This window comes from Cervus canadensis, chromosome 1 (assembly GCF_019320065.1).
Source record: "Cervus canadensis isolate Bull #8, Minnesota chromosome 1, ASM1932006v1, whole genome shotgun sequence".
Taxonomy (NCBI): domain Eukaryota; kingdom Metazoa; phylum Chordata; class Mammalia; order Artiodactyla; family Cervidae; genus Cervus; species Cervus canadensis.
Genome location: NC_057386.1, coordinates 117,247,670 through 117,301,979, shown reverse-complemented (window position 1 = coordinate 117,301,979; position 54,310 = coordinate 117,247,670). Strand labels below are relative to the sequence as shown.

General features: G+C 45.5%; 4 protein-coding genes across 4 annotated transcripts; 2 read left to right on the top strand and 2 right to left on the bottom strand.

The window, feature by feature from the left end:
• The first annotated feature begins 19,475 nt into the window (after window positions 1-19,475).
• On the top strand, window positions 19,476-21,405 carry LOC122422557 (cytochrome c oxidase subunit 6A1, mitochondrial). The gene is made up of 3 exons (XM_043438987.1): window positions 19,476-19,636; window positions 19,783-19,925; window positions 21,112-21,405. The coding sequence occupies exons 1-3, from the start codon at window positions 19,534-19,536 to the stop codon at window positions 21,193-21,195; spliced, it is 330 nt and encodes a 109-aa protein (XP_043294922.1). The 5' UTR covers window positions 19,476-19,533; the 3' UTR covers window positions 21,196-21,405.
• Window positions 21,406-22,567: 1,162 nt separating this feature from the next.
• Window positions 22,568-24,755, bottom strand: TRIAP1 (TP53 regulated inhibitor of apoptosis 1). The gene is made up of 2 exons (XM_043438999.1): window positions 24,567-24,755; window positions 22,568-23,573 (listed from the first exon to the last, which is right to left on the bottom strand). The coding sequence occupies exons 1-2, from the start codon at window positions 24,753-24,755 to the stop codon at window positions 23,490-23,492; spliced, it is 273 nt and encodes a 90-aa protein (XP_043294934.1). The 3' UTR covers window positions 22,568-23,489.
• Window positions 24,756-24,757: 2 nt separating this feature from the next.
• GATC (glutamyl-tRNA amidotransferase subunit C) lies at window positions 24,758-31,290 on the top strand. The gene is made up of 4 exons (XM_043438976.1): window positions 24,758-24,899; window positions 24,995-25,167; window positions 29,256-29,359; window positions 30,569-31,290. Exons 1-4 carry the CDS (start codon window positions 24,819-24,821, stop codon window positions 30,601-30,603), a joined length of 393 nt encoding a protein of 130 aa, XP_043294911.1. The 5' UTR covers window positions 24,758-24,818; the 3' UTR covers window positions 30,604-31,290.
• A 565-nt stretch (window positions 31,291-31,855) lies between these two features.
• SRSF9 (serine and arginine rich splicing factor 9) lies at window positions 31,856-38,327 on the bottom strand. Its single transcript, XM_043438968.1, has 4 exons — window positions 37,997-38,327; window positions 35,451-35,611; window positions 33,786-33,958; window positions 31,856-32,349 (listed from the first exon to the last, which is right to left on the bottom strand). The coding sequence occupies exons 1-4, from the start codon at window positions 38,182-38,184 to the stop codon at window positions 32,206-32,208; spliced, it is 666 nt and encodes a 221-aa protein (XP_043294903.1). The 5' UTR covers window positions 38,185-38,327; the 3' UTR covers window positions 31,856-32,205.
• Window positions 38,328-54,310: the final 15,983 nt, after the last annotated feature.

Genomic DNA, 54,310 nt, shown 5'->3' with positions numbered 1-54,310 from the left:
ATTTAATCAATCCCATCAAGGTTGCTGATGAACATCAAGAGTGTTGCTAGATTTTGCTTTTATATTATAAACACTGCTGCAATGAACATATTTATTTATACTATTTATCTTTTTAAAATTCATGTGACTACCTCTGTAGAATAGAATTTTATTTTTATCTTATTAATTTATTTATTTGGCCATGCTGCTTGGCCTGCAGGATCTTAGTTCCCTGAACAGGGACTGAACCCTTGGTCTTCAAAGTGAAAGCACAGATCCCAACCACTGGTCTGCCAGGGAATTCCCTGCGGAATAGAATTTTAGATATGGAATTGCTGGGACCGAAGGGTTTGTATATTTTAAATTTCAAGATATTGCCATCCAGTAACATAAATATAGACATTGATATTTATAATATTTAAATATATAACTTTATTACACAATATATTTATATGATAAATGATGTACAGATGCATACTATATTTATATAATGTATTTAAATATATTTAAAATGAAATATATAAATACATGTATGTTTATATACATACATTTATACAAATTTAAATATATACTATATAAACACATAAAACACATGAAGAGACAAGACAAATGGAAGAAACCTCAATATGTTAAGTAGTGTGCAAAGTATGCAATATAAGTATGCAAAAAAAAAATAGAATGGAAAAAATTTGAAGTAAATCATCAAAGTCCATATCCTAAATATTAAAAGTGACTTTCTTTGGGTGGGAACATGGGTGGTTATGATTATTTCAGTGTTTTACGTTGAATATTAATTTCTTTTCTAATTAGAAAACAGAATCACAAATATGAAAAGCACCTCTTTTTTAATTACAAAAGGCAAAATGTAGCCATTGCACTAAGTCAAAAATTAAGAAAAGTGAAAAAAAGAAAAAGAAAGAAAAGTGTTAGAAGAGAATGTTAATAACGTTCCTCTCCTCACCTCCAAGTTCATTCCCAGAGGTTAACAATCTGCAGGGCCTGGTGAGACTAGTCCATACTTCTTTTCTGGAGCAGGTTATTTTTACACCGGAAAAGAAAGAATGAATAAAAGACCTTCAAAAAAAAAATTTTTTTTTTAAATTAAGACCCCCATGGCCCTTTCGCAGACCATCCCTCCTTTAACACCACTGTGCCAAACTGTGTACCCTCTTTCCACGTTCAAACATCTTGCCCCCAAAGAAACCCACTTGGGGCCCAGCTCCCCGGAGGCACCTGCGCCTCGGCCTGGTGCGGCCCCAGCCCCGCCGGCCCCAGCCCCGCCGGCCCCAAGCCGGGCCGAGTCAGGCTCCCCGCGCTGGGCCCGGCCGGCCGGCCGGGGGCTCCGGGGGAGGCCTCCCGCCCACGTGGGTGGAGCCTGCGCCCGGCCGCCCTCCTGCCCGCTTTCTCCAGGAGTAATTAAGAGTGAAATCCCCCTCCCGGTGACCCCCGTGCTCTGGGCCCTGGCTGATTTACACATGAAAGGTCCACGGAGGGCCTGGGCTTTCTCCTTTTCACATTCACAATGAGGCGCGGCCTATAAATAAAACCTCTCTGAGAAACGGGAGGCTTCAAAAATGTCTTTGTGTGTGTGTGTGTGTGTGTGTGTGTGTGTGTGTGAGAGAGAGAGAGAGAGAGAGAGAGCAGAGAAAACGGAAAACGAAAAAGGGAGCTCTAACTAAGAGTTGGGATTTCTTACTGCGTGCTTATTCTGCTCAGCATCCTCACTTCTCTCAGGTGAGAGAGACACCACGGTGCCTGTTTTAGAGATGAAGATACTGAGGTCCAGGCAGGGGAAGACCTGCCCCAGATCCCACAGAATTAGGCGGAAATCTTGGGCTCAGGAACTGGGCTGAGCGTGAGATATAAATGGTGTTCTCCATTATGATGGTTACAGGACTGTATAGGTTGGTCAAAACTTGCGGGACTATATACACTTAAAAGGGAGGATTTTACTCTATGTAAAGCGTACTGTAATGCAGTGTTAGTCGCTTAGTCGTGTCTGACTCTGCGACCCCATGGACTGTAGCCCGCCAGACTCCTCTGTTCACGGAATTCTCCAGGCAAGAATACTGGAGTGAGTAGCTATTCCCTTCTCCAGGGAATTTTCCTGACCCAGGGATTGAACCTGGGTCTCCTGTGTTGCAGGTGGATTCTTTACTGTCTCAGCCACCAAGGAAGCCCATACTGTAATAATCCCGACTTTACAAAAGTAAAGGAGGGGAACTTCCCTGACTGTTCAGTGGTTAAGACTTAGCCTTCCAATGTAGGGGGTGCAGGTTCGATTTCTGGGTGGGGAGCTAAGATCTCACATACCTTGTGGCCAAGAAAACCAAACCATAAAACAGAAACAAATATTGTAACAAATTCAATAAAGACTCAAAAAAATGGTCCACATTAAAAAAAAATTCTATTAAAAAAGAAACAGTAAAAGAAAATGAAATACACATACCATAAAAAGAAACAAAGGTACTCATGGGCCAAGAACTGGTGAGGTCCCCTGGGTGCTTAGGGCTTTTCTGCACCTTCCACCTAGCAGGGCTGTTTCCTTATTCACCTCTGTATCCTCAGGCTCAGGGATGTAGATACTGGGGAAATGTTTGCTTGCTTCGATGAATGAATGAGCTAAATAATTCTTTCTGGACCCATTTCTCCACCCGCAAAATGAGAAATTGATGAAACACTAAGGTGAAGTCCTACCCAACAGCTCAGAGGTCCCCTCCTCTGGGAAGCCTTCCTGTATCCCCTCCCACTCTTAAGCTGGATCTGGTACCTCTTCTGGGCTCTCACAGAGCAAGGTTATATATACTCTCACCTCTGCCCTGATCACACTGGATGGTATTTGTTGCTTCTGTGTGAATATTCACTGCTTTCACGTGAATATTCAGGTTCTTTGCAGCAGGGCCTGCGTCTGTTTTATACCCCCAGTGCATGGCACAGAGCAGGTGCAATGTCTAATGAATTAATGCCTTTATTAATTCTGATCCGAGGTCCAAAACTGAATCATGCTGGTGTTGGCTGGAGCTGGGCGAACGTCTGAAGCAGCAGAAATGGTCCAGGGCACAGAACCAGGAAATCCCCGTGCAGCAGAAATGAGTTGAAAGGCTTGACTTGTAGAGCACCAAGAAAACAATCCTGCTGTGACCCTTGCAGGAAATCCAAGCCTCCTCCTGCACCAGGCAGGGGGGCCCGGGCGGAGAACAGTCAGCCTCCTCCGGAGGGCAGATGGTTTGGAGGAGGAGGGCTCCCCTGGCACCAGAAGCTGGCAATCTGCCTGCATCTGTTTGGGGCAGGGGTTGGGATGGGACATGTGAGGTACTTGAATATTGTCAGGCCCCAGCCCTCCTATTTCTTAGCTGTCCTTCAGCCTCACCAAGCCTCAGTCTCCACGTCTGTGAAGTGGGCAGAGAGTAGACTCCTACCTACTCATTTATCAGGAGCACCAAGGGACTTGATGAGGTCAAAATGCCTGCTATCTTGTGGTGCTCAAAAAGCTTTTCAACCTCCTAAAATCTTTTCCCTTTTCTCCCAGAAGTATTTCACCCTAATTAGAGCGGCCACTCATGAGTTGCTAATAATAGCATTAATTCTTTCTAAGGTTTATTGAGTAGCTGCTGTGTGTTGGTCACCGTTGTTGTTGCTTAGTCGCTAAGTCCTGTCTGACTCTTTGCGACCCCATGGACTGCAGCCTGCCAAGCTTCCCTGTTAGGCACTGTACTATGTGTATTTTCTCATTTCCTCTTCTCAACTATCTTGTAGGTTAGGTTTGTTTTTATTCCCATTTCCCAGAGAGAAAATTAATTTAGAGAGGTACTTATCCAAGATCACACAGCCTCTAAGTGGTAAACCTGGGATGTGAAACATCTGTTAATTTCGGGGAACGTTGTAATTCCCTGGAAGGTTTGTTCAAACATGGATGACTGGGCCCCACCTCTAAATTTCTGAGGCAGCAAGTCTGGGGTGGAGCCTGAGAGCTTGCATTTCTTACAAGTTCCCAGGTGATATTGCTGCTGCAGGTCCTGGGAGCACACTTTGAGAACCGCACTTTGAGCTTCATACCAAGGTTGCTCCTCTGTCATTATCTCCATTAGGCAGGTTATGTCATGTCCAGCCTATTACATTAGGCTCAATTCAAAGAGTTTTGGTGGTTTTTTTTTATTTATTTTTGGCTGTGTTGGGTCTTAATTGTGCTCGGGCTTCTCCTTGCAGTGGCTTCTCTTGCGGGGCAAGAGCTCAGTAGTTGCAGCTCACGGGTTTAGTTGCTCTGCAGTATGTGGGATCTTCTCAGATCAGGGATCAAACCCACGTCCTTTATGTTGGCAGGTAGACTCCCAACCATTGGACTACTGGGGCAAGTCCTCAAAGACTTTGAAGTCTAGTATAATTTACACCTATGACCCTATGCTGCTGCTGCTGCTGCTAAGTCACTTCAGTCGTGTCTGACTCTGTGCGACCCCATAGACAGCAGCCCACCTGGCTCCCCCGTCCCTGGGATTCTCCAGGTAAGAACACCGGAGTGGGTTGTCATTTCCTTCGCCAATGCATGAAAGTGAAAGGTGAAAGTGAAGTCGCTCCATCGTGTCCGACTCTTAGCGACCCCATGGACTGCAGCCCACCAGGCTCCTCCGTCCGTGGGATTTTCCAGGCAAGAGTACTGGAGCGGGGTGCCATTGCCTTCTCCGTATGACCCTATATTCCTCATTAACTCAAAAAAATAAAAATAAAAACAACTATCGTCTGTTTTAAAGGTGCAAAAAATAACTAGAAAATATACATGGACAGAATTAGTTCTGGTTTCACCAATTACTCAGAGAGATAGCTTTTTGTTAGGCATGATTGTGTGGTGGGGGCTCTCTGGATTAACTAACTTGCTGAGGAACTTCCTGGTGACCAGTGTTCAGGACTCTGCTGTCACTACCGGGGCCTGAGTTCAATCCCTGGTCAGAGAACTAAGACCCCAAAGGCCATGATGAAGCCAAAACAAAAAGCAAAAAAATAGCCAACTCACTGGAGCTGGCTCCTGGATTAGCTGTCACTCACCTTGTCTACTGTAATCCCCAGAACAATGCGATGCCCACAGCAGCTGGAGGACTGGTCTCTAGGACAACCAACCTCTAACTCCTCCCACTGACTTAACAAGGATGCAACTGGGCTTACCAAAAGTCAGCTGGGTGGGTTCTCCAGTCATTTACTCTTGTTATTAAATCATATAATTGTATACGACTGATAAAGTAGGAGTGGGAAAAGAAAACTGATGTTGGGACTTCCCTGGTAGTCCAGTGGTTAAGAATATGCCTGCCAATGCAGGAGACACAGGTTTGATCCCTGACCCAGGAAGATTCCACATGGTGCAGAGCAACTAAGCCTGTGAACCACAGCTACCGAAGCCCCATGCTCAGCAATAAGAGAAGCCGCCACAAAGAGAAACCTGTGCAACACAGCTAGAGAGTAGCCCCCGCAGCAACAAAGACCCAGCACCGCCAAAAATAAATAAATAAATACATTTAAAAAAGAAGAAGAAGACGACTGATGTTTCTCCAAGTGCAGTTGAATGCTTCAGAAAGATTCATTTAAAAAGTTAGTTGGAAAAAAAAAAAAAGTTAGTTGGCATGCGTCATTACAGACGTGTCCACACTCATAGACAGTACAACACCGTCACATCAGAGTGAGTCCTAATGTAAACTGTGGACTCTGGGTGATAATGATGTTTTAATACAGGTCCATTCATTGTAACAAACATACCACCCTGGTGGGGGATGTTGAGAATGGAGGAGGCTGGGTATATGTGTATCGTTGATGGGGGGAGGGTCATGAGAAATCTCTGTACCTCTTGATAGTATTGCTGTGAATCTAAAACTGCTCTGAAAATAAAGTCAGTTTAAAAAGAAAGAAAGAAAGATGGAGCAAAGCCCCAGCTTGACACACAATGACCACATAATATAAGCACATAAGCCACTGGGGTTGGGACTGGGGATGGGGGGACGCCGGGGTCGGGGGGCCTGGAGGGAGTTAGTTGAGTTAGGTGTGGCCTGGACAGCTAGAGACTATTGGGTGGCAATGGAATTCTAAAAATCTAGACAACAGGGGCCTTAGGATCTACATCGACTTAAAGAAGCTCAAGCTAGGACTCAGAGGAGTGGTTTCTGCAAGAAGGATGTGGGGGCACGCCAAACAGGTAACTCAGATCAAGCTCAAAGAAAAGGCTCTGGCTCTACATCAAAAGATGGGTGAATGAATATACAGCCATAGGTGTTTAAGTTAGAATATTTCAGGGCTATATCCTTTTTTTTTTTTTTTTATCATTTCCTGCTTCGATGGACTTTTTCAATAGACTTACCAACTACTCATCTGATCAGATGGGAAGAGAGATGCTCCTTACAGATTACTTTTTAAAATTGGAGGCAAGAGGGAGGGGATTGTATAGTTCTTGATTTTTATTCTTTTTTGTGTGTGGGGATGGGGGGCATCTTCCTTGTGGGATCTTAGTTCCCCCAACAGGGATCAAACCCATTGCTCAGCAGTGAAAACATGGCGTCCTAACCACTGGACCGCCAGGGAAGTCTCACTTTCCCACCTTTAAATGGTTAAAAGTTAACGTTGTCCTCTTTAGGAAGCAGGCAGGCATAGAAAATTTTGTACTCCATTTCCTGATGTTCACAGAACACCCTCCTGACCTACACCCCCCCATTATATGTATATCCACTTTCCCCCACCCCCAAGCAGGACCAGGGATTGAACTGGTGCACTCTTCAGTGAGAGTGCAGAGTCCTGATCACTGGACCGCTAGGGAATTCCCAACCCCCAGTATGGAGAGGGTGATCATGGAACCCTGAGTAGGGAGCCCCCAGATTTGAGGATCTAAAGTCCCTCAAGTCCCTCATTGGAAAAGACTCTGATGGTGGGAAAGACTGAGGACAGGAGAAGGGGATGACAGAGGTTGGATGGCATCACCTACTCAATAGACATGAGTTTGAGCAAACTCTGGGAGATAGTGAGGGACATGGAAGCCTGGTGTGCTGCAGCCCATGGGGTCGCAAAGAGTTGGACAAGACTGACCGGCTGAACAGTAACAACTAGCCCCTCTAGCTCCGATGTTAATAGCTGTAGTAAAAACAGCAGTAATAATAACAGGATCCAGAAGTCTTCAAACACTGACTCTGGGCCAGCACCATTACTTCATTTAATCTCTTCACAGCCCTGTGAATAATAATGATGCAAGCACTCTTATTATTATCGTTTCTATTTTGCAGATGAAGAAACTGAGGCTTAGAGGGACTCATGAACTTGCTCAGGGAGTACAGCCGAGAAGTAGGGGTGCTGGTTTCCAATCCGGCACTGCGGACACCAGAATTTCAACGCTCTCACACGCCCATTCCAGGAGAGGATGGAAGCCCCATGGGGCTTTTTCAAGGCCAAAATCAAGTCATGTTTGGAGAACACAGGAATGCTAGCCACCATTCATTCCTTCAAGCATTCATTCAACCATCATGCATGTGTCAGACACAGGCTGACTAATGTGTGGCTCATGACAGATGACGATGGTCCCTGCCCTCAATCAGCCCTGTTTACTTCATCCTTCCTCTGACACCCCCAGAACCAGACTCAGGGTGTGAACAACCCCATGGCAGATCCTCAGGCCCTGCTCCAGTCCCTGGAATCAGACTCTCTGAGGTTGGAGTTGAGAATCTACATCTGACGAAGTTTCCCCAGGGTGACTTATAGATACCAAGGTGCGGGAAGGAACTCCTAGAGGGAGGGTTAGGGGACTGGACAAGCTAACAATGCTTACACAGAGAAAATTGTCTCTCTGGATTGTGGGGGTCACCAGGGAAGGCTTCTTGGAAGAGGTGACCTTTTGAGATGAGACCTGAAGCGTGAGTAGGAGTGAACAGACCAAGAGGAAGGGAAAAGAGACACAGCAAGGAAGAAGACAGTCTCTGACTTTAGGGAATTCACAGTGGGGGAGGGGGTAGTGAGAGGAGAGAGGAGGGAAGGGGACAGCAGCTTAGCAGAAGAATGTGACCAGGAGGCTCTGGGAAGGTGGAAGAGGCATCTGACTCAGCCTGAGGAATCAGGGGTGACTCTGCAGAGGAGGTGACTGTCTTCCAACACCCAGGTGTAAGTATCTGCTTCGTCACATTTTTTTTTTTTTTTGGTCACATTGCACTGCATGCGTGCTCCTCGACCAGGGTTGAATTCGAACCCCTTGGACTGGAAGCACCAACGGAGTCTTAGCCACTGGACCACCAGCAAAGCCCCTTCATCGAATGCACCTCAAGTGAAGAGAATGGGCGTGGAAAAGAACCAGGACTGGCCAGTCTCCCAGGACATTAGAGGCTTCTTTTTTTTTTTTTTCATTAGAGGCTTCTTATCAGCCTACTAATAGTGGGCGGAAGCCACATCATCCTGTAATCGGGATGCTATTTTCACCTCCATTGTCAATACTAAGCCTTTGTTTGTTTGAACTAAGTCCTTCCATCTAGAGTCCTTAGTGCCCAGTAGTAAATGGTGGAGCAGAATTCCTTTGTAATGGGACCTGGAGCACACCTGCTTAGAACCACCCTATCACAGAAGAAGCACCGGATCTCTTCCTGCTCGGAATAACCCTCCTAAACACTGCTGATGACTCAGATTAGGTGAATGGTAGGTAGGACTCTGGCCCTGGTCAGCCTGGACTCAAATTCCCTGCCATCCATCTTAAAAAATTATTATTTATTTATTTATTTGGCTACTCTGGGTCTTAGTTGTGGCATGCGAGATCACTAGTTTTATCATTCAGACTCTTAGTTGTGGCCTGTGGGATCTCATTCCCTGACCAGGGATGGAACCCGGGCCCCCTGCATTGGGACCACAGAGTCTTAGCCACTGGACCACCGGGGAAGTCCCCCAGCCATTTTCTAATGACCTGTCCTTGTGCTACGTGACTTGACTTTCTGATGCCTCCATCTCCTCCTCCGGCAAAGCAGTCTACCAATGGTACTTCCTGTCTCCAAAGAGTTATGTTGAGAATGGAATGAATTTTCCTATGAAATGCTTAGAAAAATGCCTGATACACAGCAGGACCTCAGAAAATGCTGGGTAATTAATAAGAAGCAAAAGCACAGATTATAATTTGTGCTATTAAAAAAAAAAATGAGACTTGCTATAAAGAAAGAGGTGCTCTTTTAGAGAGAGGAACCAGGGAAGCCCTCTCCAAGAAGGTTCCCCTTAAATAAGGGGAGACATAACCACAGGACAAGTTGCGGGAAGAAGGTTCCAGGCAGGGGGCACAGCATTTGCAAAGGCCTAGAGGTGGGGATGAATTTGGCTTGTGCAAGGAACAAGAAAGCCAATACAGGGACTTGCCTGGTGATCTGGTAGCTAAGATTCCGAGCTCCTAATGCAGGGGGCCCCGGTTCAAGCCCTGATCAGGGAATTAGATCCTACATGCTGCAACTAAAGTTCTTGCATGCCTCAACAGAGATCAAAGATCCTGTGCGCCACAACTAAGACCTGATGAAGTCAAATCAATACATAAATATTAAAGAAAAAAAAGGAAAGAAAGTCAATACAGCTGAAATGTGATCCTATCATTACTGTTGTCATCTTCCAGCTGAAGAAAAGAGGCTCAGAGAAAGGGAAATACTTGTACAAGGGCACATAGGAAGTATTGGAGGCAAGATTTGAATCTGGGTTCAACTTGACCCAGGAATTTTATTTTTTTCCAGCAGGATTCAAGTTCTTGCAATGTTTACAAATTTGAATGGAGACCTGGAGCCTGACTGAAGCCTGAGAATAGGCCTCCATTCCAGGTGAGATTTAAACAGACTTCCTCTTCACCAGAGTCACTGATGCCGATGTCTGCCAACTTTAACACAGAAGATGTATAATGTTAAGATCAATGCTATGTGCATGAGCAACTACAGGGTGGGGTGGGGGCTAGAAATTAAAAAGAGAAATGGATCCTCCCAGATCAGGCTCACAGGTAGGCGGGCGAATCTTCTCTTCCTCCCTTGAAAAGTCTACAAATGGAAACAAGGATATAGGTGCCATTTAAATCAGCAGTGGTGGGGCTTCCCCAGGCAGTCCAGTGGCTAAGACTCCACGATTACAATGGAGGACATGGGTTAGATCCCTAGCTGAGCAGACTAAGATCTCACATGCCACTCAGCATGGCCAAAAGATAAAAAAATAAATCAGCAGTGGCTCTAAAAGAGAGGTTCCAAGGGGAACTCGTACCTTCTAATTTATTTCTACCTGAAGTTTTTACAATGGACATATTTTCTTTTGTCACCAGAATAAGAACAACAGCAAAATAATAATAAAACTCTTAAATGTAAAAAAAAAAAAATTAGAACAGTATTTATTACTGGGCAGCCTAGCATGGGAAATGCAAAGAGAGGCTGACTGGGTGCAGTTTAGGATATAACTATGGGGTGCACCAAATCATTAGATAAAAACAAAAGACAAGGTGTTATATTGCATGAAAGTAAAAGTGTTAGTTGCTCAGTCCTGTCTGACTCTTTACCATCCTATGGTCTGCTCATGAAATTCTCCAGACAAGAATACTGGAGTGGGTTGCCATTCCTTTTTCCAGGAGATCTTCCTGACCCATTTTGCATGGTAGAGTCCAAACATTGTATGAAAATGTAACAAGCAGAATCATTCCATTAAAAAAATATATTGATTAAGCACCTGGTTTATGTCAGGCACTGGGTTCGGTGCTGGGATACAGGAGTAAGCAAAATGGACAAGGTCCCTCCTCTTATGAAGCTCCCCGGCTGCTTAAAAGTTATCAAGACAAGGAGTGGGAAGAGAATTCCTGGCAGAGGGAATAACATGAGTCAAGGCCCTGAGGTTGGGAGGGACTTGCCATATTTCAAAAACAGAAAGAAGTTTAGCTCAGATGATGACTGAGGTGCCCTTAGCGAATATGGTGGCCAGAGGCAGTGATGGCCCTTTAGAAGAAAGATGGACTCCTAGTTTGCTAGCTTGGGGAGTAGATGGATAGTGGTGCCATTAGAAGGCCAGCTACCCAATGATAAGGGACCCCTAAAATGAGTAATCCAGTAAGAAAGGCAGGGACTGAGACAAACACCCGTTACTGGATTATTCATTTTAGGGGTCCTTTGTACCATCTCTCTCATGGTCTCCTCTTCCATTCTCACAACCAATCAACCAGCGAGTGGAAATGTCTGTCGAATGTTCTCCATCCCTGTTTCGTCGCAGCCACTGCTGTCTCTCCACTGGACTACTGCATTAGCATGAGGGCTGCTCTGTCCCCTTACAGGCTCACCGCCTCCAATCTGCTCCCCACAGAGCAGCTGGGGTGACCCTTCTAAAGGGCCAGTCTGACTAGACCTCCCCTCTCTGCACGCCTTCAGCGGCTTCCTGTTCCATCAGGATAAACCCAGCGCCTCACTCTGACCTCCGGGGTCCCGTGGGATATACCATCACTGTACAATGAAATATGCTGAGAGAGGCTGGCAGGGCCTCTGCGGGCCGGGAGGTGGGTTGATTCTGTCTGGGGAAACTCAAAGGGAAAAAGATCCCAATAAATGTAGCTGTTGGAGGGAGGCTAGAGACTAGGAGGCTGGGGAGATGGCAACGTGATGCGGAGCTTGGAGACCTGTGTGGGTGACGCATAGAGTGGGTGGAGGTGCCCCTGGGAGGCCCTGCATGCCAATCCAAGGAGTCAGTGAAGAGAAATTATATCCTGTTCTAGAAGAAGAGGACATGGTCCTTCTTAAATTTTAGGAAGTCACTGACGACTATGTGAGAGGCAGTAATATAGGTGTTTGTCTACATATCAAATATCTCTAGAAGGATCATCAGAAATCTCTAGTATGATGACTTTCTTTGGAGTGAAACTGGGTGGCTGGAGAACAGGAATGGGGGAGGCTTTTAAATCTTTATTATATATTATAATTAGTTTGTAATTTGTACTGTATAGATGTATGTATTCAATACTTGAGTACTTAATATAGTTTTCAAAAAACAATTTAATTTATTTATTTATATAGGGTGTGCTGGGTCTTCTTTGCTGCTCCGACTTTTTTCTAGTTGGGGTGAGTAGGGGCTACTCTCCAGTCGTGGTGTATGGGTTTCTCATTGCAGTGGCTTCTCTTTTGTGGAGCACAGGCTCTAGGGCGTTTCGGCTTCAAAAGTTGCAGCTCCCGGGCTCCAGAGCACAGGCTCAGCAGAGGTGGTGCACTGGGCTTAATCGCCCCGAGGCATGTGGGACCTTCCCAGACCAGGGATCAAATTCGTGTCTCCTGCATTGGCATGTGGACTCTTTACCACTGGGCCACCAGGGAAGCCCCTTATACTTAATTGCGAAGGAAAAACATGTACTGCTAAAACTCAAAGACTTTGGGGTCAGACAGCCATACATTTGAATCATGGCTCTGTCCCACTTGCGCTCTAAATTTGTCAGTATTTGCTTCTCTGAGGTTCAATTTCCTCATAGGTAAAATGGGGATAATAATAGTTCTTACTTCAAATGGTTGTTGGAAGGGTTAAATGAGATAATATATGTTGAGTGCCAGTACCATATAAAGGGTAGGTTAAACAAATGCTGTTAGTATATAGTTTTTTAAAAATGTAATTTAGATTTGAAGACATCCCCTCCAAGGATGTCTCAGTTTGACACAGGATGGGGGTGGGGGGGTGGGGGGAGGTGAGGAGGCAGAGATAAGAAACGGGATTGGAATCAGACTCAGCTGCTGTCCTCTTCTCTAAGCAAGCACTACCTCTCTAAGGCGCAATGACCCCTGTCTGCAAAATGGGATGCTAGCACACCTCTCTTCTAAGATCAAAGAGCTACTGGGTGGGGGCAATTAGCCCACTGCCAAGCGCAGCCGGCTGTGAGTTATGAGTTGTGAGGGTGACGATCTTCGGGGAGGACCTCTTTCTCTCTCTTCCAGGTCCGGGGACCTTTCAGTCTCTCCTCTCTGCCCCTCCTTGTGAGGTGGGGTGGCAAGAGGGGACATTCTCTACAAAGTAAGGTTTTAGTTTTCTTGTTTCAATCAGGGGAAGATGCTGGAGACGTCTCAGAGGCGAGGCCTTAAGAAGTAGTCCCCGAACCTGGGCTCTGTCTGTTCCTCTCGCAGATTCCACCTCTCTCCCTCCTACAAGGATTCTGAGATCAGACAGCCACGTTGAAGGTCTCTGGCGCGACTCATCCCTGGCCAGACTCGTGGGCGGCGCCCGCACATGCGGAGCCTGCCACCCACAGGGAGAGTGCGGTACTGCAGGTGAGGGTACCAGACCCGCCCCCATCTATCCGGTCACCTTTCTGTTCATTACTCCGCGCCTTGCCGGCGCCAGGCAGAAGGGATCCCTGCCCTCATGGGGCTTACAGTCTAATGGGACGAATACCAACAACAGAAGTGCTGACAGCAACTTCATGGCCTGCTTGTTGGTGAAATTCTTTGTTTTCATAGCACAAGTAATAAATATTCATTGCAGAATTTTTTTAAAAGAAAATTAAAACCCAGACATACCTCTCTTACCACATAAGTATAATCCTTATCAACTGCTGAATATCCATTGGAAGAACTGCTGCTGAAGCTGAAGCTCTGATACTTTGGTCACCTGATGCAAAGAACTGACTCATTAGAAAAGACCCTGATGCTGGGAAAGATTGAAGGCAGGAGGAGAAGGGGATGGCAGAGGATGAGATGGTTGGATGGCATAACTGACTCAATGGACTTGAGTTTGAACAAGCTCCAGGAGATGGTGAAGGACAGGGAAGCCTGGCGTGCTGCAGTCCATGGGGTAACAAAGTCAGACACAACTGAGCGACCAAACAACATAACTCTTACAGCATTTTCCCCATGCATTTTACAAAAATGGAAACACACATTTCACCATATTCTGTAGCCTGCTTTGTTGTGTTTAACAGCTTTATTAACATATATTTCACAGACCAGACACCGGTTCTGTTTTTAACTTAATGTAACAGTGGTGGTGGTTTAGTTGCTAAGTTGTGTCCAACTCTTGTGACCCCATAGACTGTAGCCTGCCAGGCTCCTCTGGCCATGGGATTCTCCAGGCATGAATACTGGAGTGGGTTGTCATTCCCTTCTCCAGGGGATCTTCCCAACGCAGGAATTGAACCTGGTCTCCTGCATGGCAGGCAGTTTCTTTACCGGGGCTATGAGGCAATCCCAATGTAACAGTAGATTATTAATAATAATATAATACAAGTTGCGGCTATTTGTTAAACAATATGCTAAGTGCTTTTACACACATCATCACTTTCAGTCCTCCCAACCATCCTACTAGGTGAACATATACTATGATTCTCCCTGTTCTGCAGATGAGGGAACTGAGTCCCAGAAAGATGAAGGGGTTTGTCCAACAAAAGTAGCAAAGCCAGGATTTTAATCCAGCTTTGAGAAACTGAGTTCTTACCCATTTTGTTATGACTGCTCTGTGCAGCAGTTCAGAGGGATCTTAGGAAAGGGTGAGGGGGGGGGGCAGATCTGGAGCTCAGAGTGCAAATGAGATGGAAAAGTTCTCAAATACAGTGCAGTGAGCTTAAACCTTGCTAGGGGACCAGAGGCCCAGGGCTCGGTGTAACCAGGAAAGGCTTCCCGTAGGAGGTGAAGGCTGAAGGGAGCATGCAGACAAAGAGGGACAAGTCAGGAAGGGCATTTCTAGCCAGGAGCGGCCAGCCTGTGCAAAGCCTCCGGTACAAAGTTGAGTATCTCTCCCCTTGCTTAAAAGCAAGTCTTCTCAGGAAATTTCCTAGTGGTCCAGTGGTTAGGATTCTGCGCTGGAGGTGAGAGTTCAATCCCTGGTCAGGGAACTAAAATCCCACAGGCTGTGTGGCCCAAAAAATCCAGAAAGTCTCTTCAGCACCTTTTGGATAAAATCCTAAGTCAGCATAGCCTGCAGGACCCCTATGGGGTTGCTATTATTATTATCCCCATTTTACAGATGAGGAAACTGAGGCACAAAGAGAGGTGAGGCCAGACTTCTTGGATGTGAATCCTGGGTCAGTCACTTCAAGGGTTGTGAAACTTAGGCAGATGAATTCACCTCCCATGATTTCATAGCTAAGTAGCTAACCTGAGACTTGAACTTGTACCAAGGTTCATGCTGGACAGCCTCCCACTGAAGAAACCTATCACACTGACAGTAGTAACTGCTTATTTGTCAGTCTCTCCCTCTAGACTGGGTGTTCCATAAGGTCACTGCTGTCGCCCCAGTCCAAGGACGTAGTTGAGACTCCAAATTAAATGAATTAATGATGCTGAGCAGCTCAGACAAGTTATTCAGACGATGGAAGTGGTGGTCACTGCACCCCAACCTTCCCTGCAGCATACTTGGAAAAATACCTCATGCCTTCTGAATAGTCCAGGCCCCTCTGCTCTGATTCCATAGAACCTGTACCCTTAACCATGATCATAACAAAAATAATAGTGAACAATAAGTGAACGCTTAATTGAGACAGAGCATGAGTCTCTTGGCAGATGAATATTTATTGGTCCAGGAACTGGATGAACCCTTAGCTGGGAGAAACCGCAAGAGAAGTAGCAGGATGGATGCCCCAGATAAGCTTTCCCCTAAGCAAGCCTTGTCCTTGGCTAGGCAGCCTCCCCCAGCCTTCCTCCAATTACCCCACCAGCAGCTGGCCCCAGGATTGAGGTGCCTGCCTGCCAGCTCTCTATTTCAAGGAAATAGAGCGCCAGAGACCTTAGTGGCTTCAGCATGAGTGTAAACATCACCAGCTGCCAGAGAAGATGACGTCAAATCCAGGCCTGGCTGGCCATGGCCTTGGGGAGACTGCCTACACAGAGAGGCCAGATGCCCTGGGGGTCACTGTGAGAGGCAGCACAAGGTGGGAACTTCTAGCTCAGCATCTAGAAAACACATCTGATGGTTCCATTCATTCTCAAGGACCCCATGATTTGAAATATTTTTCTTTCCAAACCTACTGAAATCAGAAATTATGTAGCTCTTTTTTTTTTTTTTCCCCTTGCTCATCCCTGTTCAGAGCATCAGACTAGCATGAGATTGACAGGGTGACCTCTCGGAGTTGGTGTCGTTCTACCTACAGCAAACTCTGCATGGCTTTGAGGTTAAAAAAAACTGACTTGACGGGCTTTCCTGGTGGTCCAGTGGTTAAGAATCCGCCTGCCAATGCAGGGGGCATGGGTTCGATTCCTAGTCGGGGAAGATTCCACATTCTGCAGAGCAACCAAACCTGTACGCCACAACTACTGAGCCTGCATGCTCTAGAACTTGTGCTCTGCAGCAAGAGAAGCCACTGCAGTGAAAAGCCCTCATTGAAACTAGAGAACTCTCACAGCAGTGAAGACCCAGCACAATCAAAAACACAATTTTTAAAAATTTTTTCAAAAAAGAAGAACTTGAGTCCCACACTGCCTGGGTTCACCAATTGCCTAAAACTTGGGGATCTTGGGCAATATCCTCACAACTTCAAGTCTGTTTCCTTATCTGAAAAGTGGGGGAAGAATAGTATCTAGTTCACAGGTTCATAGTTCAGTTGGTAAAGACTCTGCCTGCAATGCAGGAGACCCAGGTTCGATACCTAGGTGGGGAAGATCCCCTGGAGAAGGAAATGGCAACTCACTTCAGTATTCTTGCCTGGAGAATCCCATGGACAGGGGGGCTTGGCGGGGCTACAATCCATGGGGTTGCAAAGAGGTGAACATGATTGAACAACTAAACCACCATGGGTTCATGGTTTGGATTAATGTACATTCAGCGAGGTCCTATAACAAGCCAAGTGGTCACACCAGTGAGCAAATCATAGTCTCCGCCCCAGGCAGACCATAAACCAATAAATATTTAATATAGCAGATGGTGGGAAGTGCCACAAAGATAGCTGAGGCACAGTAAGGAGGCTAGAGTGTCAGGGTGGGGAGGAGCTATTTCACTTCAGGGTGGTCTGGGAAGGCCTTCCTGATAGATGACTTCTAAGACAACCCCTGAGTGAAATAAGGAAACAATTCATGCGGCTACCTGGGGGGAAACTCTTCCAGGCAGAGAGATGAGCGTGCGCAAAAGTCCTGAGTCAGAGGCATGCCTGTCACATTCACGGAAAGGCAGGAGGGCCAGTGTTGCTGGCGTGAAGTGGGCAAGGGGGCAGGTAGAATAGATGGTGTCAGAGGGGTGACTGGAGACAGGCTGTGTAGGATCTGGCAGCCCACTCTCGGGGCTTTGGCACTTACTCTGAGTGAGATGGGAACCACTGCGGATTTTGAGCAGAGGAGGAAGATGACCAGTGTTAGAGGATTCCTCTAGCTGCTCCCTAAGAATAGACTGTGGAAGAGCCAGGAAGCAGGGAGACCAGTCAGGAGGCTTTGCAATTGTCCAGGTGAGAGCTAACACCTTTGATCAGATTGGGAGCAGTATGTGGTAAGAAATAGTCAGATTCTGAGTAGAAATTATGTGTTTGAAAAAAATAATACTAAAGTACAATAAAATAAAATGGGGGGGGGGTACTTTCCTGGGGATCCAGTGGTGAAAACTCTGTGCTTCCACAGCAGGGGGCATGGATTCAATTTTGATGGTCAGGGAATTGGATCCCACATGAGAGGCAGAGAGAGAAGAGAGTGATCAAAGATAATTCCAAAGTGTTTCACTTGAGGAACCGAGTCACCATTTTCTGAGGTGGGGAAGACAATTTATGCAAAGTGCTTGTCATAGATGTGAGCATGAAGTAAATGCTCAGTAAATATTAGCTATTTGTTGTATTGATGACTTTGGTTTCCTGGACTGTCTAAACTCAGTCACCCAAGGCTTTGCAAATGCTGAGCATACTTGGCAAGAATATTATATGCATCATGCCTGAGGAGGTACTGTGTTCCAAACATATGACAATCCTTACTTAGCAGTACCACCCTGCAAGATGTATTAAAGTCCTATGGGAAAATAAACATTTGTTGAATTTTTAACATACCCCAGGCATTGGGTATTTTTTGCTTAATCCTGTCTCTAACACTGAATTGTAAATTGTACGAGAGAGTGCTTACAGCTCTTGCATTCTACTGTGTACACCTGGCACACGGTAGCCACTGTAGTTAGTATTTACTAAATTAACCATCATTACTATGAATGGAGGTTGAATAACTTCCCCAGGTGGAGCTGTGTCTTAAATTATTGTTTGTCAGATAAAGGAATAAATTAAGTGCATATTAATTCCCACTTTAGACAAGAGGAACAGCTGAGGGCAGATCAGATTTGAACCCAGGATTTCCTGATCCTTGAGCTCAGATCCTTTCTATGGCTACACTGTAGGGCTTCACAGACCCTTTGACTCTGTTGACGATGCCTAGAGATTTGACAATTCTAATTTCACCATAACATGCAAAAACCCAGCTCTAGTAATATGATCCTGTTTTTGTTTTCATGAAACTGCAGGATGTTAAAGCATTTGTTTTATCTAACTTGCTCAAGGTCATACAGGCTGTGAGGGATGGCAACAAAATATGAATCCAGTCTACCCACACCAGAGTCTCTGTTTATCCTCTAAGTAGGGGTTCTTAATATGGAGCACAGGACTCTTAGGGGGTCTCTGGGTGCACTTTACAATACCTTCTTCCCCTCTCATTGTGTGCTTAAACTGTGTGTGCTGAGAAGCTGTATTAATATTTTATTTGAGGAAAGGATTCAGAGGTTTCATTATATTTTTTTTCTTTTTTCATTATATTTTTAAAGGAACCTATGGTCAAGAAGTTTACTTTCACTTTATCTTATGTATCTATTTTTTAGGATTTTGTTTATTTTTATTTGGCTGCGCTGGGTCTTAGTTGCCACATGCCAGATCTAGCTCCCTGAGGAGGGATGGCACCTGAGCCCCCTGTATTGGGAGGGTGGAGTCTTAACCACTGGACCACAAAGGAAGTCTCTCTTACGAATCTATTTCTTAACTTGTATCTTTAAAACTGTTTTTAGATTAGTAGAAGAAGAAGAAAAAAGAAGGGTAGGAAAGAATTGCAGAGATAAAGTATAAGAGATGTCAATTGTTTCCCGTTGCTATTCATTCATTCATTTATTCATTCAACATATTTGTGTTGAGCACCTGTTACTTGCCAGGCACGATCCCAGAGTTTGGGGATGCTGCAGTGGCAAAATCTTTTGTTTCCTCTGATAGATTATAAGCTGTGTGATGCCTACAAGATAATAATGATGACAATTATTATGTCCCGGTGTCTTGGAAAAAAATAGCGCAGAGTCAGAGGATGCGGAGGAGAGGAAAAAGCATTTTAGATAGGGGATTTGTGCTCGGAACCTCTGTTGATGCGCACGGATTCCAACGAAGGGAGCGACCCTGGATGCCAGGGTGGCCTTCCACAAACCTTTTTTTTCATGCGCTTAACTTCACCGCGGTGCTGACCTTAGGAACCAGATAATGCACACCGGAGTGCTGAGCGCATGCTCCCTCTGGCTCCCGCGGCTCCGAGCTTTCAGGCTACAATGCGCAGCCTTCGCGGAAAAGGTACCGCCCAATAGGAACTTCCTTTTGAGATTGTGGTCCCACCCCCCCACAGCCAACTTTCTATTTCCGCTTCCGGCGCTGCGGGGGAACCCAGGTTGAAGATGGCGACGGCAGCTAGATCTCGGGTTTCTGGCCTGCTGGGTAGTTCCCGGCTGCAGCTGAGTCGGTCTATGTCCAGTGGCGCCCACGGCGAAGAGGGTTCAGGTACTGGGACCGGGGTCGCGGGGCGGGCCTCAGGTCTGCTGAAGAGAACAGCGGCGGGACTTTGACCTTGGCTTGAGGACTTGGGGGAGGGAGGTGAGACGCGGGCGGCTCCCTGCCCGGCCTGAGCGGTCGTACCCCCTCCGCAGCTCGCATGTGGAAGGCCCTCACCTACTTTGTGGCACTCCCCGGGGTGGGAGTGAGCATGCTGAATGTCTTCCTGAAGTCGCATCACGGAGAGGAGGAGAGACCCGAGTTCGTGGCCTACCCGCATCTCCGCATCAGGTCCAAGGTACTCCTTGCAGTCTCTTCAAGTGTCTGTTCATCTTTCCCCAAATGCCCTAGTCCAAGCTCTTAATTCTCTAAAACTGTGGGTGCCGGGCGTGTAGTTTCTCATTTAATCCTCCCAAACACATTTTTATTTTTTCCGGTCAGGCCTGAGTTTTCTTTTTTAAGGTCATACAACAAGTGCCCTTCGGTTTCTTTCTGAGTCATCCCACCGTTTACCTTCTGATACTGTTAACGGTTGTCGGTTGTCGAAAACTTGGAGGTTTGTGAAATTCCCTTAAGCTGGCAGAGTCGGAAGGCGGTGCACGTCTCTAAAACCTGGGCATCTGACAGCTGCTAGCTGCATAATGAAGAGATTGACAGCTTCTGATCTTCACCTCTATGCTAGTTACCACCGCAGCTGTCATTCTTTGACTCTTGATGTAGATACTTAACTACTGTCTCACTTAGCCCGAGGGGGAAATTAAGCTGGATTCTTAAATTCAAAAAGAATTGATGAGTCTCAGCGCCACTGCCACCGTTGTACAATAGAATTAGAAGGCATACATATAGCGAAATGTCTTAACCTCAGTACCGTTGACATTTGGGGCTGGATAACTCTTGGGGCAAGGGGCAGTCCTGTGAGTTCCAGGATATTAGCAGCATCCTTGACTTCTCACCACTTAGTGGTAGTGGTACCCCCTCTTCAAGATGTCTCCAGATACTGGCCTGTGTCTCCACAAGGGCAGAATCACCCTGGGTTGGAAATCACTGCCCTGGAGCAATGGTTTTCAAAAGTACCATGCAGAATAATTGAGGGTATGTTGCAGTTTCCAATCCAGAGATTTGTTTCAGGTCCAGAAATCTGCATTGAAGTCAGCATCTCCTCCCCTGTACCCGCCTCTACCATTCTGATACAGGTGATGGGAGGACTGCACTTTCAGAAACACAGCACTGAGGTTTAGTTACAAGGGAGAGACTTATGAGTAAGGGAACTTGAGTTTGCCTTTCCTACTGTCCTCTTTACGGGCTCCCTTGGAATTTATAAGAGCTCTCTTACATTATGGGAGAACTGAAACATGGCAGTTATGTAAAGGACTAATTTCCATTTTGTTTTTATGTATTTCCTGTTACTTGCCCTGTTTTAAGCAGTTCGTGGCAGTGCTGAACTGTTTTTCTGGAATTGCCTAATTGCCATCTTCACTCCACAGCCCTTTCCCTGGGGAGATGGTAACCATTCCCTATTCCATAACCCTCATGTGAATCCGCTTCCAACTGGCTATGAAGACGAATAAAGAGAACCTGGACCACTACCCAGTGGGGACCACAGCACTGGTTTGGACCATTACTCTGCACGCATGGACCAGAAAAGTATACGGGACCTTAAGCTCACCACCTTGTATCCAGTGATGACCATTACACTTGAGGACCATTATACTGATCTTCCATCCCTTTGCTTATAGCAGGAGGAGATGGCTTAAATAAATAATTTAGTCATGACCTGAGAGTTGCATTCTTTGGTTGTGCTTTTCCCTCAGAAATTAGCTTTAATATTCTGTTTGTACAGTGACGGTCTGTGGCTACTGTTGACAGTGTTTCAGGTCCAGTTCAGGCCTCCTGAAGAACAGTGTAACAGGTCTGGTCTTGGTTACTTGTGCCTGGGGTGGGTAAAGCAAAGATCTCAGTTGAGCTAATTAACAGTCAAAATTGGGTCCTGGCAGACTTTGGATGGCAAAAATACTAGCATTTGCTGAAGGATACTCCCAAAAGTCAGAAAGTTTTCTCCAGAGGTGGCAAGTTCATATCTTGGGTCCTCTCTTAGCTCCCTTCAGGCTGGAACGGTTATAAACTTCTGGAGAAACAAAGGCAGTATGGCAGTATGACACTTCCTGCATATAGTACTGGCTTTGTTTGTTTCTGGAATTAAAAATTTCCTGTAGCCATAAGAATTAGAAGAAACAACAATCAATAATAGCTGCAAAATCACTCTTAAAGAGCAATTAAGATTTCCTCTTCAAAATTTAAAACCTTTGAAGTACCTCAGATAGTTGGTCCTTTTATGGGCAGGATAAAGTAAAAATAGCATGAGGAACAATCAGGAAAAAACTATTCCCTCAGCAGCAATTACAGTAAAATTTGTTTTATTCTCAAGGCTTAACCAGACAGTTTTGTGGTAAGATTCAAGAGGCTACAAGGTTTTGACTGACTTATGGCCAGGCTTATTTCAGGGCAGTTAACTCCAGTTTGCTGCCTGGCCTCCCTCAGCTGGGTTCCAAATATCTTACATATAATGGACCTTAGCCTGCCAAAATATAAATGCGGAATGTACTGCAATGGCATTAAGGATTGGTCATGTTAAATATGAAGTTAATATAAAAAAAATGAAGTTAATAATTGGTAAAGTGGAAAAGAGATAATAGAATCTAGGCTTTCTATAAATCGAGTTTCATACTGTGTGGGCACATACAAAATTTTCTGGGTTGGGTGCCATTTTATAAACATTGAAATCAGTGAGGTTTCCATTTGTTATACCATACTACCTAGCTTAGATAAATCTTCATTTTTAAATTATAAAGCATGTAAAAGTCCCCCCAGTGTATATATGAGATGTGTGGGGTTCACAGGATGGAAGTTGTTCCATAAAATGCACTGGGTTCCAGGAACAAATAATGAATATAAACCAAATGTTACAATTTATTCCATCTTCATGATTTCAGGCATTACAGGGCAGGGTGAGTAAACAAGGCAAGTAAAGTAATTTCTTCACCACCACCCCCCCCCCCCCAGCCATTTAGTCATATGCAGCATTTTGGCATTTTTTATATGATACATAGGTTGATTTAATTCATTGACTTAAGCTGAAAGCTGGCAGCAGCAAATCTTGGTAATTTAGGATCTTCCTCCATAGCCACTCCAAGGATTTTAATTCCTGAACTACACCAAGTGCTCTGAAATGGTGTTCACCGCAGCATTCATGAAGCTTTCACATCTTAGTATGAAATCTGACACCTCTTGTTAAGGTAGGAAACTGTTGAAAGCTGTCTTCCTCTTGGCTAACCCAGTCCACCAACAATCTTTAACAGTTAAATTACTATATAAAAATAAAACTGTGCTTCAAAGCATTGACTGAAACTGTTGTTCTGGGAACCCTCTAAGGGAGTATTTGCTCCCTTAGAGAAAATAGATCTTAACCAGTTGCTTCCATGAACAAGTAAACCCAGTAGAGTGTACGTAATGTCCTTCAAAGAATGACTGGAGGTCAGGCAACCTTAGTCATCCTGACAAGCTTACTAGAGATTTTATACAAGATATATTTAAAACTGATCCCAGACCAAGTACTGCAATGATAATCCCAAATAATCCCATTATTTAGAATACCGAGTTCCTGCTGTGATGCCAAAACCAGAAATCTCAAAGCAAAGAGTGATGGTTCATCATTTTTTACAAATGAGAGAAAGATATCAAGGAGGAAACGAAATTCCTCCCTCCTAAATTCATCAAATCAATGCTATCTTCAGTTTTAATTTACACAATCCAGAGTCCTCAATTTCCTGATTTGAGGAGTCCACTTTCAAGGTGACTGTCAAGGTCAAGAAGAGCTTTCAGGCTTTTCTTTGCCATGGCCCATGAACTCCAGTCCTTCAATAGGAATCTCCTTCTCCTTTATCGCTTTCTGATGGAAGAAAACATACGATAAAAGGGACTACATGAAGCCTGAAGTCCAAACTTTAGAAATATTTTGTAGAATATTTTGTACTTGGGTACAAAAGTAAATCCAACTCTACCATAAGGACTACCAAACATGACAAACCCTAAGTATGATTAGGAAGAAATTAAGTGTAAGACAGATTGAAGAGTTGTAACAAAATTCAGAAGTGCAATTTAAGCAGTATCACCACTCTGTTGTGATACTTGTTTAGTCACTAAATCGTGTCTGATTTTTGTGACACAAAAGGCCTATTGAAGGCCCTATTGTGACAGACACAAGTTCAAATCAGTCGCAGGACTTACTGGCTACGTAACTTTTAGCAAGCCTCTCTTTCCAATCTGTCTATGGGATAAAGACAGCAACTCCACCTGGACTTACTGAGGATGTTTTTTAAGTTAACTAATTGGGAATGCCTTGCCCAGAGCTGTTCTTACAATCAGATCTGTTTCACATTCACTGTGCTGGAATAAAGATGTTCTAACTGGCCAAGAGAGAAAAAACAGGCCAGTGAAGGCATTGTGACAACAGAAGGGGACCCTCCATGAGGTCTAACAGGCCAGAGAGACTGAACACCCCGTCTCTCCCCTCAGCAACAGTGGAAAAGTGGACCACCGCAAAATCCAAGGACACTTGATTCTAGTGAACTTCGACTACTCGTTTAACTATTTATGGGCGTGAGTGTTCCACGCATAAAATAGGAATAACTGGGCTCACTTTGCAAGTTCAGGTTCATCACCAAAGGAACCAAAGAATGTTACTGGGCTCCGCAGAAAGTAAGGTGCTGCAGAAAGATTTACCTTTGACATTCGGAGAGATACCAGGCATCCTGGGTGGTGAATGGTAAGGGACAGAACTCCTGCCACTGGTCTCATCCAGGCTTTTCTTCCACCCTGCCCATCCCAACCACCTCGAGCCGGGGCCTAGGGCAGAGACGAGAGGGCCCGGGTCGGAGCTCACCTGAACACACTGCTGGTAGCGCTTGAAGAGGTCGGTGCATGGGTCCCCGGAGCCGTCCCCCTTGAGGAACTTTTCGGCAAACCAGCGGTTGAAGCACTGGTCGTACTCGCGCTTCATGTCGGTGCAAGCCTCCCCTACGCTATTCATGGCGTCGGCGTCCGCGGCGGTGGCGGCGCTCTCGGATGTCATCACTTTTAAGCGCGTCGCGGGGCCTTAGGAGAGGATGCGCTACGGCGGCCGAGACGGAGCGAAATGTGGGCGCTGGCCGTGCGCCTGGGTCTTCGGGCTGCGGCGCGCGGGCGCCGGGGCTTCACCTCCAAGGCGGATCCTCAGGTAGAGGCCGGGGCGTCCAGGCGGGTGTCGGAGCGGGGCGGAAGGCGGAGCAGGCCTCACCCGTAACCCACACCCTCCGCCTCATTCCCCCCCAGGGAAGTGGCCGGGTCACGGGCGAGCTGATCCAGCACCTGGAGCGGCTATCGCTGGTGGACTTCGGCAGCCAGGAGGCCGTGTCCCGGCTGGAGAAAGCCATCGCCTTCGCCGACCGACTCCGCGCGGTAAACACCGACGGAGTGGAGCCCATGGAATCAGTCCTGGAGGACAGGTAAGCTCGCGGCCGCGGCCCTCGAAGGCTTGCCCGCGGCGCCTTCGTTACCAGTTAAGGCTGGAGCTTAGTGTCTCATTCCACCGAGGGGGAAAGAACATTAGCGACACGCGAGAACTTGCCCACGGTCACCCTGCGGGTAGGCGCTTTCGCTCTTTGCCTCGTTCGTTAAGGATCCTCTCCCTTTTACAATCCTCGAGCCCTCCCAATGTAACTAGGAACAAAATCCAAACGGCTAAGCTTTCACCTTCGAGGCCCAACTTCCTAGAGCGCCCCCTACCTCATCACTCCTACCACGACTTCCTGCCTGTTTCTGCTAAACGCCGGATTCGTGGCTTCTCTAGGTCCTTGAACTTGCTTTCCTTTTTGTTGGACAATTCATTTCTTTGGTCTCTCCAAACCACTCTAAATTCTCCCTCTACTCCCTCCAGTCACTACTTCCTTATCCTGTCGGGTTTTCTTCCACTGTTTTTCTTGATTATCTTATTTTTGTTGACTTGTACTATTTCTTGTTATTAGAATGTGAACTCACATCTGACTTGCTTACTCCTGGATTCCTGTCTCAAAAATTTTTTAGATGTACACATTTTTTGACCTAGTGGTTCCCTATCTGTGACATATATCTGTGACAGTGCATCAAGACATGTGCACGAGCATTCAGGGTATGCAAATCTGTTGATAATACAGAACAACAGAAAAGAAACAATCTAAGCGTCCTTTATGGCTAAATACATCTTCATACACTGAAATGGCAGTTAAAAATAATGAAATAACTATATATGCTGATATGGCAAGGTTTCCAGGGTATACTTATTAATAATAAAAAAGGCAAAGTTCGGAATATGGTATGTGGTTTCATTGATACTTTATGTGTAATCTATTTTATATACTCTGGTGCGTGTATTAAGTTTTGTTTTGTTCCCTGAAAGGGCATGCAAGAAACTGTTAACCATGGTTAGTGTTAGAGAAGGTGGAAATGCAGAGGGAAGTTTTACCTTTGAATGCCTAAGGGGACAGAGTAATAACTCAAATAGTGAAGTAGTGTAATGCAACCTGGAAGGCTGGGTCTTTGACAAAGCAGCTTGTGTATACTGTACTTAAAGTGTGCAGCCCCTAACCACCTCTACCAGTTGTTGCCAAATCTTAATACATTTTTAAAGGAAACACTTTTTTGCAAAGCAGACTTGTTTGCCATTTGGGAGCGCAGCTTCTTGGGAAGGAGAGGTATGCAACTTATAAAGATAAGGGCAATCTACAACCCTGTCCTAGCCTTTTCCTGATGGAGTTTTTAAAAATAAATTCCTGGTAGAAGTGAGAGAAAGCTGCCATTAGTCAGTGCCAATCAGGAGAGCCACACTGATCTGTTAACTGTAACCTTCGTGTTAAGTGGTTGCTAGCCTCAGGACTTCCCCGGGGTTCAGTGGTTAAGACGCTTCACTTCTACTGCAGGGGTCATGGGTTCGATCCCTGGTCCAGAACTAAGATCCCACAAGGCGTGTGGGGTGGCCATAAAAAAATAGTCACCCCGTAGAAACTCTTCTTTTTCATCTTAGAGCCAGAGACTGACTCACATGGCATCTCTGATTGTGGTCAAATAACTTGAATACTTAAGGTGTCCCTCAGGGTCTTATTTGCCACATCGATTAGCTCTCATTTCAATCTGCATGAAACTAAATTAAAAGGCTTGCAGATGGAGGTAGACTGGTGCCCAGAGAAACAGCTCCTGGCAGCTGATAGCTGGGAAGAGGCAGAAAGAAGCTAAAACAACAGCAGAACTGTCCCATTGGTCAGCCCCAGGGCCAGCTGAGGCACTTCTTCCATCATGCTTCCATAGTGCTTTCTGTGAAATTAAATGCATTGCCCACAGTTACTGATTTAAGTGCGTTTTCCATGAGCTTTAGAGGGCAAAGATTTCTAACTCACAACTGAAACTCTTCTCAACCAGGGCTTTTCATCTGATTGAGAACACAGCAAGATCAATGGACTCTTTTTCAATTCTTCTAAGGATGGTACATAACTAACAACTAGACCAGATGCATAACAGTTATCCTACGTTTCTGGACTAAACTCTCTTGTAGAATCCTGACTGAGAAAGTTGAGGTGAGGTAGACCTTCATAATTGACAGGCACCTGAAGAGCTCATCTGGTCCCGTCTGGTGTTTTATGCATGATTCCAGGGTCAAGAAAAGTTAAGCAACTTGCCAAGCGAGGGGTCTGCTTGGTATGCCGCCCTCACAGAGACTCTGGGTTCAGTAGCCTGTGATTAAGAAAATAGGAAAGTGTGGATTTATTCTACAAACAACTCCATCTTAAACAGTAATTGGGTAGAAATGTGTGATAGTTAAAGAGGTTTATTTCATCCTTCAGGAAACCTTACTAGGAAACCCAATTACCAAATGAGTGAACCTGGCAATTTTTTATATTGGCTGTGCTGGGTGTTCGTTGAGGTGTGCGAGCTTCACTTGTGGAGAAGCATGGGTTCTAGAGCACGTGGGCTTAGTTGCCCCTCGGCTCAGACCTTTTTAAACATCATCCCAGCAATTTTCTGAACCTTTTTAGAAAAAAGGTAACTGATACATGGAAAGGATAAGTAACTTGCATACAGGCCATGTGCAGCTCTGGGGTTTGAATTCTGCAGTGATTCTGTTATATTGCCCAACAGAAATATAAACTCCAGAAAGTCCAGTGGTCACCTTTACAGATGTTTACTGTTCTCTAAGTTTCCTTAAATGAGTATGAGTGTATATTATATGGTGTTTTTTTTGTTTTTAGTTCTACCAGTTTATTGCTACCAACCCATCTCCCTCCACCCTCGTGCACACATGGTCAGTCATGTAACCCCATGGACTGCAGCCCGCCAGGCTCCTCTGTCCATGGACTTTTCCAGGCAAGGATACTGGAGTGGGTTGCCTTATATGGTTTTTTAAAAACAAAAATCTAGTGCAACCTTCACTTTTTTGGCAAGAAACTTAAGGTCTAGAAAGATCATACTTGTCCAAGGTCACACAGTTAAGACAGTGCCAGTCCTAGAATAGAGTTCAGCTTTGAACTCTTTGTACCATTAATAAGTGTTTATCGTGTCTCATTCTGGGCTGGGTTCCCCCAAAGAAACAGAACCAATCCTTTCCTAAAAGAAACTTATGATTACATCTTGGCCTTCTGTACAGCCTCTACAGATGTTCATGTCACATCCTTGCCCTGCTACGTTTAGCCCTGTCTGTGTCTGGTTCAGAGCAGAAAGAGCTTGGCTGCTACCCTGTTAGTGACTGAGCATACTGCTTACTTTTCAGCCCAAGTATCTGGAAGCCATCTCATACCTCTTGTGCACTTTCAAACCTTAAAACAGTAGTAAAGCCCCACAGATGTGTTCAGCTCCTGTTTGGTTTCACTAGTCTGCCATCTGGATAGCTTAATGAAGCCACTAAGTCCCGAAAACAGTGTAAGATTCTTGGGCTATGTTTGTGGTACATCTTGCAAGGGAAGGTACCTTTATATCCAAAGGTGGTTGTGATGAAGAAAGCACTCATCTTAGGGGTATCAGAACCAGGCCCGGATCCCAATCCTGTCCCTTAGCAGCGTAAGTCACTTATAACCACTGTTGAGAAAGTTTCTGTACCTTACTCATTTCCCATCCCGGTCATCCCCCACCCCCGAAATCCAGCTCTTTCTTGACCATGGTTAAGGGGTGACATCACCTGTTCTGAGGACCTCAGGCTGGGTGAGGTCCCCTTATCAATTTCCTTGGCAAGCATCGCTTACCTCTTGTTAGACTTAATACACTGTATTGTAATTGCCTATCTCTGCCAAAAGCACTTTACCCATAGTAATCATCAAAAATATTAAAACTTGTCAATCCTGAGGAATAATTATTAATACCACTTATCTCACAGGGTTGTTGGGGAAATCAATAAACGGTAGGCTGTCATTTGATCTGCTGTTGACCACAGCACTTCCATCTTTGAGCAGTGACTAAATCGAGAATATGCTGCTGTCTTCTCCTCCCACCCTTGCCCCCACCCTTGACCCTTTCCACCCATGCCCTTGAAGCCACGTTCTGAGAAGCTAACCTTCAGCTTCTGGTTTTGTAGATGTCTGTACTTGAGATCCGACGATGTGGTAGAAGGCAGCTGTGCTGAAGAACTACTACAAAACTCCCACCGAGTTGTGGAGGAGTATTTTGTGGCTCCGCCAGGTACGTGCTGCCCAAAATGGCTTAACAAACTGTGCCACAGTAAACTGAGAATGCCGTAGGAACTGTGAGGCCCAGATCTGCTCTGTGAAAGCACTCTGACCAAGTATAAAGTGGCAGTGGTGGTTGTCCAGAGGTATAGACTTCTAGTTATAAGTTAAATAAGTCCTGGGGATGTGTGATGTACAGCATGGTGACTCTAGTTAACAATACTGTATTGTATATTTGAAATTTGCTAAAGAGTAGATCTTAAAAAAGTTCTCACCACAAGAGAAGAAACCGTAACTAAGTGAGATGCTGGATATTAACTAATCCTGTAATGGGAATCAATTTGCAATATATACATATATCAAATCATTGTGTTGCACATCTTAAATTTATACAACTATATGTCAGTATCTCAATAAAACTGGGAATAACAACAAAACACAGTATGTACAGGTGGCAAGGTGGCAGTAGATTCTGGAAGTCACATTAACCTCTAGGGGTCAGTTGGTAACAGGAATGAAGAAAACAAAAACAGGACTGGGGTAGGGAAGGTTGTGACGAGTGGCAGATCTGGAGCTCTCCTTAAAGGGACAGCTGGCATGTGCTACTTCTCTCATTCAGGGCCAGGCAGGGATGGGAGCCCAGAGAACCTGGACATCTGGCATTCTGTGCGCTGGTTCCCAAATTTTAAGTGTTAATTGAAGATTTTAAAAAAGTAAAATACCATGAAAGTAAAAAACATACCTGCAAGCCAGATGCATCCTGTGAGTCATCAGTTTGCAACCCCTAGTGTGGAGATTTGCATCTTTAAACCTCACTGTAACTATTTTAAAACTCTGGGCCAATAATAACACCCAGAACTTTGGGTGTTCATCTCTGATAGTTGTTACTGTTTGAGCAGACCTAGCCATTGATCATATACGCTGTTTCTCACACAGGACCTTGTGTCAGGTTTTGCTTCTTGGGAAAAATTGAGTTCACATAGTCTCTCCTTCCTCTCCTATATGCATACAAATGTCTGATTAACCTGTCTCTGCTACTTATTGAAAAGTGTGAATTAGGCTTCACTTATAACTGAGGTTCTTTCAGATACTCAGAAAAACAGGGTAATAGCTACACTTACTTCCATTGCTTATTTTTCATGGCAAATCAGTTAGCTCAGTGTAGAGCCAGCTGGGACGCAGGCTTAACTATAACATTCCTTTTTCTTATCTTTTCAAACAGGTAATATCTCATGGTCAAAGCTGGATGAAAAATAGCCCTTCTCACATCACTGAATAGCTATTCTGGGAAGGGGCATTCTATAAACATGTGGAAGTGCAGCAACTACTTTGCAACAACTATTTTGTTATTATGAACACTAATGTACCACTTCCTTCAGTCACCTGAAAAAAGTGATGGCTAGGAATCTTTTAGTAACTAATTCTGAAGATAGAACTGGGAAAGATCTAGCCAAAATAAGGCAGAGTCCCTGATACCAACAGGAAGTGGAAGGTACGGCTGATTTCCAAGGAAATGGATCAAGTATATTCATAGATACTCACAGACCATTCAGTGTGGAAGACTTTATCCCTCCCTAAAAGACTGTCTACCAAACTGCACTTAAGTTAATCTATTTATGTAACTGTTACAGACCTTGCATCCGATCACTTCGTGACAACCTTTTCAGTTGCTGTTTCCGTCAACCTGAGCACCCTTTTATCTTTACTAAACATACTTAAATTTATTCTTGGGTACCCACTGTGTTTCAAGGAGAGTGCTGATTTTCTGCTATGGATAAAGGTGCGGGGAGGCAGTCTGGGGAGGTGATGGGTGTTTATGACCTTCACAGTTGTCATTTCATGTGTGTATACTTCACCCCAAATTCATTGAGTTGTATAGCTCAATGTAAAAAGTACAGCTTTTTACAGGTTGACTATATTTCAATAAAGTGGTTTAAAAAAATAGCCTATGACAATGTAGCCCCCTTACCCCCACTCCCTGCCCTATGATTACTGAACTAAGTGAAATCCAAGACAGTGGGAGGTTTTGGTTTTGGGCTTTGTCTTTTTTTTATAGCTCAGATACCAAGGACAAATATGAGACACATTTAGGAGTGATAAAGTGACAGAAGCAAAACTTAAATGAGTTTTTTTCCCTAACCAACTGCTAAAGTTGGTTTTGGTTAAGAATTTCCCAGTGATCTTTATGCTGGCACCCACTTTTACAAGCCTGTTTTTAGCCTTCTCATTCCCTTCCCCTATCTGCAATGCTTCCCTTTTCATTAAAGCAGCTTAGTGTACATGGTTGGCCTTGAATTATAAGAGAACCCTGAAACTTCCCTTAGATGTGACGTTCCCAGACCATCGTCAGAGCAACTAACTTTATCCCCAAATAAGTAATCCACTCCTGCTACTTAACCAATTGGGCACAAGTTGCCACTGTAACTCAGTGTTTTTTGGTTTTTTTTTTAAACACATCAGTGTGCCTGTTGGTGAAATCTATGAACACAATCAAAGATAACTACAGCTGTCAGTTATTAAACGTTTAAAATATATTTCTAAACAGAATGGGCCGACTCGGTCACAGTAACTGCTGATCTCCATAGAAGAGCAACCCACAAGGATACAGCACTGATTTTTTTCCCATCATCGGGGTGAAAAATATACAACTCGTTTCTGAACCAAAACCACAATTTCTGCAGTTAAAAATGTTTCACTGCTAATATGGCCCTGGTAGAAATTATGTAGTTTTATTTCCTTTAAAAAAAAAAAATTAAAAAAATCTCCTAAGACACTAAATCATCAATCTGGAATGTAGACTCTGAGCACAAAGCAGCTCAGTTCACCTAAAAAATAAAGAAAAAATTCCCACCACCTGTCTCAGTAGGGTCTGAAAGGAGAGAAGTAGTGTGGGGAACCCCTGCTTTGGTATGGAGAGTCACGGCCCCTCGACCCAGACCGAGACCGTGAGTAGCCATAGCTGGTGCTTCTCTCTGGATAAACTCGGATGTAGGATGTTTCACCCTGAAAATCAAACAAAAAAGTAAGGGAAAAAATAAGACCTAGAAGAATAAAGCACACCAACACCTAATATGGCTGCCTAACAATTATGTAGTGTTGAGCACCGTTTGGCACAATAGTGCCACAGGCAGGTATTCTTGCTCAAGGTAACACAAATAATAAATGGCAACTTGATTATGTGGTAAATAACTCAAATACTGGCTACTACTGTTAACAAACCTAAATTACTACCACTGACCCCCATAATCTAAGAACTGGAAAGGCTCTCAGAGGTCAGATATATGGTTCAATCCCCTGCCACCTTTTCTGGTGGGTACCTATGGAAGAAGCTGACCAGTATTCAGCACCTCCCAGGTGTCAGGACCTGGGCAAGATGCTTCATAATTTAGCTTCCTGACAAGTCTTATAAGATAATGCTATTATTGGGAACTATTTGCATATACAGGAACCAGGGTTTGAAGTTGCTCAGCTAAGATTTTAATAAACAGCAGAGAAGTTGTGTCCAGGCAGGCCTATCTCCAGGCTTTTCACCCTCAGCTAGCATTCTCAGATTTAAAGATGCTAAGATGAAAGAAGCCAGATGCTCTTTCCCCTCAGTGAACTCAATAATTTGATTTATCCTAACCAAGGCCCCGCTCTGTGTAACTGAGGAACAGGTGCTGTTTTGTTTCTGCTCCAAATTCAAGTCCTAGGGGATAATCTGAGCAACAGCACTGTTAGGGCATGCAGCCTCCGAGCCATAAAGTTAGGGAAATGAATCCTTAGAAAAAGAAATGGAAAAAAAAAAAGAAATGGGCCCTGAAGTTGATGTTTCCAGACATCCCTAAACCGCATAGCAAGCCAGGACAGTGTAACCAGGGAAAAAAACGTCCAATTGGTGGTCTGGTCTCCGTGTTATCAAAGGAATAGCTACCATGGGAATCAGACTGAGGTCCACCTACTTAAAGGGAAGAACATGGAAAGCTAAGTCCCCAGGGTGAGATGATGAACAAGAAAACCTGAGCCAAGGGCTCAGGTTTCAAAGAGGCTTCTGCACCACTTTGGGAAAGGCAAAGTGAAGTGACAACCAGCCCCAACAGCAGTACCTAAGAGGGTACGGTGATAAGGCTGGCTTGCAGAGCCCAGACCAGACCCAGAGGAGGGAGAGCCATAATAATTAGGTTCATGGAGGGACACTGTGGTTTAAGTCAGTCACCACAAGACAGACTGCACCAGTATTCTCTCTGGGTTAAAATTATTATGGCTGCAGACTTCTCTCTGCTATGACCCTGCATTGCTGGGGCATTAGGAATTCTGTGGCTTTGTCCACTTAAGATAGATCTTTAATGGTATTATAAGGTCATCAAATGGCAAACACATGGCCTGTTGCTACTTCTGCTAGGTCAGCTTCAGGTGGAGTGGTCTTGGAACGAGCTCCTCAACAGCAGGTGGGGGCTCACCTCATGAGAGCGGAATTTGGTTTCATCCAGTTTACGCAGGGCATATTCCATGTCTTCTTTTCTGAGATACTCAACCATCCCCATTCCATCTTTCTGCACATCTGCGTAACAGACGTCCCCAGCTTCTCGCATGTGATCTTTCAGGTCCTGCCAGCTGCCTGATGGAGGAAGTCCTAGGCACATAGAACACAAGAGAAGAAGCCACATCCTTCATCCATGTTAAGAGCCCCAAGACCTAGGGTCCTTTCCCCGTTCGTCACTACTTTTAAATCCTGATGGTCCCCAAATCACCGACTTTGACAAGGGACACAAAACCAAAGAACACTGAAGTATGGGTGATAAACCACCATTAAGAAGCTGGTCCTAGGCTACTCTTCCAGAGACTAAGCCTTTCTTGACACAGCAAAAGTCCATCCCATTACAGATTTAGTATCTCTAAGAATTCAAAGCATCTCTTTCTCTGGCCTTCACAATTAATAACAAAATCCCAAGACTTTGAGTTCTAAATTTTTCCATTATGAAATTTATTGGTACCAATTATTTCTTGTCTGACTGGGTTCACAGGACATGGGAATTTTTAAACTATCCAATAAAATAACCAAGGTGTAGATGAAGTAACACAAGAAAAACCTAAAGTTTGTTTTCTTGTAGGTGGGAATGACTGACAAACTAGACAAAATACCTCTTAAAAGATCACCAACACTCTTCAATACAGTAGGGGGAAAGGTAAGACTCAGACGCTAAAACTAGTCGGGAGTCATACAACCCTACCTGATGTCATGAAAGGGAAATGTGCTCCTGCTCTCAAAGGCTGTGTTTACCGCTCACAGCTCAGGACTGCAGCCATTTCCTAATAGTTTTCTAAGCAGGATTTCAGAGCAGCATGGAGAGAAAAAAAGATATGTATGACATCCTGAAGGAGGGAATAGAGTTCTGGGGTTAAAAACTTACAAAGGGACACAGGCAGATACTGACAGTATCCCTCTTCAGCACCACGGGAGTCTGCTGCAACTGTGTGACATTCACATCTAAGGTGCCAGGTTCCTCAATATACCTCACTCTGCCAGGGGCCTAAAACACCCCTACAACCTGCAGAAGGCCCCAGTTTTTTACCAGTGTGTTAATATTTCCAAAAAATGCATAAACCTCTGAGCTTAGCATCTCATCACTTGTCAACACTAGACATTTTGTTCTGTCCATCACAATATGATCCCTAAGACTCCAAGTTGTTGTTTGGTTTCTTTTTTACATAATTCCAAAACCATCACAAAATCTGGCCTATTTTAGGATCTAAGGCTAGGTATAATTTGTTCAAATCTGGCTTCTGGAATGTCTCTCTAGCAAGTCAGATGCCAAGGTACATTTCCAGAAGAAAATGTCTTTAGAATTCTGGCTGAAGAGGTTTGGGCATCATCTTCTCTTTCAACACTAGAAAAGTCCTTTTTTATAAGAAGCAAGTTTATGTTCTATCAAGGTTGCACGATCAGTGCAATTTCTTTGGCAAGGTACCTGCCTCACTGGCAAGGCTTCAGACTGTCACTGTGCATGAGAAGAAAACCCCACACATCCTAAGAACTGAAAAACAACAGCTAACATTTCTTGGAGGCCAGACTCTGTGCTAAGTATTTCACATGCATCATCTCATTGAGTTTGAAAGGAACATACCTGAAACAAGAACTCGGAAATCAGATCTTCTTGTAGGAGGCCCACTCCTCCCACCGCGGGGCCACCCACCCCGACCTCCGTAAGTCCTGGGGAACTCCACACGAAGCCGACACTGGCCATAATCATAACCGTTCCTTCCATAAATTGCATCCTCAGCATCTCTGCAGAGAAAAGTCTGGAGTTAGTGTTGCTCAGGAGAACTGACTGATATCCCTGTGAGGGGCATGAGTAACAAGTATAAAAAAAAAACCTGAAGTGAGAAAAAAGCAAAAGAACAAAAACCAGGAATATGATGTACTACTGCTTTGGTTTAAAGACTTTTCATGACACTGGAATTAAACTTTACAGCTGTCACATACAGGGTTTTCCAGGTATGAAATGATAATGAATAAACAGGTAAGAGAATTCAGAAAAAATAAACTGTTGGCAGATGATTGATTGTGCCAAAGAACAGTGTTTCTTTGACCTTGGGGAGCTGTTTCTCAAAATGCACACCACACACTAGTCCTTTAATGTTCTTCCTCAAGGCCTAGTACATTCAGGTCTATAGAAGGAAAAACTCGTTTAAAAATAGGGAAGGCTCAAATGACAAATGAATATTAGTGTTTTGTGAGGAATACGGAATTCCCTCAAGTGCACCTTTTCAGCATGGCTTCGAGAACTGTCAAAACCACTCTCTGGGTACAGTTTTGCCAAAAAGAGATAAATATTCAATAGAGTAATACTTTAAAAGTCTTTCCTAGGGTTCTGTGAGGAACACCAAGATGGCTCTCCAGGATTTGACAGGAAAGAGAATGCCATGAGGCTGGGGGTACAAACAGCCAAAGACACACTAATGAGAGCATCATTCAGATGTCAGAGGCACATAATCGCTTATGAAGATTCTAGTCCCAGAATCAAAAGCAAGGAGGACCACAACCAGTTCAACCCTGGCTATATTCAGAATACAGTGGGAGAGAGGCAGCACTGCTAGGGTTTAACGTTGTGAATAAAAACTGACCTCAGTTCAAATCATTCTGCTACTTACTAGTAGTTGTCTCTGGTAAGTATGCGATCAGGATTTTAGATCTAAATGTAAAATGCCAGTTTTGAAAGGATTAAATAAGATAACTATGTGTGCAGTGCTTTGCTTGAAACTTGGCACTAGTGTATCAAAGAGATAGCTTTTCCATTATGAAAGGAAGGAGCAGAAAAAAAGACAATGTAGCACATCACACAGTAAGTTTGTGTTGGAAAGGGTGGAACAGGGGGTTCAAATCCTACCTTCCCTGGTAGCCCTCCCTTTTATCAACTCTATCCTCAGTTTACCCATATGTCAAAAGTAACAGAGCCGACCCTGTAGGCTGTTGAAAATGCTTAGTGATATATAGTATATTCTAATATATAGTATAGACTATGACAAATAGCAACTGTTAAAAAAAACCCAAAAACACCGGTACTAATTCTTAGAGGTCCAACCTTTTCCAGTTTAGGTGTGGAAATGCCTAGTTCCATTTTTGAGGCAAATTGCATACTAGGAACGATTTCTGTCAGAATCTTCAGCCATCGAAGCCTCGGGGTGCGTCCTGCCTCCCCATCCTCGGACTCTCCCCTTGCCTCGCATCACCCGCCCCCATCCCCCAAGATGGGCAAGACATCCCCCGGGCAATCCTCGTTGCAAGGCCCGCAGGGCGCAGACTAGGTAAAGCGCTCCCCGAGCCAAAGCTGGAAACCAGAGCGCAAGCTCCGATTCACCCCAAGCGTAGTAGCCCGCACAGTGCGGTGGCTTCTAAGAACCACAACCGCAGTTTTGAAAGTTTCCAGGCCTTTTCTGGGAGACAAGGGCCGACACTCTGCAAAATCACAAAGACTCCCTCGAGCCCGTTTCGGATCGAGCGCGTCCAAACCCTCGGAGACCTTTATCATCTAGCGGTGCCTCCCCTTATTAGGGAAGGAAGAGTGAAATCCGAGACCCCATCAGACTATTTTATAAGTCTCCCCAAATCCCTGAAGCTTTTATCAGAGCAAGGCTCTGGCCCCTGCGGGGCGGGGCGCGCGTGGATGGAAATCCGGTCCATCCAAGAGCCAGCCCGCTTTCGGCCCTGCAAAGGCATCCATATCGCCCCGCACTGTGCGCCCCGACAACGGCGAGTTCCAGCGGAGGGGAGGGGAGGGTAGAGCGGACAACCGGTCTCCTCACTCCTCACCGAGTCCTTTCCTGGCCGCCTCAGGGGCCAAGCTTCCCAAGCTCTGGGCCGCTACCCGCGAAGGGTGCCTGGGTACCAGCCCCGGAGGCTGATCTGGGCGGGCTTGAGCCCTCCTCAGACCCGGCTTTTGTGTTTTTAAGTCAAAAAAATAATAATAGAGGAAGTGACGGAGCAAAGGACTGCCTGGAGCCCCACGGTGAGAGGAGGCCTCAGCCTCCACCCGGGGGCGCCCTGAGGGGTCTGCGGTGAGGGGGGGAGGGGAGGCCCTGGAAGCGAAGGGAGAGAAAGGGAAGGCGGGGGGCCCGGGGCCTCAGGCTGACTGACTGACGGGTGGGAGGGCGGGCGGCGCGGGGCCCTCACCGGGGGTCCTCGAAGCGCACGAAGGCGAAGGGCACGAGGCCGTGCCGATTCTTGAGCTCGATCTCGCTGATGCGGCCGTACTTGTAGAACAGGTCCTCCAGATCCTTCTCGCGCACGTCGCTCGGAAGGTTCCCCACGTAGATGCGCCCGTCGCCCTCGCCGCCGCGCTCGTCCGCCCAGCCCGACATCCGCACCCCCCGACGCCGCGGGCCCGCCGCAGCCCACGTCGCCGCCGCCGCCGCCTCAGCCGGTGATCCCCCCACAGCGTCCCCGCGGGCTCGGAGGCGCTCAGCCGCACAGCATTGTGGGAACGAGAGCGGAAGCGGAGGGATCGGGAGGAGGCAAAAAGGAATCCTCTTAAAGGGGACGCGGCTGCGACGACTGAGCGTGCGCGTGCGCCCCCTGTAGGCGCTCAGGGCCCTGCGGGGAGACGACGGAGGGAGATTCTAGAGTCTGGCGATTTGGAGTCAGTTCCTGAGGGCAAGTCACACTCCCCAGCTTGTCGACTTGGGCAAGTGACTCAGGCTTCCTGGGCCTCGATTTTCTCCCTCTGTAGCGCTGCCTATCTCACAGGCTTTTGTGAGCATTTGCTGAGGTAGACGCGGGTGTAGCGCCCAGGGTGGGTCCCCCGGGCCGCCACTCCTTGTGCGGGGCGCCGGAGGGAGGGAGTCGGCTGGGCTTCAGGCTGACCCCGCAGCGGTCTGGAGGAGCCCGCGACCGCTAGGTTGAGCGGGGCCGTCGCGGCCCTCAGCCTCAGGTTTGTAGTCCCCTGGGCCACTTAGTCCCTGTTTCACAATCGCTTAGAACTAAGAGTGTAAGATGGACTAAAATGAGGGCAAAGAGGCCTGAACTGGCCTCCGTAGCTTGGAAATGAAGTTTATCGGAGACCAAGAGGGAGTAAAAGAATCAGAACTGGGAATACCCTGGCGCGCGCTTCCACTGCAGGGTCACGGGTTCAATCCCTGGACTGGGAACTAAGATCCTGGGAGCCGCGCGGTGCGGCCAAAAAAGGGGGGAAAAAAGAATCATAACTATAGCGACTGTCATTATAGGGTGCGACTTGTGCTTTTAATACTCACACAATTTGGAGGGATTCCAATATTTAAGGGGCGAAAACGGAGGTATCATAGTGGGTCAGGATTAGAACCCAAAGCCATACTTCCAGCCTATGCGGCGAGTCCTTCAAAAGCTGGGGAACTCAGATTCTCCTCGTAGAACGTTTCCACACTTATGTTCCCTAGTGCAGAGCATTGAACCTGGGGATGCTACAAGAATGAGTCTTGATTAAAAAAGGTTTTTCAGGTTAAAAATTAAACCTCTGGGGAATTTGCTGGAGGTCCAGCGGTTAGGACGCCCCGCTTCCACTGCTGGGATCTGGGTTCTGTCCCTGGTCCCTGGTCAGGGAACTAAGATCCTTCAAGCTGCCTGGATTGATGGATGAGTAGATACATGAGAAAGCAAACGCAGTAGAATGTTAACTGTAGAATCTAGATGGTGTATGCGTTCCGTGTGTTCACTGTACCATTCTTTCAACGTTCCTCTGTATTTAAAAACTTTCATAATGTTGCAGGGAGTTAGGAAACAAAAGCAAGCTCCATTAATGCATAGCAATAGAAAGAGAATAAAACCAAACATTTAGCTTGAATGTAGCTGATTTGTAGTTATATCACCTCTGAATCTTTTACAATCAAACAAAAAAATCAAACATCCACATATAACTACTGAGTGTGTAGCTTTTTGGAAGTCAGATTGATGGTATATGTTAAGTTTTGATCATATACCTCTTGACCCAGTAATTCCACCTGTAGGATTTTATCACAAGAACGCAAGAAATCCTCACAAATTTTGTACGTTCATTGCATTCTGTGCAATTAAAAAATTAAACTCCTCATAATAAAGAGGTGGTTCAGTCAATAATATTGAATGTTACACAAGTATTAAATGATGTTTTGAAGGATATTAAGGTCATGCTAATTTAGTTAAAATTAAAATGGTGCACATGTACACGTATAACTATATATTCTGAAGAAATCTATTAAACTGGTTGACACTAATTGTCTCTAAAAAATGCAGATGTGAGAACTTTCAATTTAGATGTCATACATTTCTATAAAGTTGAAGATTGTTACTGCAACTGTTTTATTTTTATATTCTAGGGGTAAAAATGGAAATAAAATGTTATGCAATATTGTTCAGTTCTGTGCAAGAGAATGCATTTTTTTTTTTTTTATTGCTAACCTCCCAAATGTTTGTGGAGATATCTGTTGATGCAAGTGGTTTCTGTATTTTTATTTGTGCTTTTTCGTGTTTATTGTCTGTAATTGGCATGTACTACTTTCATAGCTGGAATAAAACAATAAATTATTTCTAAAATAAAACAATCAGAACCATTTGTTGTATTCTGGATTATGTAAAGCTTCTAGATGTTCTTTGCTGCCCTTCAGAAAGCAAGCAGGAAAGAGCCCTGGCCAGATTATATAGGAGCTTATGTACCCTAAAGGCATCCTTAAGTCCAGAGGCCTCCTCATTTGAGGGGTGTGCTTAGGTGTATTAACACCACTCTCTGAGGCCTACCGCTCCTACATGGTGTGGCCTAGAACGTGTTGGTGGAGACAGTTGGATAGTCTCCTGGAGAGAGAGACATGGAGTCAGCTAAGTGACCTAATAAGACTCTAGGTATAAATAGTAATGATTCAACTTGTATTGTGCAAAGTTTTGCAGCTTGCGATTACCAAAGGCATTCATACCTAACATTGAAAATGTGCCCAGATATGGGCTGTGACAAGTACAGCCTTTCTGGATTAGGAAGAAGACAGTTAAATTGCTAAGAGGGAACCCCAAAGGTGGATTTTGTTTCTGTGAGCCCAGGTACTAACGTTTGCAAGTTGTAACCCAAGTGAAGCCAAAATTATGGTCTAATGCTTAAGGGGCCCCTGGGCTCCATTCCCTCCCAAGGCCACAGACACTAGGCGGGGACACCCTTTTGAGCTTTTGCTCATCTAGTTACTCAGCATTATCAAGGGCATGCTATAATTTAGGCCCTGTTTGCATGCAGTAATAATCACTCTGACCTGTTGCTAATCAGTCATTTAGAGCACGGCTGTGATAAGGGTAAACTGCCATGAGACTACCTAATGCGGTGTTAGAGATGATAAGAAAGGCTTCCAGGAGATGTTTAGGTTGAGCCTAAGGGACAGTAGGAGTTAACCATAGGGAAGAAGAAGAAGGTTTTTTAGACAATGAGATTATGGCAGAATAGGGGCAACCCCCCATCGCCCTACAGTATGGCTGGAGCAAAGAGTTCAAGTAGGAAAAAGGAAGGGGTGAAGGAGCTAGGTCTGGGGGCCTGCAAGGCCTGCCTAATAGACCGTCTTATGGAGTTTGGACTCTACTGAGGGCAGTGAGTAGCCATTAAAGGGTTTTAAGGAGTTATGTTGGGATGAGACCTTCTCAGAAGGAAGTGGCAGCCCAACGGATGGAAAATAAACAGGGGAGGAGACTAAGAGCTAATTTGAATGGAGGGTAGCTGCAGGATAGTAGGGAAAGGAAAGGGTGTCAGGGAGAGATGTGGCAACAGTGACCATTATAGGAGAAGTTGGGGAAAGAGGAGAAATAATTAAGGGGTCAGTGTTGGAAGTGTTGCTGTGTAATCGCAGTGTAAGCCCCCTCCTGTGACGTCATTAAAAATCTGCATTCTCAGGACTTCCCTGGTGGTCCGATGGTTGAGACTTTGCCTTCTAGCACAAGGGGTGCAGGTTTGATCTCTGGTCCGGGAGCTAAGATCCCACATGCTTGTGGCCTAAAGACCAAAACATAAAACAGAAACAATATTGTAGCAAATAAAGACCTTAAAAAAAGTCTGCATTCTCTGTTAATGATTTTGATTAGAGTTGGATTTATATTGTTCTGGAAAGATAAGACAGTGTGCTCAGATTAGCCTAAAGGTGAATATAGGTAAGAACAGGGATAGCCCCAGGTGACCTATTGACTAGCAAGTTACACAAGGAAGTAACATAGAAGTGGGTGCAGGGAGGCACCAATGGGGAGACCACAGCTGTCATCCAAGCGTGAGATGTCAGTTGGCTGATGAAAGGTGATAGCGTGTTTGTGTGCTCAGCCACTTAGTCGTGTCTGACTTTTTGCAACCCCATGGACTGTAGCGCACCAGGCTCCCCTATCCTTGGAATCTTCCAGACAAGGATCCTGGAGTGGGTTGCCATTTCCTCCTCCAGGGGATCTTCCCCATTCAGGGATCAAACTTGCATCTCCTGCATTGCCGGTTGGTTCTTTACTACTGCATCACCTGGGAAGCCCAAGGAGATGGAGGTGGAGGCTAAGGAGATGAGATATCCCAGGGGCAGAATCATAGGATTTGGAGGTAGACTGGTCACGGGGGCTGAGAAGGAGGAAGAGTCCAGGTCGATCCCCAGGTTTCTGGCTTGGGGCACTGGCTAGGCAGTGGTATCATTCCGAGATGGGGAATGAAGCAGATGGAAGTGATCTGCAAAAGGATGGACAGCAATGAGTTCAGATACATGTGGAGAATGTAAGAAGGAAGGATAAGAAGTGTAATGACTGGGCCTTCCCTCGCAGTCCAGTGGTTAAGAATCCATTTTTCCACTCCAAGGGGCATGGGATCCATCCCTGGTCAAGGAAGTAAGATCCCACAGGCCACACAGTGCAGCCAAAACAATAACAAAACCTGTAAAAGGAAAAAAGAAGTATGATAGCTCTGGGCTACATGTCCCCTCTCTACTGAAAACAGAATCCCAGGTGCATGAGCAGGTGATGGTGGGTAGGCATTGGAGACTTCAGGTACATGGGATAGACCTCCTCTTCCTACAGGGAGGAGCTTTCATTTAAACTGTGTTGTTCAGTCGCTCAGTCGTGTCCGACTCTTTACAGCCCCATGGACTGCAGCTCGTCAGGCTTCCCTGTCCTTCATCATCTCCCAGAGCTTGCTCAAACTCATGCCCTTTGAGTAGGCAATGCTATCCAACCATCTCGTCCTCTGTCTTCCTCGTCTCCTCCTGCCCTCAATCTTTCCCAGCATCAGGGTCTTTTCCAATGAGCCAGCTCTTCACATCAGGTGGCCAAAGTATTGGAGCTTCAGCTTCAGCATGAGTCCTTCCAATGAATATTCAGGGTTGATTTCCTTTAGGATCCCATGAACAGTCTGAAAAGGCAAACTGTATGGGAGGTCAATAAAATTTATCATTCCTCATGTGATGGTAAGAATGGCACCAGTAGGATTGTCTTCAGATTGAAAAGAATCCTTTGACCTTGGCAGACTGTTAAGAGTTAATGCATTTCCCACAGCAAGCCGTGCATTTACTCCCTACGAGAGAGCAGGGCAGTGCCCAATAAAAAATAATAAGAAAACAATTAACACTGGGGATAAAACATTCTACGAACCTGCCCATCTGGTTTCCTCCCTTTGCCTATGACATCAGTCCCCTCTGGCATTCAGGCAAAATGTTTTCTTCTCTGCTAGGCTCAGTCAGGAGCTTCTCCCAGACCCTGGCCCTTGAGAGTAGTGGGCAGAAGAGGAAGTGATGGGGCAGTAAACCATCCGTGAGAACATGAGTCATCTCAGAGAGACTAGTCCAGGTTGGCAGGGAGGGCTTGGGCTGGGTCACTGTGGAATATGTTTCTGGCCGCTGTACCCTGGGAGCTTTCTATCATTCTTTGCCACTACATTTGTGCACTGGAGTCAAGTGAAACATTCTGGAGAGCTACATAATTAAGAACTGAGCTGTGCAGGGGAGGAAGGGGACAAGCAGCAGCAGAACTAGGAGATCTGAAGAGAGTTTGGGAGGAGGAGCAGAGAGCTTTAGGGAAGCAAGTGCCATGTGTGGGAGGATGAGAAGAGAAAAAAGATGGGAAAGATAATTCAAGTAGAGTTGCAGTACACAGTGAATATTTGGTGTTTTCTTTAAGAGACTGTAGAAAATTATTAATATCTTTAATTATTTTTGGATAATGAACTGATGTTCCTTTTTTTTTTAAATTAATTTATTTATTTGGCTGCATCGGGTCTTAGTTCAAGGCATTCGAACTCCTGGCTATGGTATGCGGGATCTAGTTCCCTGACCAGGGATTGAACCTAGACCCCCTGCATTGGGAGCTCGGAGTCTTAGCCACTGGACCACCAGGGAAGTCCCTGAACTGATGTTTCTGTGAATGTGGCCAGACAGGTAGGAACACAGGGCCTGATTTTATGTGAGGTATATCGAAAGCAGTAAGTGTGCTGAATTTGTAGCAGCCTCCTTGCTTTATTTTTGCCAACATCCTGTATTCTAAGATGGAGGCATCAAATAGCTTGTCGTGTCAGGGCTCCTTTTTCTTGGATTCATAGGCTTCAGCTGTCAGCAGAACACTGCCTCCCCACCCAACCCCGACAGACATCACCCTGCGAAGCTATAAAAGTTGTAAAGTTGGGGAAAAAAAAAAAAAAGTTGTAAAGTTGGACACAAAATATTGCACATGAGCAAGAAAGTCTTGATTCTGGAAGGATACTGATGCAGTGCTAACCAGTAGAACTTTGTATGAAAATAGAAATGTTCTCTTACCTGAGTTCTGTATAGTAATCACATGTGGCTACATGTAGCTCTTAAGCACTTGAAAGGTGGCTGCTACAGCTGAGAAGCCAAACTACTAATTGTATTTCATGGTAATTAATTAATTTTGATTTTAATAGCCAAATGTGACTAGTGGCTACCATACAGTTTATCAGTGCAGTTTATAATTTTCAAAGATCTGTAAATCTGTACAATCCCTCAACTCCCCACAAAAAAGGTTAAGAATCACTGGGACCAATCCTTTCCCTTTACAGTCCTGTGTGTTGGCACATAGTAAGTGTTTAATAAACACCGTTAATTTTATTAACTAATACTTAAAGAAGAGTTGTTCTAGCTCTAGAAAAGGCAAACTGAAATGACAAACAAAGTTCTCAAATTTACCAGGTTTTATTTTCTAAGACCTAAATTCCTTACCCTCAACCTAATTTTTTTTTCCCTAAACATTTTCCAGTCTGTCACATACCTTGGAAACCAAAGTGAACCAGAAACAAGAGCAAAGGGTGGAAGTGGTGTGAAACGATTAATGACAGCGCTGATAATGTTTTCTGATGCAGCAAGAAGATGTGTTGATTTAAGAGCATCCTACAATTTGCATCCAATTTTTTATTAAGCGGATTTTATTTTATTTTATTTATTTTTTTTAAGCGGATTTTAAAAAGATATTTACTTATTTATTTGGCTGTGCTGAGTCTTAGTTGCAGCACATAAGATCTTCAGTCTTCATTGTGGCATTCAGGGTTTTTTAGTTGTGATATGTGGGATCTGGGGCTTCCCCGGTGGCTCAAACAGTAAAGAATCTGCCTGCAATGTGGGAGACCTGGGTTCGATCCCTCGGTCGGGAAGATCCCCTGGAGAAGGAAATGGCTGCCCACTCCAGTATTCTTGCCTGGAGAATCCCATGAACAGAGTTGCCTGTGGGCTACAGTCCATGGGATCACAAAGAGTCAGACACAACTGAGGTATGTGGGCTCTAGTTCCCTGACTAGGGATTGAACCCATGCCCCCTGCAATGGAAGCGCTGAGACCATCAGGAAAGACCCTGTACTAAGAAGATTTTTAATAAACTGCATCAGTGTAACTTGGTAACAGTATCTCAAAAGTTCACACACTCCTTAAAGGTAAAAACAAATACAGCACATATTTGGAGATTTTCTAAAAGTAAAAAACAAAACAAAAAAACCCAGCCTTCCGAGCCGTCCCTCCCCCAGTGCTAACATGTGCACAGTAGCTGAATTTCCTTCTGTCTGGCTGAGGCTGACTCTCCCCCTCAGCCAGCACATGTGCAGGGCTTCTGTGAATGTCACATTGACAAACGTTCCCTGGAGCTAGGCAGCTGGGGACCAGTTTCTTCTGTTATTCCATCCTTCTCCTGGGCTGCCAGTTTTTCTCATTGTGGTACTCTCCTTGACCGTGCCTGCAGAAGACCAGAGGTTTTTTTCCCCCTCGTGAAATGCTCTGACCCCAGCTCTAAAAAGCCCAGGCTTGTGTCTCTGGCATCTGGGACTTTGATGGTTTTCCCCACTCTTTGCCCACTTGACATTTGTTCATTCATTCAACTGGCTATTTACTGAGCCACAGAACAGCCTGGCTCTGTGCTGGGCTCCAGGGACACAAGAGTGATCAAGACCAGCACTGTTCACAGACAACTAAAGGGACAATGGCAATAGGTGCTCCTGCAGCCCCTTAACCTAGGGCTGAGTGGGGTGTTCAGGGAAGGCTTCCTGGAGGGGGTGGCTTCTGAGCTGAGACCTGAAGTTGCAGCTGGTGTTAACCAGGTACATGAGGAGAGGAGAAAAAAGCATTCCACGACTTCCCTGGTGGTCCAGTGGTTAAGAATCCACCTGCCAGTGCAGGGAACTCGGGTTCAATCCCTGGCCCAGGAAGATCCCACACACTGGGAGGCAATTAAGCTCCTGCGCCACAGCTAGTGAAGCACATGCTCTGGAGTCCATGAGCTGCCCTTGCACCATAACTGAAGAGTAGCCTCTGTGGCTGCAACTAGAGAAAGCCTGCATGCAGCAAGGAAGACCCAGTTTATCGTTAAAATTAAATAAATAAGTAAAACTAAAATAAATAAATAAAAGCATTCCAGGCAGAAGGAAGAGCATGTGCAAAGAAAGCTGGGAGAACAGAAAAGAACTTGGTGCTTTTCCTAACCATAGTTAGGTGGGGGTAGGAGGGGCGTTCTTCCTTTTTCACTCTAAAGCCACTGGTGACTTAGGGTGAGAAGCCCTAATGTAAGTCAGAGCCTGGCTGGGTTAGATTATACATGTAAATCCTAAGTATTTCAGCTGCTCATACAAATGTTTATTGTATATCCCTGACTAGGATGATTGTAAATGGGATGAGACACTCAAAACTGGGGGAAGGCGAGAGCCTGAGGGGAATATAGTCTCACTGTCTCCTAAGGGAACTGTGCAGAGCAAAGGGGTGTTTGTCGGGAAGCCAGAGGGAAAGCAGAAAAGGACCAAGCAGAAAGCCAGTGATCCCTCTCAGGCCTGAGAAAGACGGACTGCAAGGGGGGCTATATTCAAACTGCTGGGAAATTCTTTCATACCTGTGATTTTCTAAGAAACTGGAAGCATCTCAGGGTCCATCAGAACTACATGGGATCAGAACTACACGGGAAACGTGCAGTTCTGAATACCCTGCAGATGTTAAAACAACCAAGTCCCTAAACGTAGTTATGAAAAGATCCTCGGGCTATTTCTGGAACACCTACTGTGTGCACTGAGCTAGATGCTAGAGTCCCAGCAGTGGAGGGGATAGTGTCTGTCCCTCTGGAGAGAGCCCCATCTGTTCCCCTTTATCTTGACCCTTTGTGATTTGCCTCCAGTCTCTCCCTCATCTCCCATTACTCCCAGACTGCCAGCTTCTCCAGGATCTGCTGTGTCTCAAATCCTGTACTCTGTCTTGCAGGGGCTACTTCTTGAAACATTGATTTCTCCACTTCTGCCTCCTGTCTTTAGCTGGTCAGACCCTCCTTGACCTTCAGGTCCCTGACTTAGTAAGTTAGTCTTCAGTGGTGCCAAGACTTGTGTGACCCCAGCCTCATACTTTCCTCCCAGTTTGTACCTGAGAAAAGCCTAGGTATCCCCTACTATTCCTTTCATTCCCTCAGTATTTTTGCCTGTTGACTTGTCTAAGTACATCTAGAATCTTTTTATCAATTTCTATATGGCATCTCTAGTTTTTTCATTGGAATAGTGTTAAATCTATAAAGTTACTCGAGGAAGATTTTTCCATTCTTGCTATATATGGCTTCCCCATCCAGAAGTTTGGTATCACTATTTATTTATCTTTTTTTCTTTTCTCCTATTTGTGGTTTATAATTTTTGTTTTTATTGAAGTCTGTATCTTTAGCACTGGGCAGATACCCAGGGACTACTGTGGTGTCTTCTTTTGACACCACCTCTGGCACCAAATGTGTCATTTTTCCACATCAATTCTTCAATGCCAACTCTGTGTCCAGTAATTCACAACTACCCAGAGTTAGTGCAGACCTCCCCCACCCCAGGTTAAGGGCTTAGTCCCACAAGAATTACCCTCAGTCCAGATGCCAGCCACAAATGGGGTTACCAGTCTACCCATACTTCTTCCTGGCAACTACAAATTTGGGGTTCCTATAGATGTTTATGTATCCCCCAACATTCATATATCCACATATGAATGACCACAAACCTACCAGAGGAGCCTGGTTCCTATAGATCCTACCAGGCTCCTCTATTCATGGGATTTCCTAGGCAAGAATACTGGAATGGGTTGCCATTTCCTTCTCCAGAGGATCTTCCCACCCCAGGGATTGAACCCGGATCTCCTGCATTGCAGGCAGATTCTTTACCATCTGAGCCACCAGGGAAGCGTCTAACACACATGGACTATTTATGTATCTCCCAAAATTCGTATGTTGGAACCTAACCCCCAATGTGATCGTATTAGGAGGTAAGGCTTTGGGGGAGATAATTAGGTAATGAATAGGATTGGGACCCTTATGGAGGAAGCCTCAGAGAGCTCCCTCACCCGCTCCACCATGTGAGGACACAGAAAGAAGATGGTCATCTGTGAACCAGGAAGTGGGCCCTCACCAGAAGCTGCCCATGCTGGCACCTTGATCTTGGACGTCCAGTCTCCAGAACTGTGAGAAATAAATGTCTATTGTTTATAAGCCACCTGGCATCCTGAATGGACTAAGATAAGAGTCATGAGTATAGAAGTGGTATTCAAAGCCTTGAAAATGGAAACTATGTGAAGTGACCCAAAGACTGAGGCCCAGGACACTTCATCCTTTAGAGGTCAGGAAGAAGAGCTGGAGCAGGTAGATGAAGCTGAGACGGAACAACCAGCGAGACGGGAGGGGAACTCTTGTAGGGATGCTGGAAGCCAAGCAAAGAATGAGATTCAGAGAGGAGAGCAACGGTGATGGTGATAAGTACATCAATGAAGGATGCTGAGAACTGGTCACTGGATTTAGCAGCATGGTGGTCACTTTGATAACCTTGATAAGCTGGTTTGGGGGGATGGACTGAAAAGTGAATGGACTGAAGTGTCTTAGTCTGTTTGGGCTGCTATAACAAAATACCATGTGCATCTCATTCATTGTCCAATTTCTCTACACACAAAATATAAATTCCATGAAGAACAGGAGCCAGGTCTGAGTTGCTCCCTTTTATGTCCCTCCTGCCTAGTTGGGGGCCTTGTACCAAGTAGGTGTTCAATAAATATCTCTTGAAAAAATGAGCAAGTTACTAAGACACAGGGCAGGAATTCTCAATGTTTATCCTCTAATGGGCCAAAGCACTTAGGCATGAAAAATTAAATAAGTAATGGAGCTTCTCTTGGGCAAGTGCTGAGGGATTTACATCTCTGTACCTGACACCTAGCTTGGGGCCTGGCCTACAGTGTAAGCTCAGAGAATATTGCTACCTGGATAAGCCTTACCTCTTCTATCTACACATATTCCTCCCACTGGTGGTGATCTCATCAAGTCCCATGGCTTTAAATGTCATCTATAATCTGATGACTCCCCAAATGATAGCTCTAGCCTGGACCTCTTCCCAGAACACATATATCCAACTGCATATTTGACATCTCCACTTGAAATTCTAATAGGTATCTCAAACTAACATAGCCAAAACAACTTTTTGTCTCTCTTTTGGCCAGCCTTCCCCATCTTAATCCATTCTTCTCACTGTTCAGATCACAAGTCTTGGAGTCATGCTTGACTCCTCTCTTTCCCTCACACCCTGCATTTAATCAATCAGCAAATCTGTCAGCTCCACCTCCAGAATATATCCAGAATCCAGCCACCTCTCATCCTACCTCTGCTGCATCTGTCCTGGTCCAAGCCACCATCACCTCTCACCTGGACTATTGCAGGATCCTGTCCTGGCCTCTCTGCACCGCCCCCCCCCCCCGCCCCACCCCCGGCTTCTGCACACTCTATCCTCTACCCAATAGCCAGGTCATCAAGTCTTGGCTCAGATGGCACCTTCTCAGAGAGCCCTGCCTGGAAACCTCTATTGAAGACACGATCCCTCACTCTGTCCCCTTTGGTTCTCTTATTCTATTTTTTTTTTTTTTTTTTTTATCCATTGCCCTTATCAGAGTCAGACATATTTTTGCTTGTTTATTATCTGTATTCACTTGCTAGAATATAAGTTCCATGAAGAAGGGATTTTGTCTGTTTGGTTCTGTCAGGCAAGTGTATGCTCCCTGGTTTTTGTCTGGTCACAATAAGGGTTTGGAGTGACGGGCATTAAAAGCCCCCCCTCGGCGTGTCACAGCTCTCGGGTCTTGGACAGACCGTGTTATAGCTCTTAGAGAAATCAGTGTTACAGCTCTATTTTATTTAGAAGACAGCAGACCAAACCATCTTCTGGGCGTCAGGGCGCGATGATCCAAAGACCCAAAGAGATGAGCGCCCCAGCGTGCGGCGCGCGCAGTGGGGGGCGGGGCGGAGAGAGAGAGAGAGCCCTTTAGCTCCTCTTTTTATATATATATATTTTTTCTTCCCCCTGGGCGTGTCCTATGCAAGTTGGGCTTAGGCAGGAGCGCTGTTCCACCTGAAGTCCTCACTTCGGTCCTCGGACCTTCCTTTGTTCTATTTTTGCGGGCTTTTCCCTTCCTTGTGTTTCAGCCACCGCCATTTTGGACTCCTTTTCTCTATTCTAACTACCTAACAGTTCTCCTGTGCATCCCTAATAGAGTTCTGGTCACCGATTACGGTGTGTGGGGGGAGTGACAGTCTCCCTCACACCAACAAGCAATTCTCTGGACACGAGCTGGTGTCCTAGAATTCAACTCAATCCTGACACCATCTACCTGGAGATGACATCAGATTCCACTGTCCAGTGTCCAGTTCTATGAGACTACCCCTCAGCCCCACTTTAGAAACCAGTTGCAAGCCTGGGTTGTTACCTGTACTTTTGACCAACTGACTGTAAGTCAGAGGTACCCACAGCTCCCTCCTTGAGTTCAATTAATTTGCTGGAGCAGTTTACAGAACTCAGAGAAACATTTTACTTACTAAAGCACTGGTTTATTATGAAAAGATGTAAGTCAGGAACAGCCAGATGGGAAAGACACAAGGTATGGTGGAAGGGTGGTTGGGCTTCCATGTCCTCTTCAGCACACTGCCCTCCCCAAACCTCCACGTGTTCACCAACTTGGAAGCTCTCTGAACCCCATCCTTTTGGGGTTTTATGGATGCTTTATTACACAGACACGGTTGATTAAATCATTGTTTAGTCGCAAAATCGTGGCCTACTCTTTTGTGACCCCTTGGACTTTAGCCCTCCAGTCTCCTCTGTCTATGGGGTTTCCCAGGCAAGAATACTAAAGTAGGTAGCCATTTCCTTCTCCAGGGGATCTTCTCAACCCAGGGATCAAACCCAGGTGTCCTACATTGGAAGGCAGATTCTTTACTACGGAGCCACCAGGAAAGCCCAATTAAATCACTGGTTATTGGAATCTGAACTCAAACTCCAGCCCCTCTTACCCCCTTGGGGACCAGAGATAGGACTGAAATTTCCAAGCCTTAATCCCATGGTTGGCTCCACTGACAACTAGTCCCCCACCTTAGGTGGTTTCCGAAAGTCAACTCATTAGCAGAAACCCATTTGTAGTGGAAAGGAACTTATTATGAATGACAAGACACTCATTGTACCTTTATTGGCTCTGAAATGATTTCAGGAACTGAAGACACGAGACCAAATACTATAACAAAAGATGTTATAATGCTCTTGTTGCTCAGAAAATTCCATGGGTTTGGGAGCTGTGACCTAGGAAACAGATGAAGAAAAATATGTATTTCTTTCTATTTATTATTTATTTAATTGGCTGAGCTGGGTCTTAGTTGTGTTGCAGAGAAGAACCAATTCCGACTCCATGTTAGAACTGTTTCTGACTTGCTTTTCATTGCGGTTGCCTCAAAGGATGCTGCTTCTCCGCCAGACAGTTAAACTCAGGTTCCTAGGTTCAGCTCGTAGAGAGATTGTCTAGCCTTGCCCACCTGTGAAAGGCTGCAAATAAAAAGAGATTAACATACCCATTCCAAAGGCTAGCCCTTCCCAGAGTTATTTTGCAAGACTGAAGACCCTTTTTTCTTTACTTCCTTACTGCCTCTCCCTCTCTATTCTGCCTTTTAACTTTAGTTTCTCACTGCTTGCCTCTCTAGTTCTATAGGGTTTCCCTGGTGTCTCAGCAGTAAAGAATCCGCCTGCAATGCAGGACCCTCCGGAGGCACGGATTCAAATCCCTGAGTCAGGGAAGACCCCCTGGAGGAGGGCATGACAACCCACTCCAGCATTCTTGCCTGGAGAATCCAATGGACAGAGGAGTCTGGCAGCCTACAGTCGAGTAAACAACTGTAGCTTACATGTGGTGAGCCAAGGAAGCTTGGACTTGGTAAAAATTGTGGCATGTTGGATCTTTCATTGCAGTATGTGGGCTCTAGTTCCTTGACCAGGGATCGAACCTGGGTCCCCCTGCATTGGGAGCGTGGGGTCTCAGTCACTGCACCTGTAGGGAAGTCCCTATTGATTAAAAAAAAGAAAATATTATTTATTTGGCCGTGCCAGGTCTTAGCTGCAGCATGAGGGATCTTCAGTCTTCATTTCGGCATGTGAGATCTTTAGTTATGGTGTGTGGGATCCAGTTTCCTGACCACTTGGGCCCCCTGCATTGGGAGCACGGGGTCTTAGCCACTGGACCTGGCTCTCTGTCAGCAGTCATGAATGTGATGCCCCAAGGATAAAGCAACATGGTGAAGGGGAGGGGTCTTGGAATGCAGAAACAGAAAAAACCAGACCCTTATCGCCCTTCCTGCCATGCTGTAACCGTTGCGGAATTTTTGAGCCCTTCTGAGTCCTGTCTCCCCTCCCACCCCATATAAGGAGAAGGTATTTGCCTTATTCTTCCCTCCCTCAGTATATGTGCCTGTGTGCTAAGTCACTTCAGTCGTGTCCGACTCTTTGTGACCCTATGGACAATAGCCCGCCAGACTCCTGTCCATGGGATTCTCCAGGCAAAAATACTGGAGTGTGTGGCCATGCCCTCCTCCAGGGGATCTTCCCTGCCCAGGGATCTTACCCATATCTCTTATGTCTTCTGCATTGGTAGGCAGGCTCTTTACCACTAGCACCACCTAGGAAGCCCTTATCCAATCAGCAAATGACTCTCAAGACCCCTAACTAGCTTCTTGTCCCCTCACTGGCTATAGAAACAGACCAAGGACTCTCTTTCAAGGTTGGCTCTCTGTGATGACAGCAACCCTCCCTCCCCTGCTCTAATAAACTTTATTCTCCTTTCATTCTGCCTCATGTCTGGAAATTCTTTTTCCACCTGTGCACGGGCCACAGCAATGAATGAAGGTCTGAATGAACTCTTGAGTTCTGGGGAAGCCAGGTTTTCTCCCAGTCAGTGAAGAAGAATGGAGTTGCCAGAAGTCAGATACCAACTACCTGTCCCATTGTCTGGAGCCCTAGAATGACTGAGATTTTACTTGGGGCCACTTTGCATATAATTAAAGTGTGACAGCAAGGCCACCTAGTGAGTCAGAGGTGGCTCAGATGCAGAGTCAGGTCCCGCCTCAGTCTGTGCAGGAGGGAACTTGTTCTGTAGTTGGTAGACATTCCATCCCTTTGTAAGTAGGCCTGCCTGCCCTGTGGTCCTTACTCAGGGCTCTGAATTGAGGGATCTGAGGCATTCAGACTCATCCTAGATTATGTAGGGCACTGGTTCTCAACTGGGGAGGCAATTTTACTCTCCAGGGGACATTTGACACTGTTTGCAGACTGGTTTTTTTTGGTCATGGACTCTTAGTTTCCCAACCAGAATTGAACTGACACCCTTGGCAGGGAGAGCACAGAGTCCTAACCACTGGATTGCCAGGGAATTTCCTGTCTGCAGACATTTTTGGCTAACAACTGGGAGTGAGTGCAATTGACTTCCAGTGGGCAGAAGCTAGGGACATGATGCTGTTAAACATCCTTCAATGCCCAGGACAGCCCCCCCATAACAAAAAACTTTCTAGTCGAAAATGTTGGCACTGAGGTAAAGAATCCTGGTTTAGGGTACCATTAATGATAATTGATAGCTAGTATGGTTGACCTTTGTTGTGGTGGTGGTTGTTTTAGTCACTAAGTCATTTCCGATTCTTTGCAGCCCCGTGGACTGCCCGCCAAGTTCCTCTGTCCATGGAATTTTCCAGGCAAGAATACTGGAGTGGGTTGCC

What these genes read in the sequence shown, in the direction of transcription:
- LOC122422557 (XM_043438987.1), top strand. Translation starts at nt 19,534, where the DNA reads ATGGCGACGGCAGCTAGATCTCGGGTTTCTGGCCTGCTGGGTAGTTCC. An exon ending in CCACGGCGAAGAGGGTTCAG is followed by an intron (nt 19,637 to 19,782) that starts GTACTGGGACCG and finishes CCCCCTCCGCAG; the next exon opens with CTCGCATGTGGAAGGCCCTC. An exon ending in ATCTCCGCATCAGGTCCAAG is followed by an intron (nt 19,926 to 21,111) that starts GTACTCCTTGCA and finishes TTCACTCCACAG; the next exon opens with CCCTTTCCCTGGGGAGATGG.
- TRIAP1 (XM_043438999.1), bottom strand. Translation starts at nt 24,755, where the DNA reads ATGACATCCGAGAGCGCCGCCACCGCCGCGGACGCCGACGCCATGAAT. An exon ending in GCTACCAGCAGTGTGTTCAG is followed by an intron (nt 23,574 to 24,566) that starts GTGAGCTCCGAC and finishes TTCTTCCATCAG; the next exon opens with AAAGCGATAAAGGAGAAGGA.
- GATC (XM_043438976.1), top strand. Translation starts at nt 24,819, where the DNA reads ATGTGGGCGCTGGCCGTGCGCCTGGGTCTTCGGGCTGCGGCGCGCGGG. An exon ending in CCTCCAAGGCGGATCCTCAG is followed by an intron (nt 24,900 to 24,994) that starts GTAGAGGCCGGG and finishes ATTCCCCCCCAG; the next exon opens with GGAAGTGGCCGGGTCACGGG. An exon ending in GAATCAGTCCTGGAGGACAG is followed by an intron (nt 25,168 to 29,255) that starts GTAAGCTCGCGG and finishes CTGGTTTTGTAG; the next exon opens with ATGTCTGTACTTGAGATCCG.
- SRSF9 (XM_043438968.1), bottom strand. Translation starts at nt 38,184, where the DNA reads ATGTCGGGCTGGGCGGACGAGCGCGGCGGCGAGGGCGACGGGCGCATC. An exon ending in GTGCGCTTCGAGGACCCCCG is followed by an intron (nt 35,612 to 37,996) that starts GTGAGGGCCCCG and finishes TTTTCTCTGCAG; the next exon opens with AGATGCTGAGGATGCAATTT. An exon ending in CCAAATTCCGCTCTCATGAG is followed by an intron (nt 32,350 to 33,785) that starts GTGAGCCCCCAC and finishes TTTGATTTTCAG; the next exon opens with GGTGAAACATCCTACATCCG.